General features: G+C 42.9%; 2 protein-coding genes across 4 annotated transcripts; both read left to right on the forward strand.

Annotated features, from left to right (window-relative positions):
* Window positions 1–5965: 5965 nt before the first annotated feature.
* NAP1L1 (nucleosome assembly protein 1 like 1) lies at window positions 5966–37953 on the forward strand. 3 transcript variants are annotated; one of them, XM_063322899.1, is made up of 15 exons: window positions 5966–5986; window positions 20371–20405; window positions 21088–21176; window positions 24242–24344; window positions 27519–27660; window positions 28097–28177; window positions 28425–28553; window positions 29044–29115; window positions 29767–29906; window positions 33031–33176; window positions 33257–33276; window positions 33901–34023; window positions 35004–35036; window positions 35418–35468; window positions 37216–37953. In XM_063322899.1, the coding sequence occupies exons 2-15, from the start codon at window positions 20389–20391 to the stop codon at window positions 37249–37251; spliced, it is 1182 nt and encodes a 393-aa protein (XP_063178969.1). In that variant the 5' UTR covers window positions 5966–5986; window positions 20371–20388; the 3' UTR covers window positions 37252–37953. The 3 variants fall into 3 exon arrangements, with proteins under 3 accessions (XP_063178969.1, XP_063178970.1, XP_063178968.1); XM_063322900.1 differs by lacking the exon at window positions 5966–5986 and adding an exon at window positions 6065–6214 and having other exon boundaries at window positions 28428–28553; XM_063322898.1 differs by lacking the exon at window positions 5966–5986 and adding an exon at window positions 6066–6214.
* An 8753-nt stretch (window positions 37954–46706) lies between these two features.
* Window positions 46707–51699, forward strand: PHLDA1 (pleckstrin homology like domain family A member 1). Its single transcript, XM_063322901.1, has 2 exons — window positions 46707–47510; window positions 47896–51699. The coding sequence occupies exon 1, from the start codon at window positions 47044–47046 to the stop codon at window positions 47503–47505; it is 462 nt and encodes a 153-aa protein (XP_063178971.1). The 5' UTR covers window positions 46707–47043; the 3' UTR covers window positions 47506–47510; window positions 47896–51699.
* The last annotated feature ends 19313 nt before the right edge of the window (window positions 51700–71012 follow it).

Below are 71012 nucleotides of genomic sequence, written 5' to 3' on the forward strand. Positions count from 1 at the left end.
TTCTGTACTGCTATGTGATGCCAAGGTACCTGCCTTCAGGCAAAAGTGTTGTCCATGTTGCTGAAAAAAAACAAAGTTTTCGAAAAATGTATTGAGAAGAGCAAGAAGTCTATATCCATGTCTGTGCTTTTTGAAGGTTCACCATCTTCAGAAAAATCAGGCTGCAAGGGAGGAAGGAACTAGCTCTCCTGTGCCAGGTCATACTCTCGCTAGAGCTGATGAGAACTTTTTTTAAAGGGCAAGATCAGAGATAAAATTGGTAATTGCCAATTCACTGAAGATTAAATTGCTTGTCCGAAAGGGTTAGTCTTAGCAAATGTTTCAACTCAAAAAAAGTGCATGCGATGAAAAGTTGTCTAAATTTTTCGGGGTTTCATAATAAAATGCAAGATATGAGTTTTCTCATGATTTTAAATTGCAAAATTAGAATGAACGCTAGTAAAGACACAGTGAAGTGCTAAAAAATAAAACCAAAACAACTGCAGATGATCCAAATGGAATGTTTGGATTTGCTCCATCTGTGATTTTTTGGGGAGAAAAGAGGAGGGAGGGATTACAGTCCATGAGAACAAGTTATTGTCTTTTCCTCCCTATTTGGGATGCTGTGTTTTCATATGGCTCAGAACCATTTCCTGCCCAGTCCTGGGGCTGGATATATATCCTGTCCCTGGCAGGGGTGCTACTGTGAGCATTCTTAGCAGTAACAGGGAGTTCTGGCAGTGGCTAGTACACCCTGCTACAGTGAAAAAAAAACCCAAACCAAATCAAACTGAACTCCAAACCATTAAACCTGTGAAGGTCAAAGAACCAGAGTAGTTTAAGGGAGTGAGCTTCCTCCTCGTGTGTATAAGGTAACTACGAGAAAGCTGGGCAGCCTTTAGGCAATGTATTACTTGCATCCTTATGAGACCACAGCAAAATCCTTGGCTATAACTACCAAGTTTCATGGCATTTTATTTTATCATGTAAAGTGACCAATAATACTAGAAACAAGGACACATCTGCATATAGTTTTACTGTCGTGTTAGATACATTAGGGCCAACCACAGGCACTACAAGAGATATAGCTTTTTCTGTTTAATGTCTTTTCCTCTTATGACTTAACTGATTTATATGCATTATAAAAAGATTTGTTCTAATATAGTAATTTAATAATTTATCAGTTTCCACATACAGCTTCTTTAAAAAGTCTATTCTACAGTGATATTTCAGTTAGCACAGTTGGTTTTTTTCCGATAGAATTATTTCCCAGTAAGTGCAATATTAAAACAACCAAAAACCTGCAGTGAGTTCTAACCCCCAGCAATGACCCTAAAAAACACCAAGTGCACTGTACTTGAGATTCTCACTTCTGTACTACCTCTAAAGCACTTGTACATCCATTCAGCACATCTGTATAATTTACATTTTATCACTCCACGCTGTATCCCTATTTTCTTCATATCTCCCCTAGGTTGTTTCTTTGGGTTTGGGTTTGTTTTTTTTTTCTTTTGTCCTGTTACTTTTGCTTTATACCTTCTCTATCTATGAACAATCTCTATAATGTAAGACAAGAGTCACGATTTAGTCCCTGGAGAGTCAAAAAAATAGAAAAATTAAAGACGTTGAAGGTTTATTATGTGAAAAAGTGTATAATCACATTTCAGCATTTCACTTTTTCCAAACCATGTCGTTTTTCTTTGCCTGTTATTACAGTATCCCAAAGGTTACACACATTGTATTTCTTTAGTTTGCTGGTACCCCTGTCTGCAGATGTGTTCCCTGAGGGAAAATTTGCTCTCATTTCACAAAAGCAGAAGCAAGTGAAAAACAGAAATCTGTGAGAGGCGTTCATTCAGCTCTACATGGGAATTTGCGTGATTTGCCATGTGATAGTTCATCAGAACTTTCTATGCTGTCTGTGGCACTGTTTATAAACTATGACTTGCTTTCTAGGAGGATGTTCTTTCCTTTAGAAAACAAGTAGTTCCTCAAAAAGTAAACAATACGTGGAAGAAATAACAACAGCTCTGCACTGTATCATTCATTGGCTAGCCACGTAATTTGGAATAATCACTCAGTACGAGTTGAAAGAATTGCTTTTTGCCACAAGAAAGCAATTCAGTCTTTTAAAAGGAATACTCTGGATTCACTGTTTTCATTATGTGCTGGTAACCCAGTACTTCCGCACAGGATTTCATCACGGTTTGAAACTGTACTGAGAAAAAGACATCTCTTTGTGGCACTTGGGGAACCTTGGGCTTTTTTACTCTGTAAATAGTTCAGTGAGGGTGTTCTTATTTTCGGTGACTGGTGATAACTTCCATGGTGATTGTAACTCTGCCAGCTTACACAGACAGAAGCAGACAAGGAGCACTCATATCATTCCTCATTGTAACTCAGTGCTCACCAGAGGAGCACTGCCAGCAGATTTCAGGAGAGGGTAACCTTGGGCAATTAGTACTCTGGAAAACAGTCAGGGGTGAGCTGACCTGAAATTAGCTATGAACAGAAAAGAACGTGTGGTCATTGCTTTTCATACATCACAGGTTTGCAGTGCTGAGCAGGACCCAAGCCCTGTAAAACTGAGCATTTGGTAGGTGCCAAGCGTGCCTAGTGCTCTGAAGGGGTGCTTAGGTGTTCCTGTAAGCAGATCCAGGTCCATACTGAGGACTTTTTGCATTTTTCTGTTAGCACAAAAGGGACTGAAAGCAGCTTAAATGTTCAATGAATCGCCTGCCACAGAGGAGTCCTTGATCCAAAGTAAGCACACCAAGCTCCACGACCTACACATTTTCCTGAGCTAAAGCACTGTCACTTTAGCTTAGCTGTAGCCTGAACGCAGCTCAAGCCCGCAGGGTGCATGCTGTGCTTAGGAAGATTGAGCCTGCGTGTGAGTGCCAAACTCATTTGTTGCAACAGGCGTTACAGAAATACTGGTTTAGCTTTCTGCAACAGCTTCAGTGCTTGACCTTCTTCAACCCCCTCCACGTACAAACCCAGGCCCGTGCTCCGGCCCTGAGTGTCCTCATGGCCTCTGCCTGGAGATAGCCCCTGCCTGAACCTCCCTCCGCCAACACGCACGTCAGTGATGCAAGCTGTGGGGGGAAGGAATCAAAAGTGATAGCTGCTAAGCCCTACACATTCAAGGGAGAGGTCATTTTCCCCGATATTTAACAGTTCCATGAGTAAGACACTCAACGAGCACGTGAGTGACCCGGTTCAAACTCATCTTCTCTGATTTGGAGCAGCAATTTGACCTCAAGTCACTGTCTCCAGAAGCCTTGCCCTAGCTTCTGTGCCACAGGGCAGTTCTCCCAGTGTCTCTTACCAAAGCTCTTCCAGCTTGGAGAAAACACCGCGTCTCCGCACATTCAGTGACATCTACGCATTTCTTACATTTAAAGGCTTTTAAAAAAGCTTCAAAATGTAATATTTTGAAAAATAATACATGTTTATGAGGAAAATGTACCTGTGCCAGTATCTAATGTGTTCTCAGGTGATTTGATTCCCATTATTCAAAAAATGGTGTTAGTTTGACTTCCTGTGCAACACCAAGGCAGTACTCCAACTATCCGGCCAGACTGAAACTAAAAGTTGCAGAGCATGCTATAAAGCATGGGAAACACACAGGAAGATAAAAATTCAAAGCAAAGAAAAATAAACGGGCCATTAAAGCTCAAGTATAGGTTTAATTTCAACTCAAGTCTAACTGTAAAGTTTCTTACTGTCTTGACTGCACAAGTGCTGGGGTAAGTTGAACCATTTTGACGGCAAAACAACCCAAACTAGAGCATTTGCATGTGCATACCATTCAGGTATTTTAAGGAAGAGGCTTGCCATGTGGTGCCATGTAGAAGCAGGACTGGTGTCCGTATGTCCTCCCTCTTGTCCCTCCCTACTTAGTTGTTCACAGAGACTGCTGCTTATTGAAAAATATTTCCATTGTTCTTCAAAAACTGCTAATGAGCCCTAGTATAAGGGCTTCAGTTTTATTTTGTCTCATGAGAAGGTTTTGACTTACTCAACTAATGCAAAACCCCTAGAAGACATCTGTGAATTTTGGATGAAAAGGCTTCAGTCTACAAGTAAGTTTCCAGCTTCGACCTGCTTAGATGTGTCCCCACTCCTTGGCCCCTCCTGTTGACTAGCTTACTCTCTGCTCAGTACTGCTGGCTTCTGCACATCTCCTTTCTTCCATACATCACTCCTCTCTAGGGGTCACTGGGTCTCAGCTCAGGGTTCTGCATGTCACGAGGTGGCAGGCTGCAGAAGGACAAGCAAGGCTAGCCCGCCTGTCGCCTTGTGAATCCCTTGTTTACAGATGACTGCCACTTCAGCTGATTGAATAAAGGGAACGCCTGCAATCGCATGTAATTGGTATTGCAATAAAAGCCAATCGATTGCTCATTTTTATGAAATGCTTTCTGTACACCTCTGCTCTCTTCATACTCCCAAGCACTGGACACTTCAGATAAATAAAAAAATTAGCAACTATCACAGTTTTAAAACTCCAGGGTTACAAGGGGACTACAGATACTTTCATTTTAGAATCACGTAACATCTCCATCCCTGTTTGTTTCTCCCTAATTCTTATCACTCGGACTATGCCGTGCGACTTTTGCCTGGATCCTTCTTTTGCCTCCTTACACTTTTGTAGTTTCTAGCTATTTTAAATTGTATGTTATAAAAAAAGCCCACCTCCCAAAATTCAGTGTGCTGCGGAATAGGGCATTCTTAAGTTCCCTGCATAAACCTCTGTCTTGCAGATGGGATTTCTTTACCACTTTTTTGGGGGGGCTGAGATTTTACTGGCGTACACTGGTACAAAACTGGTGTGGCACTGTACAGCGAAGAATAGGACCCTTTATCCTTTACTTGTTCTTAACATAGATTGTCTTGCAGATACTAGGCAGATCCACCACTTTTTTCATCTTCTTTTGTTTTCTGCTGTCATTTCTATTATTTAAATAGCTATATTTAGACAGCAGATTGCTTTGGAAAACTAGAAGCAAGAATTTAGTAAAAAGTAGAGAATACACATTAAGTATCTGGTAAGTATCCTCAATAAACAGCTCTCACGCCATCACACAGTGTGTCTGCCCATCCCACCTGCCTCTAAAAATGTTTGACATCATGGGCTCATTCCAGCCAAGAGGAGCTAAAAGTCTCAAAGGCATTTATTTATGTTTCTGTAAGTCTAATGTAGATCACAGATGTCTTCTCCAAGCACGCTCCATGCAATTACTCAAGACCATGTGCATGGGGGAGAAGACCTAGGAAGGAACCAGTTGTAGGAAAGGCTTTATTCAGAGCTTGCAGTCAGGCATGAGAGACGTTTGTAGGAAACCAGGCTGCTTAGCTCCCTGGCAGGCAAGTAGGGCAAGTTAGAATGGGAGGGTTGAAGCTATTGCTGCCTCTGGCTGTCCACCCTGGCCAAGGCAGGAACAATCGAAACTCTGATGAAACAGCATTTGAACCACCATGGTTTCAGCCTGGGCTCTTCAGGTAGGCTGGTGCCGACTGTGGTTTCGTGGTACCTGTAGCCTTGATGAATAGGAGGGTTTGAGTAAGTCTGTACCTACTTGACAAGACTGGTGCTATTTTAGCTGTGGTGCCTTCAGAAACGCTCCCAGCTCAAGTTTAGCGCAGCGCTAGAGTGGTTGGGGTAGCATTACGTCCCGACTCCCCGGCAGGTCCGTCCTCTACACCCTCCCACCGGGCGGGAGGCGCGTTCCTGCGCCATGCCGCGTCCCACGGAGCCGGGGGAAACAGCTCTGTGAGGGGGGACACAGGGTTCACCCCAGGCCCGGTGGCTCTGCGGGCAGGCCGCCGCCCGGGCGCGGGACACCGGCACGCCTTTCCCCTCAGGCCACAGCTACGTGAGAGGAGGCACGTTCCGGGGCACGGACACGGCCGTCCCGTCCCGTCCCGTCCGGTCGCTGCGGGGGAGGGCCGGCCGGGGAGGCCCCAACGGTCTGGGCCAAACGGCCGGCGCGCGCCCGAGGTGGGGCGGGGCGGGCGGCGCGCGCGTTGCCAGGAGACGCGGGGCGCGCGGGGGAGGGGAAGCGGAGGGGGGCGGGGGGGGGGAGAAGGGAGGAGGGGTGTGTTACGTGGTGACGTTAATTCTATATGAGCGCGAGCGGCGGGAGCTCGGGTCTTTTTTACCGCTCGAGCCGCGCGGCGCCTCCTCCTCCCCGCTCCTGAGTCACCGCCGGCCCCGGCCCGCGCGCAGGTACCGGGCAGGGCGCGCGCCGCCGCCACCGGGGCCGCGGCTGTGTGTGGGGGACACACGGACGGACGCGGTGGGGGGGACGGGACCGGACGGGGGGTGCTTGGCCCGGGCGGGGAGGCCGCGGGGGCCGGGCTGGCCTAGCGGGGCCCCTCGGCCGGCGGGGCGACGGCGGCGGGGGGGGATGGTGGTGCACCGAGCCTCCTCCCCCGCGGGGTGGCTGCGCGCCCGGCCCCGCGGCGGGGAGCGCTGCCCGCCGCCCGGTTTAACTCCCCTCCCGCCGCCGCGCCCCGCGGAGGGGCCGGGCCGGGCTAGGCCGAGCCGCGCGGCGCGGGCCGGCGCTGGGGGGAGGCGGGTTGGGCCGGCAACACGTGGGGCCGGAGCGGGGCCGGCGGGGAGGAGGGGGCGGCGAGGCCGGAAAGCCGCACGGGGAGGAGGCGGGTGCGTGTCCGTGTGTTCGTCCGTCCGCGGTGAGGGAGGCGGGAGGGGGCCGGGGGCCGGGCGGGCGGCGGATGCGCACATGGCGGAGGGGACGGGGGGCGGCAGCGCGGCGTGGCCTTGTGTTGGCTCCCGCGCCTTGTTGCCGCTGGCGTGCGGGGAGCCACGGCCGGGGCGTGCTGTGCTGCTGGCTGCTGGCAGGGGGACCCAGAGACTCGGCCAGGGGACGGGCAACTCTTGCTTCCTGCCTTCAGGAAAGAGCTTTTTTTTTTCCATTTTTTTTCCCCGTTTGCTGGAGTTCAACATGTCGCTTCTCAGGGGGCCTGCTGGCTGGTGTCATCCAAATGAGACCTTTGCTGTCCTCCCCATGGTAGATGGATGGGCCCAGTGTCCACAGTAGCAGATGCAGGAGGTGCATGATGTCTGTCACCAAGGAAGACTAAGAAACTACCTGAAAGATCTAGTAACTACAGCTGGAAGCACTGGCTTGTGTTTAGCGTTTGTATATATCTATCTGCATATAAAACATTCCATCTACTCCATATTGGTTATTTAGGGGACTTACACTGCCAATACTTGTGAGGCTTTCAATATTTAATACCAAACCTTCCCCACTTGCTTGCAGAAGAAAACACAAACTTTTTTTTTTTTGCAAGTGACTGTGGTGTAGTAATGATATGGCAGCATCTTCTACAGTTTTTGTCCCAGGACACTGCAGTTTCATGTGTGTCCATTTGGTGTTTGAAGCCCTATAGAGATACTTACATCTAATGTTCTAATTCCTTTGAGGAAGGTAAGGGAAGTGGGCACTGAGTGTGCAATATATGACAAATCCATTGGGATTTAACTCCTGCTGGTGGACCTTAGATTAATAAGACAGTAGGTAATGCCTGATTATTTTTCATTTCAATCATGAAATAAAACTTGAAAGAAGAGCTACGGCTGAAAGCTGTGTACAGCTGTGGGTACTGTGTGACAAAAATGCTTGTTAGTAGCTTGTTAGTAGCTTGTTAGTAGCTTGTTAGTAGCTTGTTAGTAGCTTGTTAGTAGCTTGTTAGTAGCTTGTTAGTAGCTTGTTAGTAGCTTGTTAGTAGCTTGTTAGTAGCTTGTTAGTAGCTTGTTAGTAGCTTGTTAGTAGCTTGTTTTAACTGAGCTTCCTGCTGTGCCCCTTTTACAATGGGGAACTCCTTTAAGGATGAGAAAGGCACTGTACTTGGATTGAAGCAAGCTGAATGGCTTCCAGTTTGTTGTAAATCCAGAAGTTATCTCAATTCTTAGGGCAAAACAGGATTTGAAATCTACATGCATTGAAATTTGAATGACTTGGATGCCTCTGTACCAGACAGAAGTTTAGAGTGCTCAGGGCTTCAGGTACCTGAAATGTTGATATAAGTGCTTAGAATAGGCTATTGATACCTGAACTTCTGTTTGTATGGCCTGCTTACTCCTGTGAGAGTGGTATACAGTAGCAATCTCCCTTCCCTACCCTTTTTCTTTGTTTTGTGGCAGGTTTTGCATGTCATGTGTTCTGGTTTACGAGGACAGAAGATTGTAGAATGAGGGTCTTGTGCACAAGTTGTAGATCTGGTGTTTTTCAGAGCCTCTGGTCCTTCTCTGCCATTCACAGGACTAGGAAGTGAGTGTTGGGACTGCTGGAAGTGTGCAGAAGTAGTGTGTTGCATCCATGCAGCCAGCCCAGTGTTACAGGAAGTGCCAAAAGCGCTGTATCTGTTGTAGCGGTGTGTGTACAGCACAGTAATGCTCCTTGTGCTTCATCACCCAACCTCACCCAAAACCTGTTCCTGGGAGTAGGCAGGGGACTTGTTATGGTGATCTTCTTACTGAGCACCCTGGAAATGGGTGGTCTGTTTTTTGTCTTAGCTTCTTGCATAACTGACAATGAACATGTGTGCACAAGTGAAACTGAAAACAAGGCATTGTGGGTATGTATGTTATGAAGCTTTGTTAACAGAGTTTTCACAACCCTGAGTTAGACCTGAGTCTTGTAGGGTGACACAGTGTTCTTTAATACATCAAGGAAACTTTGTCTTACTGCACTGTCAGTCGCATTGGTATAAATCTGTTCATTCATTTAGCTCCTAAAAGTTGAAGTAATTGTAACATGGAGAATTTAACTCATTATGGCAGGGATTATATTCCTTCAGGGAATAAAATAGTTGAGGATTTGAATTTCAGTAACTGGAAAAATCTCAGGGGAAATAAGGCAAGCATCTTCTATTTTGAATTCCTGATCAAATCCTTTGGTGAAAGTCTGTTTGTTCCAGTAGACAAATAGGTGTAATGAACATGTCTATAGTATCTATACCTTTTTGTTAATATGGTTGTAACCTGGTTCATCTTCAGGTTCTTGTGAGACAGCTACAAACATGCTGTATCTCAGACTAAAGGTCTGATTCTTATTTCTTTGGGAAACTTCAGGAATTGGACAGTTTGCAGAAAATGGAGATGCAGGTGTTCTTTAAATGTCTGTTTGTTTTTCTGCATTTGTATATACATTCAGTGGAACTTTAGCTATAGGTTTTTCCATGGACTGATAGTGCTTTGGTATTTTTCTGGTACTAGTAGGCATTTATATGGAAGATGGTTCTTTGCAGACAGAAACAAGACTTCTTAATGCTGGTTATATTTTACTAGAGCTGAGGAGTCTTCTGAGTTAGCTTCTGGTCTGGGCAACTGTATTCCATCTACCTTCTCATTAGGAAACCAGCTAGTATATAATAGAGCAGAACGGTATTGTAGAAGTGGTGTTTAGTCTGAGAAATGGTTGTGATGATGGGTTTAATGCTTATAGGTCAGTTTTCATTTGTAAATTACTTTAGGCTCAAAAGTGATTATAATTAAAGTTAATTCAATCTAGCTGATCCTCACTCAGCTCAGAGGTTAGTGCAGTTCCTCATCACCTAACATTGTTAATCTGGAGAGTAGGTCTGCTGTCATAATGTGTTTGTCTGGAAAACCAGACATGCCTGGAAGGCATCATAGAAGTTGCTTGGGGATTCATTTCATGACCTTCTGAAAAATTAAGCTATTTAGAAACAATGAATGAGATTTTTTGAGGGCTTCCTACACTTGACAAAGTTAATGTAAAAAGAAAAAAATCTTAATTACAGATGTGGTTTCATGTATTTAGCAATAACTTTGACCTTAACTTTTCAGGAAGACTAACTATTTTGCAGGCTAAAACTTCATCTGCGTTCAAAAAAAACCCGATGACTGCTAATTTACTTTTGATATTTTATATTTAGTTTTAAAGTATATAATTTAAGATTTGAAGCAATTTATATTCTATCTAAAGATTAATCTCTTAAATGAATTTATGTATTACCAAAACATAATCTGCATCTTAACTACTGTCAAAGGTCAGGCTGGAGATCTTTCCTAGATGGAAAGCTGTTTAGATTTTAGTGTTGGAAAATACAGGATGCATTTGGGGGCTGAATGTGTGTTTAAATATACATGTGCACAGACATAATTTACAGTGATGATGTCTCAGTTTAGAGCTTAACTTGCAGTAATGAGTAGGCAGTTGAACATCAGCTGTTTCACCTGGTCTTTGTAGACTTTAGAGCAAAATACTACCAGTTTAGTAGCTTTTTATGATCGAAAGGGGAAAGCAACTTTTTAGATATGAAAACTTCAGTTTTTGGATGTACCTATAGCTGTGAAGTGTTCAGTTGCTGATTTGGCATTTATTCTTTTAAAAAAAATACCACCCCACCCCCCAAATCGCAACCAAACAACAAAGAAGCTCTCACCCAGAACTTGAGAGATACTAGAATTATTCGGATTTTTAAGTTTTGGAAATGCTGGTTAAGAGGCTTGATGAAGTGGGTGCCTGAAATCTGGAATGGAAGAAACTCCCAGGCTTCTAAGACCTGTGTTAGAATCATAAATGCTTGTTGTCTTTCCTGACCATCCGTAGTAAGATCAGTTCAGTCCACCACTTTATCTAGAAGATTTTGATGTGTGAAGTTTCAAAGGAGGGGCAGTTCTTTCCTGTTTCATGTGGGATGACTTGCCCTTGAGGGAAAGCTTCCTTTTAGTTCTGGCTCTAGTTAAAAACCTGGCTTAAGCATTGAAATGTTAAGCTGGGGGCACACAGGAGGGAACATGAAGTCAAACAATTAATTGTTTACATCCAAACCGATTTTTAATCAGTTCTTCTTGAGCTTCCTTTTAACTTGGGTATTTTTGTGTCACTTCTCATTGTTCATCTCTCAAATAGTAGTATTAATCTCAGATGTAAACTGCTTCTGTTCCTCAGGTATTTATGTTGCTAGGCTGTGAACTGACCTATTTCCTCTCTTCCACAATGTTCAGCAGTGAATACAGTATTTTTATTGAGGATACATCACTGATGCGTATAATCTTATTTTGCATTGTGTGTTTTGGTCATCATGCATTCGTTTCAGATCTTGACTATTTCTGCACGTTGACTAGAAGTCTTCAGTGGGCTGCATGCAATTATACCAGTGTCTTTGCACAGCAATTTTTTGACCTTTCAAACTCTAAATTAGTTTGAATTGCTTCTTTTAATATATGTTACTTTAGATTTTAGTACTATTTATTTTGCCTCGTTTGGATCACCCTTTTAAGCAGCTCTTAATTCTGTGATACTCCAGTTATGGAAATTATTCGTCTTGACTTTGGATGGTTAAGTATGAGCTGGTGTAAGTGCTTTATTCTGTTCCTTGCATGTGAAAGTTAGAATCAGCAGAAACATGCTCGCTCTTTTTGAACTGGTGAGATCTTCGTGAGATGGCCTCTTGATTCTTTCATCATCTTCACTGTTATAGAGGTATTGGGTACTTCTGCTGGTGCCAAAAGCACGATTGAGAGAAACTCACAAGAAAATGCTTATGAAGATCTTTGTAAATAAGGCTCAAGTTCTCTACAGGTGTCATATATGTTTAAAAATGCTTTTTAAACTCTGCGGCTATATTCATTTGAAAGTGACTTACTGAAACCATAACCATGCTTATACTTTTCTTGGCTGCTACTACTGATTGTAACATCTCACCCCTAACAGCCTCCAAAATGTATCAAAGTTAGATTGTTGTGTTCTTTCTTTAGTATATGCTAGTTTGTTAGTTGAAAACTGTGTGGTTTAAGGTTTGCAGTTTAGTAATGGCTTTGTTTCCATGGAAAAAAATATTGAACTGAAGCTAATAAAAAAAGTTGCTAAGTATATTTTAGTAATTTCAGTGGCTTCTTGCAGAGCGAATGAATTTACAATATTGCATTAATCAAATGTTCCAGCAAAAAACTCTCTTTTGAAACCTGTACACATTTTTTCAGTGTTTTTAACTTTCTTTTCAGATAAGCATGTTTAGATGTTTTTTAAGTCGAATTGGCTAAAGAACTTTAGTGCTGCAGTGTGTGAGTCTTGCAGATAGTGGCGTAACTGGCAATATGGCTGTGTTTGTTTATGTAGCAATCTCAGTAGTCAACTGACACTCCTTTCCTTTGGTTGATGTTGTGGCATGGGCGATTTAAACTCTTAAAATGTATCCTGCTACCTGAAGTACTTTGTTAAAACAGTAGGTTTTTGTATTACTTTAACACTTTTTAACAAACTGAATACTTCTACCAACATAAACTCTGTAGAGAAATACTATTAGGAAGTTTTAAAGATCTTTTTATATATGATATGAAGATTCTGATTTCAGCCCTTCAGGATAGCTGTTGTTTTCCCATTATCAGTGATAGAAAGGAGAAGCTGCAGCAAGCTATATTGATTAGTTTGTTAAAAAAAATAATTTAAAAATCCTTGTTTAGGTTTTTCAGATTTGATTTTAAACTTCTGGATTACTTTTCCAATAATGAAAGATTGTCCTAAATAGAAATTGGTAGGTTTTCTGCTACAGAATCTTGGCATCCAGAACAAAGGCCATATTGTGTGTTAATTACCCTATTTTTAGAACATGATCAGGGAGCTCAGATCAGTAGCAGGGACAAACATGCAGATATAATTCAGTCCTGATTTTAAGTTTTAATTCCGTAGTCCGTTTCCTTCTCCGTATGTAGATTCTTTTTTGCTACAAGAGTAAACAGGTACTACCTAAAATTCAATAAAAATGCTACAAAAATAGGAGTTCAGTAATTGTTGACTGAATCTTCATTTCCTAATTTAAAAATTAATTAAGGGAAAACTCTAAAAAGTGTTTCCACATGAATGAAAGCAAGCCCTGCAGTTACTGGTAACTAACTTGGTTATATATATATATATATATATATATATATATATATATATAACATCATGTAACTGGCATTTTCACGCAAGCTGTGGAGCACTTTAAAGTTGAAATGTGGAAAATCCATGTTTTCATGCCATAACGTGTATTGTTCAGGGGCCTGCAAGCACTAGTGAAATAATTGCATTGGCAAATGGCTGAAGTTGGTGTCTTTACCTCAGGAGTTATTAGGAAAAGCAAAAATTACCACTTAAAGGGGAGAGAGCAGACAGTTTCAATTAATTGTGTGGTGTTACTTGGTCCAGCGTTATCATGGTTTAGTGTCTTTATTCTCTACAACAAAATTCTGAGTTTTACCATGTTATCACAAGGTCCGATGTCGTAGCATACAGTTTCACAGCAACTTCACAATTGCCTAACGCTATTCATGAGTTTTTATAAAAAGTACTTGCCTGTGGTGGCCTCTGTCTCTGGACCCTGCTGTTACTCGTGCAACTGCAGGTCTAGCTCTGTGCAACAGAAGTACCTAGCACTCTTTTTTTTTTTTTTAACTTTACAGCTGTTCAGACATTGCTGATGAAAGGAAGGGAGTATGTGTAGCTAGGGAAGAACAACAATAAGCTTTTCCAGCAGCATTTGCCAGTTATATGCTTTAGCTGACTGGAAGACCATTCAGCAGAGAAACTTAGTGTTCCCCTTATGAAAGGTCATATCTCCCTTGTGGTGATGTGAGTGGTTCTCATCTTCGTCAACTTAGCAGTTGGACATAGTTAAAAGTTCTGAGTATGTTTTGTGAAACACCACTACTCATCTGAATTTGTTAACCTTCTCTGCTTGGTCCAGATGACCTTATATTATGCGTGCACAATAAATTGCAACAAAACAGGGCATTTTGAGTTACTGCAAGGGTCCAGGGGCAACCTTTTTACTGTATTGAGGAACCTGTATTCCTTGCTTCTGTTGACCATTAGCTCCTCAGTCTCTGAGACCTTGGAAGCCTTTATTAGTACTATCTTGTTTATTATCACATACCCTTTTTTCTGTGCGTGTATTTGGGCAGACAACCTTAATTGTCTACTCCAGATTTGCAAATTTAATTTTGTCAATTTTTGCTCTCCTACATTAACAGTCAGAAATCTTTGTTAACAGAAGAACTTTGAGGCACTAATAAAAGGAAATTGTCTCTGGAGAATTCAGTGGCTGATAATGTCTTTCATCAAATAAATGTGGTATCTTGATGTTCTAGCATAGGACTAGCATGCTGACTTAATTGAGATTGATTTTGCTTTTTTTGACCTTCAGCTTTCCTAGCAATATATCATAATATGAAGGATATAATATTTGTAACATGCTGCTTATCTGCCATGTTAATGATATGCACAATATCACCTTGTTTGAACAATTTCTATGCTAATGATAATAGATGTTTTGTGAATTTGATCACACAAGTAAAAAGGAAACACTTGGTCTTCTGCTTGATTCTCTTTTGAAATTCAAACTCTTTTTTTAAATTTTATACATTATTCAATTGCTTCTTTTTGAAGAAGAGCTAAATGCTTTCCCAGTTACTACTGAACTACTTTCCCATGTAAAAATTTTCCTGCCTGGTAGTTGGTACCATAGCTTCTACTAACAGTTGTGAAATGATTGATAGGTCCTAGTACCAAAAATTCGGAAGTGTGTAACTTTATGCCATGTACTGTGCCCTTTTTAAATAGTTCACTTAGTTCTGACATTGATGTGAATGAAATTCCACTCTGCAGAGCATCTGGGCTCTTTAAAGTTACAAACCTGTCTTAGTGGTTCAAGCAAACTACCTTAAGCAATTATTTTGAACATCTACAGTCAAAGAGCATCTTTTGATGGATCTCTATACTACTCTTTTCCTTTTGGATGCTGATTATTTACAGAAAAATGTTACAAGTTGCCCTCCTGGAATGCTAGGCAAGAACATCCATTTGAAGTAACTTTCAGTGAATATATTGCTCTTTACTTTCCCAGTCCATAGTGAGTGCTGAACTTGGCTGGTATGATGTCATTTGTCTGGCACCTTTGGTTTCTGCACATGTTGCAAATAGCAGCTTACAGGACTTAATCCTGATATTTTTTTTTATACAACTAGCTGTCCTCCAGTTGGACCTTTGTTTTCTTCACTGACATCTAACTTAGTCCACTTAGTTTATTGTCTTATGTTGCAGTTTCTTAATCCCACAAAGGGCTCATTTGTTTTAGGTGTTTTCTATTAATGTATTGCTTTCAGTTGCACAAGGCTTGCCAGAGACAGAAGGAGGCTGAGATGCTATTCTCTAGACAAGCTGACTTATTTGCAGTGCTCTGAATTATTCACTACTGAGGAAATTAGTTTGGGCAAAAGGGCAGATTTCTTTTAAAGATGTGAGTAAACAAGGCTTGGCTGTAGTTTGGGTCCAGTATCCTCAAAAAGCCCTTGATGACTTGAGAAATTTCTTCTACTTGTTGTTGCAAGTTAATTGTGTGAGCAATTCCTCTAGAGAAGGGGAAATTATGTTTCCTGAAAGGGAGGCAATGGGTACTGTGCGTTGTACCGTATCCACAGAGATGCTGAACAGCTGAGATCTGTTTGTGGCCTGCCAGCCTTAGGGCTTGTGCAAAAAAGCGGTGGTTTTTTGTGGAGGAACTGTGTCTCAGGAATGTCTTGCCTCCTCAGCTGACTCCTAATTCACCTCACCGTGACCTGTCTTCCTGAGCCTGAGCGGATGTCAGGGTAATCTAATACTGGCATGCTTACTTTGGACACTTAAAGCTGACCTTCAAAAAGAAAAGGCTTCTCGCCAGGGTGTTTGTGTCCTAGCTGTAACGTGGCTGGTACTGCTCTGCAAACTCAGCCTGGTTTCTGTGTGAGTAGGCGGCAGACTGGGAAAGAGGAAAGACTGGGAAGGGCTGAATACTTGTACAGTTTGGGTTTCTGGCCTCACTTGTGACAAATTACTTAGTGAAGAAGTAGTAACCCCTGCAAACTGAAAGCTTACTGATGGATAACTTGAGACAAACACATGGCAATGTCATTATCAGTTTCTGCATGTATAGAAATAAATTTCATAAAGATAACAGTCTAATGAGGTAAAGTATCCTTTAAAGGTCATGAAAATAGCGAATTTTGATGCTGTTTTGGTAAGATTTATGCTTTTAAGGGTAATTTCTGGTAATTCTGCAGGATGTGCTCAAAACTATGGCTAAGTTTGTGATGGATTAGCAGTCTCCTAACCTTTTCATTTTGAAAAAGAACATATTCCTTGTGATTGCAGGCAGCTGAAACTACCTGTATGAAAGAGGTTTTGAACTTTAGCCTTTGGAAAACTTGTACCGTAGCTTGCTTTTCTGTGCTTTTGCTTCCTTTTTGTAGCATGAACTTCCTATGCGTTGCCTTCAAGTCCTGCAAAGATAAGATAACTATTTCTTTTCCTCTCCTTATTTTTACAGTGAGCAGCAAAACATTGTAATTGAAGCCTCTGGGCACCTCTGTCTTTGACCATAATGCAGTGCTACTGGCTGTAGCCAGTTTAAATAACAGGGAAATAAAATATTTTACAAATAAGGAGGTTATTTGCCTGCTGGCTTTTGAACAGGGGAGGAGGTTAGCCTTTATTGGCACTCATATAAGCCTTTTCTTGCTGTCAGGAGGCCTAGGTTCGAAGTAGTATTCCAGCCCAGAGCAATCACCTAGACACTGAGGCTTGAAGTAACACACCAGCTATAGCTGTAGATAGGTTTCTTATAATCCTGCACTGACAACTGGTGAACTGGTATCTCCCAGGGACTAATTCAAATAGTGAATGCCTCTTGCTGCACACATGCCAAGATACAGTTGCTGTTCGCAATCCTAAATGCACCTATGAAACAAATCAGGAATGACAGCTGTGTCTTTCTGGTGGAAAGCTGAGTGATAAAAGTAATCTATCCAAAGGTTTAGTTTTGGGGAGATACTGCAAAATAAATACTGCAGCAATGTATTTTAGTATTACTGACTGTGGTACATGTTGTATCCAAAGCTCTGGGTACTAGGCTGGGCCCTTGTATTAGGCATTGTGCAAAAATAGCGGAGCCTATTTGCTCTTAAGGAATACATTTCCTCAGTGCTTTTCTGCCTCTACAGTTGTTTTTTTTTTTTTTTTTTTTTTTTGCTGGTAGAACTGTGTTTGTGGAGAAGCTTATGGTTGTTTAAGTAAATGACAATAAAGTAAATGTGATGCAACTCTATACCCATGCTAGTGGGTTGCACAGATTAGTCTAAATGACTACCAATGTAGTTCTGTTGGCATAGTGCCTTGAAGCCTTGTCACACAAGAAATGTTGTCTAGAGCTCGCAGATGACAGTGTCATGACAAACAGTAGGATCTCCTCAGTTTGCAGAACTGTTCCAACTGCAAATGTTCTGGTATTAAGTAAGTTGTGTAAAAAGTGGAGGGAAGATTAAAGGATGAGACATGAAAAAGACTGATGCAATGAGAGTTGGAAAAATGGGATGAGGCAGATAAGAACACACTGGAGGGAGGCTCTGAAGTTGACAGCTACTTGATACAGTCTATTTTCATTTCCAAAAAATCTTTGAAGAAAGTTATCCAAAGTCTGAATAAACTGGGCCATAGTTGGAAAACATACAGTGCTTGCATGGATTGTTTAAAAGCCAGGAGGCAGAGGATGAGTAACTGCATTTTGCAATGAGAAGAGAGGGGCAGATACTGGACTTCCACAGGGTTCTGCAATGAGATGAATGCCTTCAGCATAGTCACGAGTGATGTTGGAAAAAGGGGTGAACAGTGAAAGGATGAATGTTGCTGATGACAGGTAGCTGTTCAGAATGGTGAAAACAAGGGCCCACTGAGGAATTCAAGAACACAGAGACTGCTGTTTAAAACTTCCTGTGCCACAGTATTGCCCAGTGTAGAAAAATCTGGCTTGGTTGGGATCTCTGAGCTGAATGTTGCAACTCAGAAACAGGATTTTAGTGCTTTGGTACGTGAATGATAACATCAGCTTACCTGCATCATTTCAGGGAAGATGAGGACTAGTTTATGAAATAAAAATTATTGTGGGGTTGTCAAATACCTGCACATCTTGATCCAGTGTGGTTTTTTCCAAATGTGATTGAAAGCTGGAAGAGTTTCTGGGGAAATTCTTACCATGTTATTGTTTTTTTTTCTTAGGCATCTGCTGATAACCATAGTTGAAGATGGGATGGATGCTTCTGAAAGTTTTCAGGCATGACTTGATCATAGCCAATCCCATGTCCTCATTTAGAAAAAAAAATGTGTAAATGAACTGTAGAAGTTGATCTCTTTCTGTAAATGTGTATCTAAGGTATTTCAGCTGCTGTTTCATCTAGCCCACTGGCCTGGTGAGACTACAGGGGTTGTGTTGTCACTGGTCATGTGAAAGAACAGCCTCTAGTTTTACGGAAAGTGAAGCTGTATTTGCTGGGGAGAATGGAGAGAGGAAATGTTGGTCTCTACAAGGAGCAATAATAGTTTGTGAGTGTGATCACTCTGTCACATTTACATAGAAATGTGTGAAAGGCAGGTGAACTGTGCATCTTGTGTTCTTCTGCACACTAATACTACCAGTCTTATTGAAAAGCATCCTGCATGAAAAACAAGTTAAGAAGAAATGTGTAAGGAAAAAGTTGTATATTTTGCATGGATAAAGTCTTTTGCAAATCAGAAATAATGCTAATTGCTATGTTGCTCAAGAAATATAGAGACCTCTAAATGAGAGTTGTAACTGTAATATGATTTCAGTTTCTATAGGTCTTCAGTCCATGCTGTCTTTTGAGAATGGTATCCAAAGGACACTCTTCGGAATTGTTATATAGGCAGCTTGCATCCATGTGTAAACCTTAAGTCAAAAGACAGGCAAATATGACCTGAACTTCAAAATGAGTCAAAAATGTTAGTTGAACTCCTCAATTTCTTATTGAATTGTTAGATGTCCTCTGATTTACAGTAGTGCTGCCATTCTATTTGATAGAAAATACTGTATTATTTTTCTGAAATAGATTGGCAAGTAGTTGTTTCTCTAGTTTTTCTGCGTATTAGGGAATTAAACCCTTTTGATGATGTGCAGTTTTCTAAAGACTTTATTGGCACTGTAAAGTTGTGGTCCTAAATGAGGACGTCAGGTACTTCCTTCCCATGTAATTGTTGGGAAGTAACTATGACACCAGAAAGTATATTTTGTTTATATCTACATAGAATGTAGGTGTTAACTTCTGAAGTTCAGTTCTAAAACGTGTCTTCATATTGACTGTTAATGTCCTGATTTACTGACATTGTGCTCTTGTGTTACACACTTTGGACAGATCAAATGCAATTTTTATTTTCTCTGGAACACACACCTCCAACACTTTGACTAAAATTCTCATTGGAACACGTGAGAAGCTGAACTTTTCAGAAAGAGATTTTAATTTATTTATCTTACTGGACAGCAGCCAAAATGGGAATTCCAAAGCAGTGGTTTCCATGCTTCCTGCGCCAGTGGATTATTCTTGGTACTTGATGTCTCCTGAACCATTGGACCTAAGATGGCAGTAATGGGACAGTGTTTTCTTGTGCATAGGATTTTGTATGACTTCAAGCTACCCGAAACATCTTTTTTGGAGACTAGACTCCTAAGTACTGTCTTGCTGGTGGAAAGTGTTATTCATCTTGTAAAACTTTTGAGAACATAGGTGCTTCATGGTATGCAAGATTTGCAGTAGTCTCAACATAAAATGTTTATAGTTACTGTGTCTAGAATGTGTTTGTCATGATACTGAGATACTTAAGAAAATTCTGATAATTTAGAACATGGAAATTAGTCACATTAAAGAGCTTGGCATCAGGCATCAATTTTTTAAAAGTATTGCGGTTCTCTGGGTATTCTGAGGGACTACGTGGATTGGGTTTGTAAAGTTGGGATTAAAAGTTAAATCCACAAAAAGGCATCTTTAGTATTAAAAGAAGCTGATATAAGTATCCTCTGTCTGCAGTTACATGCTGGAAATTTGCAAAGTTACCAAAGGGGTTCTAGCACCCTTTCTGCTTCAGTTTTTCTCAGGTTATATTTCAATTTTATACTTAGACAGGACTAGTTTTCAATCTGTGATATCAGTACAGTCCTGTCCTACAAAATGCAACATGGCATTTTGCTGGTACTTAAATTTACGTGAGTAGATCGTAGAATCATTTAGGTTGGAGAAAGCCGTTAAGATCATCAAGTCAACTGTTAACCTAGCACTAGATCTAACCTAGGTCTATTGCTTCTAAACCAGATGAAAATTTTTTCAGTATTTCTGTATGCTTTAGAATGAGAACTCAAAAAGTGCATGGGAGATCTGCCACTATATTCAGACAATAATATGCATTTATCCTGTTTCTTAAAGCTGACATCATTTGTGTTTCTTTCCTTTTTAGTATTATGGCGCTTGTCTGTAGACCTTGTAAGTGAAGTCTAATGCTGCTGTTCTTATATTTATTTTTGTTTTTCTTCCAGGGTTTGAAATCTAGGAGAATGGCAGACATAGACAAGTAAGTACGGAGGCTCTGTGAACTGTGCTGTACTTCGGAAGGTTGTGGTCTCCAGGTATTTGTAATGACAGGGTCTAGGTAGTGATCTTGGCACTGTGGCAAGATGTGAGGTTTATAGCATGTGGGAGAAAAGCTTGAGTTACTCATGCCAAATGAGTTTGGATTCTTAATTGTAAGTAAATCTAAAACTGGCACAAGGCAGCAGTCAACTTACTGTGTTAATTGGAATTCTGGAGGGGAAAAAATGATAGTACTGCCCATTTACTATTGTATGTAGTTTTTTCTGTACTTGGAATGCTTATATCTTGTGTCATTCGAAATACAGTTTAGGTGAACCTACTGTCAGTTCTCAAGGCCTGCACATCTTAACAAAGAGAATATGTAGAGTAGAAGGAGGCTTTGACTTGTTGATATGAACAGGAGCTGAAGGAATTCTTTTGTAAAAAGGAATCTTCAAAATTCTGGGAAGCTGCTAATTCTTTAAACTGTTCTGAGATTCTCAGATGTGAAACTTGAATCTAGGAAGACAAATTTGGCTTTATTTGGCTATTAAGTTTGTCATAGATCAAAACTGACATAACAGTTCGCTTCACCTACACAATCTCTAACTTGAGCTCTTTAAGCTCATTATAGTATTTTATAAAATTAACTTCTTGATCCTGTTATTGAATATTCCTAACAGCAAAGAACAGTCTGAACTTGATCAACAGGATATGGAAGATGTTGAAGAAGTAGAAGAAGAAGAAACTGGTGAAGATGCCAATAGCAAAGGTAATGTTGAAAAGAAGGGTTTCTTAAGCAGATGCATACGTGCTTTCTAATTAATGTGTTAAAAGGATTTTACTGCTTCAAATAATAGGAAATGGTAAAACATAACTACTGATGCACAACTGTATTTAAATTCTGAGGCGAGGACTTCTTTTTTTCCAGTTGTGTGATTTTTAGTTATCTACAGTCATTCATTTTAGTCATGATTAGTGCCAGCTCAGGCAGCGTTGGATACCTGTAAGGATGTATAATTGGAAAAGAAAGGATTATTGTGGATACGTGACTAGATTCTTTCAAAACTAACAACAGTTAAAAGCTTTTAAACTGTGAAGCTTTGGGTAGAAAAAAATCAGGTGCATATATGGGTGTCTCTTATTTTTTGATCAGCTGCTTAGTAATTTGCTGCTGAGTTGTTTGATTGTGAACAGAACAAAAATCATGCTTAGTGTTACCACTCTTAAAATCATTAAATCCTTCTTTTTTCCCCTCAACAAAAACCAAACTTAACATGTATCAGAATACTTTTGTCCATGCTGAACAGTCTTACTCATGCTTTGTAGTTGAAGACTGGGGGCGCAGATAGAATCTGAAGAGCAAGTAGCCAAAAGAGAAATAACTAATAATCTCTGCCAATAAAATGGTTTGGACTGCTCATGGTGCCACATCATGTTGATTGCTTGAACAGAATAATAACACTAAAGAAAAATAGGATAATTTTGCTCAAGGTGATGTTAGAGGCTTTGCTATATCTATTGAAAAAAGTGTTTTCAAAACTGGATTGCAAAATTCTGGGGAACACACAGTCAGATGAAGAACAGCATACAATAATTAAATGATAAGTAGTCAGGTGTCCCAAAGGAAATCTATAGATGAATAATGGGTACTTTTAGCTATTGTAGATGAGGATCTGACAGGAAATTATAGTATAGGAGTCTTGGAGGGAGATTGGCTGTTATAAATCAGAACAGTGTTTCAGTAGTAGGGAAATGTGACACAGTGTTAAGCAGTTCTTTTGCATCTGTAATTCTTTTTTGTCTAGTTTTCTAGCATTTTTTCATGCAGAATTTTTTTGTAGGTTTTACTGTTTTGCCTTTTTAAAATCTAGATAATTCCATTTTTAAATATGTCACAGGTCCTTCTGTGGACACTCCTAAAAGCACTCATGCTTTTAGGGAAAACCTTTGAAGAAATAATGTTCATGGATCCAAGAACGTGCGAAACAGAATATGTGGTTGGATTTCAGTTTAAGGGGATGTGGCTGTTGGCATTGGCATACAATGTGTACAATTTGGTATTAAAGAATAACTGGCGACATACTCAAATGGCATAATTGGGTAGGTTTTTCAAATGGTATAGGAAAGACTAATGAATAGTAAGGTCAGAGAAAACTAGATACTTTGACAAGAGGCATAGTGTTGGCTAATGTGAGATAGTACCTTTAAGAAGTAATTGCAACTTCTACTGCTAAAATATAAACTGATTGCAATCAGTATGGAGAAACAACAATGTTGCTTGAGGCATACCTTTTCAGAATGTAATTTCAGTGCTAGGATGTCGTCCTGGTTTCAGCTGGAATAGAGTTAATTTCCTTTCTAGTAGCTGCTATGTTTTGGATTTAGTATGAGAATAATGTTGATAACATATATTGTTTTAGTTGTTGCTGAGTAATGTTTACATTAGTCAAGGACTTTTTCAGCTTCCTGTAGAAGCTGAGAGGGGAGCATAGACAGAACAGGCTGGCCAAAGGAATATTCCATACCATAGATGTCATGCTCAGTATATAAAAGGGGTTGGCTGGGGAGCAGGAATCTGTGATCACTGCTTGGGGTGGGCTGGTCAATCAGTCCTTGGGCGGTGAGAGCAACTTGTGTTGTATCACTTTATTCTTGTGTGTTGTTATTGTTATTTTCTTCTTCATTTACTGTTCTATTAAACCGTTGTTATCTCAGCCTGTGAGGTTTTTTTTTCCCCTTTCCCCCTCCTTTTCTCCCTCTTCTCCCTACCCCACTGCAGGGAGGGGGTGGTGAGCAAGCAGCTGTGTGGTCCTAGTTGCTGGCTGGGGTTAAACCATGACAGACATAAAAGTGGAAGAGAATATTCACATGTGGTTACTGCAGTGAAGGGCATAGAAATCGAAGCTTTGTGTACCATGAAGGATTCAAAAGCTTCACTTCAATTTGAAGGTGTCAGAAAAATCCTATATAAAGCTAGTTTCTTATAAAGAATGCAAAGTACTTGTTTGCCTCTCTGTAGATGTTGAGGATAGGGGGAAGAAGGCAAAACAGCATGATAAAAACTGATCATAAATTCTTATTAAAAACCATGAAGTTGTGACATTAATTTCTGCAGGTTGAGGCGCAGAATTTGAGCAGAAATAAAAGGGTTGATGTTAATGTGGATAATGAGAACACTTAGGCTAGGAATTTGTGTATTTTTTAAATGTACTTCTGCCTTGTAGTTTGAAACGGGTTTCCCATTTGCACAAAGTACTTTCTAAAGCTGATGTGGATGATAGACTTCAAGGTCCTAGTACTGGTACTCTGTATTCAATAATGTGTCAGACTGTTCTAATGAATAATTTATTCTTTTGCAGGAGAAAAAGGTAAACATAAATTTGTAAAGTGGTTTTTAAATCCAAGTCTGAAACTGTCATGTTTCTTTCCATTTACCTAAAAGGGAATGAAAATCCCAAATCCAGTTTTTATTCCCTTTTTAAAGTAAAAGGGCAAATTCTTCTACCTTGCATTTCCTTAATGAATTCAAAATAAAAGCAGTTAAGGCAAAACTAGTGCTTTTAGGGACATCCTACAAAACCTTCCCTTTTAACAAAAACTTAGCTTGCTGAACAGTGGCCACTTTAATCCAGGTGCTGTTTCCATATTCAGAATAGGATGGATTTGATATGTGCTTCCAAAATGGAGAGGTGTTGGAAACTCTTCTTTGCCTATGTTTCTTTTTACAAGTGTGTATATAGTTAACTTACTGCTCTTTTGTAGTATTTAAGTAACTTTTCAAGATTAGTCCAAAAGATGCACTTTGCACTTACATAATTGTCTTTTTAAATTTAGCTCGGCAGCTGACTGTGCAGATGATGCAAAATCCTCAGATTCTTGCAGCGCTTCAGGAGAGACTTGATGGCCTGGTAGGAACATCTACAGGATATATAGAAAGGTACAGTATTTGCTCAGTATGACCAGAGTGGTATAAATGTGTCTTTTGGTTTCTGAACAGTATTGTTTGTAGCATTAATAGTCATAAACCACTGTGCTGCCCAGATAGCAGGAAGACTAATACAGTCTGTAGTGCATCTCAGTATTGAAGAGTTTTTATTTAGGCTTTTATGGAGAAAAGAATACTAAAATATTTACAGTGACTGACCCTGTCGCCTGCAGTTACAATAAGGCATACTTTTAAAAGATGCTTTCCTGCTGCTTGGAATGGCTTTTGTAACTTTGACTTAATCATGAGTTATGGTAAGTATGGACAAATACTTGAAGACCTAGTGTCTCTAATATAGTCATTTTTTGGTTTGAGTGTAATCAGGAGGTAATAAAATTAGGAATGTTGTATCGGTACTTCAGGTGATCTCCTTATGTATCAAAAATTGCAACAGTCTTTTGCTAAAATTTACTTGATCTGCATTAACAGAATTTTCTGGCTCTTATTTTCTGATTGTGTACGAACATTTCACCACATCCACAAGAATTGTAACACATACAACTGTCCTGCTGTGATAAGATCCTACATTACTATTGACTTGAACTGGGGCAGCTACTGAGTAACAGGCGCTGCTGCTGCCACTCCTACTCGCACCATTTTTCCTGTTATAGATGATAGCATGGGAGAAAAGCCCATTTAACTGACCGGCTTCCCTGATAAATACTGGCTCAAGAAAGAGCATGGAGTCAAAGTGTACCCAAGTTCTTTCTGTTCGAGATACTGTACACTACAGGCTTTCTATACCAAATTTTTTTCTTCTGTTTTTCAACAGATGCTACTTAACCTCTACTAATCTTTCAGGTCCTTGATCTAAGAAGTGAACAAAAGTGGTAACATTGATTTACATGGCATCCTTCTAGTCAGCTGCTCTCTAAGATACTGTACCATTTCTTCATCAATTCCAAGTACTGTAGTGCATTCTCTATCACAAAAGCATTGTAACTTTGCCAATGTACCAAACACATACCTAACTTGCAATACAAAAATAACTGGAAAACGTGTGTAACTTGAGTCTGCACTTTCTTAACATATGCATGCTGACTTAACCATGCTTTACAGGTGCCTCTTACATGTCTTCCCAAGTATTATTTTAAGCTTATTTATCTACAGAGTCTAGACACTGAGGTGGCACAGAAGTCATAAGGAATCAGGGATCCTAAAAGCCTGTTATGAGGGCTGTCAAGGAACTAGATGCATAAGCTGGTAGGAAACTAAACAGGTTCCAGGAAAACATCTATCTGCTCAGCCTTAGAATCTGCTAATTGCTTGGCAGCTATCCAATAACTTAACTTGTCACCTGTGCCTGGCCACAATTATTTTAATGAAAATTACTTTCATAGAATAGAATTTCCTTCAGCTGCTCACAGGAGGTTGTATTCTTATGTAATCATAACATTTGCTAATGGCTCATATTTAGAGCAGCAGGTTTTACTTGTCACTGTTGTTCTTGTGCGTCCAGTTCAGATTTCTTGGTCTGCTTCTCTGTTTTGGATTTAATTTGTAAGAGCTTTCTCTGTCATGAAACTACCTTTCTTTTTTTTAAAGTACAGAGTTTATAAAGGTAGTGATGTAAAAATTGTGAAATTTGAGCTAGTTGGCATGGACTGTAATGAAATGTAGCTTTGACACATGCAAAAGATTCTAGATTCTCTAATAAAGGGGTTAAAATCTTTACTTGGACATGCTGCATGTGTGGCACTACCTCTTTGAAATTTCTTGGTGCTTTATATGCTATTGCTAGGACCAGTACTTTTAGTCTTCGTATGTGTATGTGGCATTAAGTGGGTGACTGTTGTATGACTTAATTTGTGCAGTCATATTAATTAATTTTCTTCCTTAACACTTTTTTCTTGAACTAACTGAACTTGGTACTTAAGTTGCTGTTAGTTCTGATATTGTACTTGAAGATAAAATTGCAGCAAATGATTAACTTGACTAACTTCTGGAAAAATGTCAGAGTAACAAGAATGTTATTGACCCTTTGTGAGCACACGTGACTAAATTTAAGTGTGTTTGGTAGGTTATGTAGCAGATATATTGGAATGTTAAGAGAAATCTTGATTTAATGGTCATACGCATATTATCTTAGTTACCAGAAATAGTATATTCATGTTGAGCATAAAACTGTCTGGGAGAAAGGTTCTGCATTTTAAAGTGAGCAGGGATGTTGGAACATGTGCTTGTTCTACCTGATAGAGGCAAGATAGCTTCAGTAACTAATATCAACCTTCAGTGTTTAATTAAGCTAATGTATTCTTGCTTACTCCCTTTAACCTGGAGCTGTTCCTAACAATTAAGAGCAGGTGTTTATTACTGTGTTCTAAATAATGTGGCACAACGGCTTAAATAAAATAAATATGGGAATCTAACATAGTAATCTTCTGTAGCTAAATGCTGGGGTTTGGCCCACCTCACAAGGCAATGGAGGCTGTCAGCAATCTACCCCATGAATCTCATGAGTAGCCTTGATATAGGTAACTTTCTGTCCTAACAGTAAGTCTGTGTTAGCATATTTTACTAAAGTGAAACTCATTAAAGAGTGGTAGCTGACAGGTATTTATAATGAAGATTGCATTAATAGCTTTCCTTTTACATATGTATCATACAGTGGCTCATCTAGCAAAACAGTTCTGGCTCGCTTTGGGAGTGACAGTTGATGTAGTAGAAGACTAGTACCAGCTGCTTTCCTCAGTGAAACAAAAACGTGAATTTTGAAGATTAACTTTGTGAAGAATAACTCGATTGTCTTGAACTTTCCTAAAACCAAGCCAATTAGTGATATGGCCTTTCTTAATTGTGCTCAGTTGTATGAATTTACTGTGCTACTCATTGATAGTGTAAAACTTGTTTATAGTATGAAGTTTTATTGCACAAGTTTGTCTCATGATTGACTCAGATCTGGTTCTAACTGAGTTAAGCCTCAGTTTAAGAGCCTCTGCTAATGGTTTCAATCTGCATGGTACAGTGGGCCATAGTTTTGATTTGTACAGCTTTCTAAAGCTTAAAATAGAGTGTAAAATCGGTTTTGATGCAAGTTGGTTGACTTGCAAGGGGACTGCTTAAGGGAGGGGTCAATATGTGCTTAGAATGCAGTGTTAGTAACAGTTCTGTCACTGAATTTTTCAGCTTGCCTAAAGTTGTTAAAAGACGTGTGAATGCTCTCAAGAACCTTCAAGTTCAGTGTGCACAGATAGAAGCAAAATTCTATGAGGAAGTTCATGAGCTGGAAAGAAAGTATGCTGCTCTCTATCAGCCCTTATTTGACAAGGTATTTTAATGCTAACCTGATTTGTACTTAAAAGCTTTAGCTAAAACACAAGGGAATATAAACTGAAAGCTTATGCATGTTCTGAATTATTTTGGTCTCCTATGTGCACATTCAATTCAATTGACACCATTTTACTGTCCATGTGAATATCAACTAAGATTAGGGGGGAGAAAGGTTCAGTCTGTTCCATGGTTACCAAAATCACTTCAACGTACCAGGCCTCATCTTGCTAATTGAGCAGATGTCAGATGGTATGGTAACCTTTTTGGAAAAGCTCGTAACTGATAAGTTGCCTTCTAGGGCTGTAAGAAAAGGTTTTGGTAAATAGTTAATGTATTACTAGTTGCGTAACTTTAGAATTAGGAATTTATTGGTTAGGGCATTGCTGGTTGTAATGACTACGAAATGTGAAAATATTCTCAATTTGATCTTCCAGCGAAGTGAAATCATCAATGCAATTTATGAACCTACAGAGGAGGAATGTGAATGGAAAGCAGATGTTGAAGAAGGAATTTCAGTGAGTATCTTAATCAATTCTCATCAATATCTCAAGTTTTAGCATGAAACAAGATTCAATACAGTAACTAAAGTTTAAAAAAAAATAATTGTGTGCATAATGATTACTTGCTTATAATAATTCTTAATGATTGCTTAAAGCCTGCAGATGAAATTCAGTCTGTACTGGTATCAACATAAAGCTGTTAATGAACCTTGTGGGTCACTCCTTTAAAATTAAGAAAAACTAACATTTTTATTCTATCAAGGAGGAAATGAAAGAGAAAGCCAAGCTTGAAGAGGAAAAAAAAGATGAAGAAAAAGAAGACCCTAAAGGAATTCCTGAGTTTTGGCTGACAGTATTCAAGAATGTGGACTTGCTCAGTGATATGGTTCAGGTAGGTGGTGGTACAGGCTTGTTTAAAGTTGCATTAGTACTTAATCCAATTGTCTTTAAGAAAGGAGTAGAATGGTACACTACTTGCTGTGTCTGTTGGAGAGCAAAAATGGAACAAGGACTTGGATGTCATCTCTGGTACTTTATTCAACTGAGAGCACAAAGCACTCTGAAGTACTTCTTACTGCATTATTTGTTGTATTACTAAGGTAAAATAAGTTCACTTTCTGTGCTTATAGGAGTGTGTGTATGAGCTGTGTATTAGATACTGCTAAAACCCGTACTTGGTGTTTGCATGAGTTTAGGTTGTATACCTATGTGTATGCAGTGGAAACCCTGTACAGCCGTTGTTGCCATCTGCTGGTCATGTTCATAAAAATGTTTCAGTAACAAGGCCCTGTAACAAGGTTCTTGTCTATGTAAAGCTCATTCTAAATGGGGTTTTTTACCTCTGCAGGGTCTTAAAATTGAATAAACTGTTTTCTTTACAGGAACATGATGAACCTATCCTGAAACACTTAAAGGATATAAAAGTGAAGTTTTCAGAAGTTGGACAGCCTATGGTTAGTTATACAAGATTACTTTTGTGTTATCTTAAGACTTCTATTTGTCTATTAGTAGTGTGGTCGGTGATTGTTAATTGTCTTGTGGCAATCATGAGAAATATGCAGCTGTTTCTTGTCTTCTGAAAAACAGTACAAGGACTAGTACTAGTCTTGCAGTATCATATGAATGAATTTTTACTTACTTTAACCTTCAAATTCTGATGAGTTAATAACTTGGCCTTAATATCTGATGACTAAGTTTCACCTTTAAATTTTGATACCTTTGGGTACATTCGGTATAACTATTATAATTGAATATAATTTCCTTGTCAGAAACAAAATAGCTTGCTAAGTTTTAATATTTTAAATTTAGAAGTTATCTCTGTATGTTAGCACCAAGAAAGCTGTACACTGGGACATCTTGTGTCATTACTGCAAGCAATATATTAAGTAATAAGCAGAAGATCAACATAGTGAATGAAAACATTTGAAGATTTATTGTACAACTTGGGCCTGCAAATTCCAGAATAAGTTATGTATATGCACCATTTCCATATTGGTAGAGGTGGATATGTTCTGTTGCATGTATATTTTTGGGTTTGGATTTTAGGTACTTAAAGGCATGTGTTGCTAAATTGCTAAAGTTGTCCCTTTGCAATTCCTTTTAAGAGTTACACCTTAGAATTTCATTTTGAACCAAATGACTACTTCACAAATGAAGTGTTGACAAAGACGTATAGAATGAGGTCAGAGCCAGATGATTCTGATCCCTTCTCCTTTGATGGACCGGAAATCATGGGTTGTACAGGGTAAGTGCTAATAAATAATTTTAAGGCAACGTAACAGTTTCTTCTTTAGCATTATCCAACTGTAGACTTACAGCATCTTGGAAAGATGCTGGTAAAGGTACTGCTACCTAATATCTTGTAAACAGTCTGACTTGAGTTTTTTAGTATATTTCAATAACTTAAATATAATATATAAAAGTATATATTTTATCACAGAATGGTTTAGGCTGGAAGGGACCTTCAAAGATCATCAGTCCAACCCCCCTGCAATAAGCAGGGGCATCTTCCACTAGATAAGGTTGGGGCTCAGAGCCCATTCCACTAGATGGGGCTCAGAGTCCCATCCAACCTGACCTTGAATGTTTCCAGGGATGGGGCATCTACAGCCTCTGTAGGCGGCCTGTTCCTGTGTCTCACCATCCCTCATTGTAAAAAATTTTTTCCTTATATCCCCTATCCTTATGCCCCCGTCTTTATTATCAGCCCACTTTAAGTATTAAAAGGCTGCAATAAAGTCTTGCCGGAGCCACCTTTTCTCCAGGCTGAACAACTCTAACTCTCTCAGCTGTCCTTCATAGGAGACGTGTTTCATCCCTCTGATCATTTTTGTGGCCCTCCTCTGGTCCTGTTCCAGCCCCCAAAGCTGGATGCAGTACTCCAAGCGTGATCTCACCAGAGTGGAGTAGAGGGGCAGAATTGCCTCCCTTGACCTGCTGGCCACATTTCTTTTGATGCAGCCTGGTATATGGCTGGTTTTCTGGGCTGCGAGCACACATTGCTGGCTCATGTCCAGATTTTCATCCCCTGGTACCCCCAAGTCCTTCTTGGGAGGGCTGCTCTCAATCCCTTCGTTTTTAGCTTGTATTGATACTGGGTGTTGCCCTGACTCATGTGCAGGACCTTGCACTTGGCCTTGTTGTTGAACCTCATGAGGTTCACATGGGCCCACTTTTTGAGTTTGTCCAGATCCCTCTGAATAGCATCCTTTGCCTCAGGCGTGTCAATCACCCCACTCAGCTGGTGTCAGCTGCAAACTTGCTGAGGGCAGGTATACTAGATCCCACTGTCTGTCATTGATGAAGATACTAAACAGTACTGGTCCCAGTACAGACCCCTGAGGAACACCACTTGTCACAGATCTCCATCTGGACATTGAGCCATTGACCACTACCCTCTGGATGCGACCATCCAACCAGTTCCTCATCCACTGAACAGTCCACCCATCAAATCCCTATCTCTTCAATTTAGAGAGGATGCCAGTGAAGACTGAGGCAAAAAAGTTGTTGAGTAACTCAGCCTTCTCATCTGTTGTTACGAGTTGTGTTCACTGTGGGGTATACTTTTTTTGACCTGTCTTTTCTGATTGACATGCCTATAGAAGCCTTTCTTGTTATTCTTTGTGTCCCTTGCCAAGTTCAGCTCCAGCTGTGTCTCAGCCTTCCTGACCCCATCCCTATACAAATGGGCAATGCCTCTATAATCTTCCCAGGATACCTGTCCCTGCTTCCACTGCCTGTGCATTTCCTTCTTGCCCTTTAGTTTGTCCAGCAGGTCTTTTGCCTTCCTTTCCTGACTTTTACACATGGTGATTGAGAGCTCCTGCCCTCTATGGAAAATGTCCTTAAAAGTATATATAGTATATCTACAGTATATGCACGTAAATAAAAAAAACCCTCATCATTATTTATCTAAAACTACTGTTCTGCGATCACTAAAGCTGAATTGGAAGATGTATGGTGTTATCTTTTTGTATGCCTTGAGAGCTTTTTTCAAAACTTGTTTAATCACTTATTTTAATCCTTTTGTATTTGTGACATGCAGCATTTTGGGAAGTCTGATACAGTTTTACTTTCTATATTTTGGTTGTCCAGTTTGTTTTATAACTATTGAATGTTTGCCTCAGCGTCTTCAGTTGATCTATTTGACAAATGGAGAACAGTCATCTGCTATTAACTCTAGGTTCCTCATGATCTTAAAGATCTGTCACACTACTTTCTCTGATGTCTTTTGTTTTAAATTAGTTGTTATTCTTCAGACTAAATAATCTCTTTATTCTGTACACGTCCCTCTTCTTGTGAACAGAAGGACGAGAGAAACCTGAGTTGTGCATAATTAGCCTTACGAGTACATCAGGGTTCTGTGCATCATGACCTGTTCAGTTGCTTTCGTGTTAATGTCTCTAATGTTCTGACTGCTCTTCTGAGTGATAACTAATTTAGAGCCTATCACTGCATAATCAGGGTTGGGTTTACCCATAGATTGCTGTGCAGTTATGATACTGACTTTCAATTACCTTTATTTTCCAGTCACTTAATGTAACGAATTTCTGTGAATGTCCTGTAAGATTTAGTCTTAAGTGCTTGAGTAGCTTTGATCAAACTGTTTTGTCTTCTGTAGTTTAGACTGGTTTTGAAAAGCGTAAATCCTGGCAGAGGTTGCTATAAGATGATTCTCTGCTTCTGTGAAAATGATTGTTTTGTCTTTTAACTTATCCCGAAACAACTCATCTCCTTCCTTTGAGTCTTTAAAGGAATCTAATCAGAAACTTCTGTGCATGTGGATGGTCTTACTGGTGTGCTGCCTTCGTTTACATGCTCCCAGAATTCTGTGTGAGTGTCAGACAAGCCTGTGATTATGATTTAGCAGGATAGGGTTAAAAAACCCCCAACCCCAAACTGCAACAAACTCACAAACATCCAAAAACCAACCACAAACTACATGCCTGCCTGATGTATTATTTTAAGGGATTATTGATTACAGTGATAGGTGTGGTAAACCTTGGCATATACTAGTGTGACCAAATATGACATTACTTTATAATGGATAGGTAGCATTAACAATTATGTGAGACCATTCTTTTGATAGGAAACTAGGTAGAACTTGGTAGCAGATGAAAATTAGTATTTCAGAGACTGAGTGGGGAAGGAGAAACTTCTGGACGAAAAAACTTCAATCCTAAAACGAACCTGTTACTTTTGATCTCAAAAGTTTAAACTAATGAAAAAAATATCAGTGAATAAATACTACCTTAATATTTTATATTCACTGTATCCCTTGCATTTGTAGATAGTAGGTACCTGTAACAAGGGGAATGGTATTAAGCTGCAGCTGGTTTGTTTTTTGTTTTTTTTTCTTTCCTCTCCAGTTGCCAAATAGACTGGAAAAAAGGAAAGAATGTTACTTTGAAAACCATTAAGAAGAAGCAGAAACATAAGGGTCGTGGAACAGTTAGAACAGTGACAAAAACTATTTCCAATGACTCTTTCTTCAACTTTTTTAGTCCTCCTGAAGGTAAACTTAACATTAGTTTGTCTGCATTAATTTTAAATGTGGTATGTACCTCACTCACTTGTTTCTTCTTTTTTCTACAGTTCCTGAAAGTGGAGACCTGGTAAGTTGGCTTATTTAAAATAAGGGGATGGAGGGGAAACACCAGTAGAAGAGTTCATGCTGTTATACACAAACTGTTGGAATTGGGAGTTTGTTAAACAGCTTCAGCTTTAACTGTTTCTGTATTTAACTGAGAATACTTGTGATGAATAGTATGTGTTTGCATTTTCTTTATTAGAAGGAGTATTTTTGAGTTGGATGGTAGAATCCAAGGAAGAAATCAAAGTAGCTTGTAAAATTTTTAATTACATAAGCTCACCTGGCTAGTGTTTACTTCTTAAAGGTGTTGTGCCTATGAACTGAGAGTCTATGGGAAGTATTAAACAGTTTTTCTACTTAAAACAAAAGCAAGTTGGAGGTAGGGAAGAATAAAACTTAAACTCCAGTATTTTGTGTAATTAAGCTTACTGAAGAAGTAGCCCCCCACTGCATAATGCAGGTAGGCTGTTTCAAGTGTAAAACTTGACTCCATAGTTCCAATTCTAAAAACCAAGTCCTGAACCAAAAAAAAGTCAGTACGTGGGATTTGTATAAATCTGACTATATCAAAAACTATGCAACTTGTGGTTTTGTGTAAGAGGTAGTTATCAGCTTTTGGTTTAGGCAATGATGTTGTTTTATGCAGGATGATGATGCTGAGGCAATCCTTGCTGCAGACTTCGAAATAGGTCATTTCTTGCGTGAACGTATAGTCCCCCGATCAGTATTGTACTTCACAGGAGAAGCTATTGAAGATGATGATGACGATGTAAGTATAACGTTCTTTCAAAATGCTAAAATCTTTGAAATAATGTTGCTTAAAGTCTTTGGGTAATTTCTGACTTTTATAATGTTGGTATCCTTAGAATGGGATGTAGCAATGTTAGTTTCAACTGAGCATCCTGAGTGTTCAGTGAAGAGCAGCACAAAGGTAATACATCTTTGAAGTAGTGACTTCAGAGTTTTGTGGCAAAAGTAATGGTAAAAGCTGAACATTTAGAGGATGTCTAAGTTGAATTTTGTGTATAAGGCATTCTTGGGGTGGCATGCTATAATATGCTGCCAGAGAACAAATTAGTCTGTCTAGCTCTTCAGACTGTTCTTTGTGCTTACAGTGATACTGGGCTACCAAGTTCCTTGAGATTCGAGCTCAATCAAGAGGGCACTCTTCTTAAAAAATGATAGATAAGCGCATTCAAAATACTCAAAGCAAGCTCTGCAAAAAGCTTGAATTAAGTGCTTTAAAGGAGCTAAGCTTGAAAAACAAACTACAAAACCCCAGAACTTTTTATGGATAAAACACTATCTCTCCCCTGCCTCTGCACAAACAAGGACAGTTTCACGGTTTGATTTGACTAAGATAAGTCCTGCCTTAAAATTAATTTTTTAGAATGTAAAATGGTAGCCCTTGGTCCAAAGCCTTGGCTCAGGGAAGTGGAAGAGTGAAGTGACTGGCTGTACAGATTGCCTTAGGCTTTGAGACACCCTGCTGGCCAGAAATGTTATCACACCCTTAATAAGCTCTTCTAGTGTTGCACATAAGGAACTTAAGGTAGACAGTTTTCTGTGCCAGAGCGTAGCTTAAGACATTGAACTTCATGCTGATGCATAAAGCATTTTTAAATGTCAGGTATAGGAAGCTCTCTTAGAGCACAATCCAGTGTGGTCTCTAGCATCTACTTGAGTTGTACTCGAGCCATTTATGACTGCTTTTCTGACACTATCGAAACCATTTATTTTCTTTCCTAGTATGATGAAGAAGGTGAAGAGGCAGATGATGAGGTAAGTTGACAGATGGCTTTGATTTAAGTGATTTCTCTTTTGTAGTTTGTTACTTGGAATCAGAGTTCCTTTAGTTTTTGAATACTCTGGACACTAAGTTTAAGTATTATTTATGAATAGAAGATTCAACATGTTTTGTGGATCTAGGGTGAATATTTAAAAAAAAACCCAAAAAACAAAACAAAGACAACCCTAATGTGTTGTACAAATTAAGCTGCAACTGATGTCAAAAGATGGTATGCTTTGTGGAAGGTAAACTAATACAATATGCATAACTTAAAGTGGTATTTATGAGTAGAATTTAATCTTAATTTTGAAAATGGCTCAGGAAGCCGAATGTGGATAAGCTTAGAGAAAATACAAACAAGTGTTTTCTTTCAGGAGGGGGAAGAAGAAGCAGATGAAGAAAATGATCCCGAGTATGACCCAAAAGTAAGTGTCGTGGTTTGGGATGTTTGGAGTTTGCCTATGCGTATACACACACTTCAAATTTTATGAAGGTTAAATCTTGATTTTTAGTTTAAGTATTTGATCAGTAGTTCGTATGGCTGAGGTTGTTTCAGTTCCAGTTCTGACAGACTGATATTGGTAGAGCAACTATTTTAGAGTTCTTTCTCCAAAAATCATTTTGTAAAAGTGACTTTTGGCTTCGAGCACTGGAATTAGTCAGGCTTGGGTTTCTATAAACTTGCGCTGCTAATGATGAAAATGTTCTATAACGGTTGTAAGGACATGACGAAAACTCCATAATCCAGGTTCAGTTTTTGGGAACTTGTTGCAAGCTGAGTACAACTTGTAACACAGCGGGGTATAAAACGGAGGCATTTTCAGGGTAGATAATAGCAACTCTTTTATTGCTTGAGGTAGTGGAAGTCAAGGTTCAGGAATGCATCTACAGCCAAGTACTAAAATGTGAACAACCAAGAGCAACTGGCAGCTTTCTTATTCCATGGGAAGGGCAAATGACTAGCCAGACTCGGTTTGCTGGAAAAATTATTCTCAGTCACTCAATTTGTAGCTTTTTCCTGGGTGAGGGAAAGGCACAGTTGGCCACATGAAAGTATCTGATGGTGGTAGGTGAAAGTTGCAGTCATGAAAATGAAGCCTGTATGAGCTGAAAATGTCTGCTGCAAAATGTGTTTGCAATCTCAAATGAGGAGGCAGTGTATTTTGCAGTAGGAATGGCTTGAGCTACAATTGGAGTACCGTTGAAAGAATTACATGAAGAATTACATCGTACCTAGAAAGGTGTAGGGTATAGAACTGCTAATCAAAATGTACAACCTGTTGGTGATGTTTCATCTGCTATAGTGTATTCAAATTGCTTCCTATTCAAGAAAGCTTTGGCATCAAAAATGAAACAGCTGCAAGATGGACTTATTTCCACCACTTCAGATTGCTCTTCTAGGCTGAACAGAACTGAGAAAGGACAAGACTGTATACTCAGTTTCAGAACTGCCAAAGGGCTAGAGACAGTAGTGGTACTGTAGTCTGTTGACACAAGAGTAAATAGTTGTAAGCTGATCACAGGCTTAAAGCCAGATGAGTTTTTTAAAGCACTGTGGTCCTAGAACAGCTATCCAGACCAAGGTAATGGAGTAAAACTTGCAACTGAATTCTGGCCCCCCAAAAGCCTTTTCCTTAAATTCCTATGTTACTATGAGATATTATTGGTTGTCTGCTTCAATATAAGAGAATAAATTGGAATTCATTGCAAAAGATGTTTCTAGAGTGTTAAGAACACACCATGATTTGGTGTTTCATTGCACTGCTCTGCAGTGGCATCTGGAGCAAGGATGTGCCCTTGTTACTGACCACAGAAAGTTTCTTTTGCCTCAAACTGTGTAAAAGGCCCAGATGGTGCTTCTGAGCCAGATTGTTTGTTGCTATGCATGACTCTCCTCCTTTTTCTAGTTTTGGTGTCTTTCAGAGTATCCCACCATGCTAGTTCTGTACAGATTTTTGTTCTGGATCATATCCCTAGCAAAGCCAATGCAATTGCATTGTGGATGTTGCCACATCCAAAGACGGTGGTGGTACTAATACTAGGCAATTAGTTTAAGGGAAAAGATGAAAGAAGAATCTGAATACTGGAACTTGAGAGAGTATGCTTAGCAATAGTAGTAGCTCTTCTAAAACACGGATATCTCTAAACTGATATTTCCTTTTTTCTCAACAGAAGGATCAAAACCCGGCAGAATGCAAGCAGCAGTGAAGCAGTGTGTATGTGGCCTTGAGGATTACCTGCACTGTAATAGCCTAAACACAACTATTAGTTACTTACAGCCTTATGTTTTGTATCTTGGTAGAATTAAGTAACCAATTTGTTAAAAAAAAAAAAAAAGAGATCAAACACATAAGAACCAGTTTAAAATGTAGGTTCAATCTACCTAGCATTTTAACAGTATAATTTTCTGCCAATATGTAGAATGCAGTAAATCCCCTAAAGCATGAATGTTAATTCATTGCTACATAGTTTGGTTCTTGTGAAGTCTTTGTCATGTAGCTATTAGACTGCAGCTGTGAAGATTATCAGAACTGTTAACTGAGACCAATATTTGTTTAGAGAAAACTCTCTCCTGAAGAACCAACCAAAGTATTTTTCAGCCCAGTAGTCTGAACGGGTTTAAGTCTGCTTGCACTAGCTGTGCCTTCATTACTTTGTTATAGAAATGGCAGTGACTTGTACTAACTAGGAGATGATGATGATGATGCGTTTTGAATTTGACTACTTGAGAAGACTAGTATAACTTGTTTAATTTCCAACGAGACCACATTAAACATTCATAACTGTCAGCTTGTTTATGCTATGGGTTTTGTATTTTATGTGACATAGTGATCTACAAAAGAAACCTAGTCATCATATTAAGGTTATTGTTTACCACTGGGGTGTGAATAAAACCTAGTATTTTCAGAAGCTAGTCTTGTTTTATTATGATGTGTGTATCTGCATGTGTAAACTGGTAAGGCATATTTTTCATGCTGCAGCTCACTTTTTACTAGAAACAGAAGTTGAGAGCTACTGAAAAGTAAATTACATAACATTTTAAAAACAAACACAGTAGTTTGGAAAGTTTGATCCATACTTTCCGCTTGCAGTGTGATACTTGTGAATCTGAGCTAGGTGTTTCAGTGACTGGTCAACACTGCCATTTTGGAGAAGACAAGTTTTTAGAAGTGGGGCTAGATCAGATAAAGGACTTCGGTATTGCTGTAGCCGTCTCTAAGGCATTGGTTACTGGTATGAAATCTGGCGCCAAGAAAGGTGCTTTGGATTTCCAGTCTGTTGTTAGGTTGTCCTGGACAAAATCTGCCCTGCAGCCTAAGGGAGTGCTAGAACACTTAGCTGTTTTCAAGTTTGTACTCACTGAAGTATCTACAGAGAAGGAAACAAATCCCAAGTAATTCCTCCCTCTTCACCTAATATTCTGTTCACTGCACTTCTGTTTGCACTTCTGGTTCATACTTTGTCCATATTAGATGTTCATTGTCAGTCAATACATGTGGGATAGAAGCTCTTTCTCATACTAACCTTGCCTCTAGCCTAGCAGTGGAGGTGTTCTTGAGATGTGGATTTGAATGCTTGAAGAGACTGTGAACTGATGTCTTACATTTGAATTAATTTCTGAGAGTACAGTCAGTTAGAAGAGACTTATCTGAAAACTCAAATTACTGGAAAGAAAATTGGTTTTGTTCTACCTCAAACCAGGACATCCAGTCAGTAAGATGCTACTGTAATCTCTGCAATCTTGTGCTTCATGTAACTATAGAAGTTCTGATCTAAGCAAGTAACGAGACAACTTTTTTGAGGGAGGGGAAGGTCCTCATAGGGTTGGAAAGAAGTGTCCAGCCTAGCCATGCACTAGTTACTCTTTTACTATTTCTGCACTAGTTTTTTTTTTTTCTTGCCACTGATATACTGTTAGCCATAAAGGGTTAAAAGTTTGAAAAGAGCAGGGCAAGCAGGGGACAACAGCCATGTGAGGATGGGGCTGATGGAAGAGTTCCTCTAGCATGTCTTTTGCCTGGAGGGTAAGTAATACAGAATGAAGATTATCCCAAGTTCCCTTCTGAATCTTCAGCTGCCCCCCCACCCCCTCCAAGAGGATGAAGATCTAGTGTGCTCTGACTAAACTGCTTTTAGCTTGGTTTTTTTATTCCTTGAAGGCTTAAAGGCTTACTGTTTCAGAATCCCTGTTAGGTTTTCATCTTTCTTCTCTTCAGATATTTATGGATTTGGGAGAAGGAATTCTGGTTATCTATAGCTGTATATAAAACAGTACTGTTGAAGCTGTGTTCTTAGAGGTGTTTTTTAGGTAATGCATAGAAAAATACGGTAATGAAAGGTTAACATCACACTCACTGTTAGCTGTGTGCTTAAGTAGATGTGGTTATGTTCTTGTGATATAAATTCTGACAGAATATGCTTATCATTTGAGGCACTGACCCTGCTAGGTGTTTGGTTTTAGCTCTGTGTCTGCTCTGAATGTCTGCTAGGGTTAAGTTTAAACTTCAGGGCGTGTGGAGACCAAACTGATGGTATGTTCTGAGCTTGAGCAGTCATTAATACAGGGCTTTGGGGCATACTTTTGGACATGAGAAGTCTCTGAAGTCCTTACTTAGATCTAGCCCATTTTTACTAACAGCATCTGGCATCTGCATCTTAAAAAGAGAAAGCACTGAATTTCAGAAGTCACTGTTCTCAAGAAATGTGGCTTGTGTTTTGATTGCTTTCTCATTAATATCTTCATATATCATACAATGGGATACAATATTTGAAAAGGGGAGTTGGTAGATGTCAAAGCTAACCTGCAGCCTGCAAGATCCACAGCCATGAATCCATCTCTGTCGGCGGATTTTGGTAAGCTTCTCTCTAGATTGACTTGCTAGTTCCAAATCGACAGTTCTTGTGGCTTCCAGACTGCAGCAAAAGGAAGGATATAATCATACAAATTGAGGTGCCAGTTCTTATGGCATCAGTTAAATAAAAACTGTTTTGGTGCTTAACATAGTTTTGTCATCAATGACACTCTTGTTTAGCAATTCTGAAAGGCAGTATGTAGCAGGAACGTTAAACTTTCAACATTGATGGAGTATTGTGACTCATTCTTTTCACTTCTCATGGATTTATACCAGTTGTAGAGATAACTGTTCATTTAGTATTTGAGGAAAAGAGTTTCCTTGTTGTTACCAAGTTCAGGCTAGGAAAATGTGTTACTGAAGTAAGATTTCTTGGTCAGTTGTTGCAGTACTGCACCAAAATTTAAATCTGTATAAGTGATGTCTTCTGTCCAGTTTTCATTGCTGTATTGGAGAGACATATCTTAGGGAAAAATGGGGGTTGGTGAGGAAAGAGGTAGGAGAATTAACTGAGACTTTGGATGAGAGGGAAGGGCGCTCAGAGCTTATGCTTGATGGAGAGGGATGCTTCTTCGTAGTTTTACACTTTCAGCAAATGCTGATTTGATTAAATTAGCACTGAGAGTTTTCCTGTCTGGCATAACTTTGTTAATGGTAAAAAAAAATATTAAAATAATACAGTATCCTAAAATTAGCAGACCAGATTTAAAGTAAGCTTTACTAAGTTTTACTTTCTGGAGAAGCGCGATGTCAGGTGCAGTTAGAAATGTTACCTTAGGTTATTTCAACACTAGGTACAGCAACTCTTCTTACCAATGGCTCCTACAGCTAACTACCTTCATAAGCTCGGATTCTTAGTTGGATTCTTGGAACTGATATTTCCCAGGCTATATAGCAGATATTCTAATTTTGACGTGTTTTTACTTATTAAATGAAAAAAAAAAAAACAACAAACAAACCAGCAGAATATAAAAAAACCTGCAGGAATCAAATGTGTTCATCTTTGCCTTCAAGCTGGTATGTAAACTTTCCCTGTGTTTTAAGGCCCATTGTTGTAGACCTGATTTGGAAATTGATAGGGAACTTATATACAAATGGATGATTAGAATCTCTGCCAGAGATTCCCTATGTCCAAAGGTATCTGTGCAGAAGGCGTTTTTCAGATGCCTTGTGTTGGGCAGGAGGATTGTGCTGTGGCATTCTCAGTGGCTTAAGGAAAAAAAATGCTACACTTCCGTACAAAGGGGACAGTCTGATAACAAAGGCTTTTCTGTATGTAGCAGCCTTGATGGCCTGCTAGGTTGGGGCTAGAGCCGCACAGACATTGGAGTAGGCAGACTTGTCTCTACAGCACTTTCTCCTTCATTCTGTGCAGATGTAGCCTCCTCCAATCCAAGACTTTCTTGTACAGGTCAGAGAAGTTGTTGCTACCACAACTTCAGTTTCATTTCTTAGTAACCGCTTAGTTCTGTTTGAGGTGCGCTGTTTCCCTGCAAGTTTTCAAGAGGGTGTTGAAGTATTGACTTTTAATTGCTAATGTTTACCTAAAGAGAATGTAAGTCCATCTACTGGAAATAGGAAGTCTTACTTCTGTACGCTATCGAGAGGAGTTTGAAGTTTGTCCACGTGGCATGTTGGACAAGGTTTGTCTCATCACTCTAAATCTTCCTGTTAGACTTCTGCTCAGACCTAGAGGTCTTCCACGTGTGGCCTGTGTCTCAGCTTTTGTAGGAAGACTGGAGCAAGTAAAGCAGATAAGACAGAGCACACTAAGCTAAAGATAAGGGTCAGTACTGGGACCAGTGCTGTTCAACATCTTTGTCGGTGACATGGACAGTGGGATTGAGTGCACCCTCAGCAAGTTTGCTGACGACACCAAGCTGTGTGGTACAGTTGATGTGCTGGAGGGAAGGGATGCCATGCAGGGGGACCTAGACAGCCTTGAGAGGTGGGCCCGTGCCAACCTCATAAAGTTCAACAAGGCCAAGTGCAAGATCCTGCACCTGGGTCACAGCAATCCCAAGCACAAACACAGGCTGGGTGGAGAATGGATTTGAGAGCAGCCCTGAGGAGGACTTGGGGGTGTTGGTTGATGAAAAGCTGGATGTGAGCTGGCAATGTGCACTTGCAGCCCAGAAAGCCAATTGCATCCTGGGGCGCATCAAAAGAAGCGTGGCCAGCAGGTCGAGGGAATGATTCTACCCCTCTATTCTGCTCTGGTGAGACCCCACCTGGAGTACTGCGTGCAGCTCTGGAACCCTCAGCACAAGAAGGACATGGACCTGTGGGAACAAGTCCAGAGGAGGGTGATGATCAGAGGGCTGGAGCACCTCTCCTATGAGGACAGGCTGAGAGAGTTGGGGTTGTTCAGCCTGGAGAAGAGAAGGCTCCGGGGAGACCTTATAGTGGCCTTCCAGTACCTGAAGGGGGCCTACAGGAAAGCTGGGGAGGGACTCTTCATCACGGAGTGTAGCAACAGGATGAGGGGTGTTGGCTTCAAAATGGAAGAGGCTAGGTTTAGATTAGATATTGGTGAAAAAGATTTCACTATGAGGGTGCTAAGACACAGGAACAGGTTGCCCAGAGAAGTTGTGGATGCCCCATCCCTGGAAGTGTTTAAGGCCAGGCTGGATGGGGCTTTGAGCAGCCTGGTCTAGTGGGAGGTGTCCCTGCCCATGGCAGGGGGGTTGAAACTGGATGATCTTTAAGGTCCCTTCCAACCTAAACCATTCCATGATAAGCTATTCCACCTTTGGATCTGCTTGGTGTATGCCAGAAGTGGGTGCACAAGGAGTGTGGGGGTTTGGCAGGAGCGCTCTTGTTTTCACAGGTGTCTAACTAAAGTGTGCCGAGTTGACAGGAGAAGTTGTCTCTGCAGCTACAGAGGGGGCTTAGCTCCTGAACTTAGCTGTTGGGAGCTTTGCTTCTTATGTTCAAGTCTTGTGAGCATCTGCCCAAACTTATGTTTACTTGTATTTGCCGTGCAGTGGGTGAGAAGCAGTCAGTACATTCTGAACTCACAGCGTGTTTTACTCAGCACTAGGTCATCAACTCTAAGAAACGTCAGGTCATTTAAACCCTCTTACAGGCTGGCTTTGCTCTACAATGTGCACTTAAGTGCTTTTTAATATTAGAAGACGGCTATCTCTAAAGCACAAGGGACTTGGGAAAAGCCAGGCTGGAGCAGCTGTAATTCCAATAGTCTGTGCATTGGGCCCAGTTTCTTCATTTGGTACTGCCATGGGTTAGAGGGAATGCTAAGGCCTGGGAAATGTGGTTGATAGTTATCAAAGAATTGTAGGGGTTGGAGGGACCTTTGGAGATCGTCTAGTCCAGATTTATGGTAAATCTTCCATCTATCTATTTATCTATCTATCTCACGTATTGGTGAGATGGAATTTGTCGAAGGAGAAGTCTGGCCCCCAGGTCACAGGTTCAGTGCGTCAGTGTTCGGTCAGCAGCAAGTTCCAGTGAAATTGCTGGAAGATGGCAAAGGTCAAGAAAATGCTTTAAGAAGTAGGCACTTCTTGTCTAATTGCTTTAATCACATATTGCAATGCATCTATTTGTCATCTGTTTCTCAACCCTTGACTATTTTTTTTTCCTCATTTTCCTTCTGTCTAGCAATGACCAGCTCATACTTCCTTTAGGTCTCCTTCTTCACCCCACTTCTGTTTTATCCACCTCTCAGTAATGGAAGAAATGCTTAAGGGTTGTCACTCAAGATAGGTTTAGCAGCCCTGTGAAACTAATAGTTGGTCTCAAGCTGCCTGCAGATTCATTACCCAGGAGAACACTAGTAATTGGGGGCTTTTTAGTCTTTCTTGGTGGCTTCCCAAAACGTTTAACTTGCCTCAGGGTTTAAAAAGAACACTTTAATTACTCTTACCATAATTACTCTTTAATTAAGGTTACACATACAAAACTTCAACTGCTTGAGTCTAAGTTGGGGAGCTTATGACATAGGAGAGCAGTGTATTTAACAACCAAACACTTCTGTTACCAGTATCAACTTTGTACATGGAAAAAGAAAAATTCAATAAAGAATAAATGGATCTTCGATGTAGAGACTTTCAAGGATCAGATTCAGTGTTTTTTCAGGTTGTAGTATTTCAGGTTTGACAGTAGGAGGCATCTGCACCTCAGATATTTCAGCAGGAACAGAGGCAGAACCTGCATGGTGTTTAGTGGAACTTCAATAAAAGTAGCAGACACGGAACAGTTAATGTAATTGCAGTGGTTTAAATATACATTTAAAGAAAAGTAAAGCAAAGCCTCACTGGGACATGTAGTGGCCTTAACTGTGGTGAGTGTGGTTTTTCAAAATACTAATGTAAGAAACAGTTCTGCAAGTTCAGTTTTGACTTCCATCTAGGAAAATGAAGTTTGTTATCCTTTACTGCCAAAGGCTGCACAATTAAATTGGGATAGCTTGTTCTTTTACCATTAAACTGTCAGTATTTCATCTTACCCTAGTCTCCTAGGTTTTGACTGATCTGGTATTTTTGGCGAAATGAAGTGTATTTTAAATGGCTGTTAATATTCGTTGGCTTACAGAGTACAAGTTCAAGTGGATGTTTTGCGTGTTCACTTCTGATCACATGCTTGGGTGAATTTCACCAGGAATAAACAGCTGTTGTCCGTCTATACATGAGCAGATTATGTCCATCAGTGTTTAGATTTGGGTTAAAAATCTGACATTCAACACTTCTGAGTGTTTTATGCCGTGGAAGACTGAAGTAGAATGAATTTAGAGTTTAATCTCTTTCTCCTGTATATTTGATGAAAATCTTTGGCCTTCCACACTAGTCTCACTTTTTTCCTTTGATTAATTACAAATTACTGTTAGCACTGAGAACAAGCAAAAAAGCTCACATTAAAATACGTGTATATATATATATATATATAGATTATGTGTTAACGTTCTTAAGTGTTACAGTGTAGTGTTTCAGGGGGGTGGGGGGTGAGCTCTTGAAGGCTTGTTACAGAATAACATGTGGGACTCCTAAGTCCAAGGCAAGTTTCCACACTCCTGGTTGGTGCGTTTACTTGGAGGCAAAGGGATATTCACTTTCAGCAATGGAGCAGCAACCAAAACTGAACAGGTGAATTATTAGAAATGGGGCATCTGTAGGTTTAGTTCGATGTCCTATGCCTTACGTAAACTCAGTATTTTGTTTGGTATAGATGAATTACATTTCAACCAGTTCATGTTGTAGTTTGACAATTTCAAATTTAAGTCTCTGCTCATGTGAGATGCACTTAATCAGAAGTGAAGAAGTAGATGCAAAAGACATCAGGTGAAAAGTCAGGAGTTCTCCTATCTCACTCGAGCCGTGTGTGAGGCTCCTTGTACGTGCACCAGCAGCTGGAGATGCAGGTATTTGTGCTGGGAAATGTAGGTTCAAATGGCAATGAACTCCAGATTCAAACAAAAACGGCGTTCAGATCTCTTGGAAAATAGCATGCGCCTGTTAAAATAGGCGTAAGGTGGTTGTGAGAATGAACTCTATCTTTTTGTGTATATGTTAAGCTCTGAGAAGGGACTATTCTTTTGATACGTGGATGTTTAAGACGTTAATCCCCCCCCTTTTTTTTTGTTCAGTTTGTGGCTAGCGAGTTGCCTTTGTTACTGATTTGAGCGTCTTCCAGTTACCTCAGGGAAGGTAAAACAGCTGAATAATTGTAATTGCCTTTACCTTAATTGTTTACCTCTCAACAATTTATCAAAATTAACTTTGAACTTCAAGAGGAAAAGATTGTAAGAGGAAATCCTTTAAAAAACATTATCAGAGATAAACTCCATTAATGCTATCATTAATATTGATATTTTTTTTCCTAATGCGCTCCCACGGACCTGTGCTAGAGCATGACCTGCTTCCTAGCTACCAAGTTTATTGTGAGGAGGCTTTGTTTTTTTTTTTTTTATGGCCATGTAAAAATACATGTTTAAAAAAAACAGTGCTCTCAAACATAATATGAAGTTTTCGGCATTCAGATGACACTGGCATTGTCAGCCAAATTCAGTTACGTGGGCTTTTGATTTGCCTCTAATACAGCAAAGGACTTTAAATGGTTTAATATTAACCGTAGGTCATTTTACTTTTCTACTCAAATAAATTATTTCAAAAGCTAAGCTTAGGGGAGAATCCAAACAAGAAGCAAATGTGTGGCAACAACTAACATGAAAAAGTGGTCCTAGCTGTCTGCCAGTTCGGCGTTTGTTTTCCTAGTCTACTTGAAAATTCCTGAATACTGAGGTTCCAAGTGTTTCCTTTGGGAAGTGGTAGGGATAGTTGTTTTCTTCAGGCATTGTGTGGAGTGCTGCAGAGAGTAAAGATGTGTTGTATGTATACATTACTTGCCCATGGCAGGGGGCTTGGAACAAGATGATCTTTAAGGTGCCTTCCAACCCCAATCATTCTATGAGTCCGCGATTAGAAGCAGTGTCGAGAGCGATGCTAAAGCATAGGGACAGACCTGTCGTGCAGGTGGTGTGCCAGGCTCTACCCTTTGTTTAACGGAACGCTGATCGTTTAAATATCAGGGTGTTGCTGAAAATTGGCACCGGTTTTATTGGACTTGAATCAAGAACACACAGAAGGGAGCCCTTTGCTGTCGTTCCCCACGGCGGGGGAAGGTTAAGGAAATTTGTTCTAAACAAATACTGCCGGAATTACCCCGCTGAAAGCAAACATTAACCCCTGCGTTAGCCTACCTTTAGCTAAACGCGGCGGGGAGACCCTTCCCGCAGCACCTCCGCCGTCTCTCTCTGGCGGGAGGGGCCGGGGAGCGCAGCCCCATCGGGGCGGGTCTGGGCCGGCCGCTCCCGCAACGCCGTGTGCTCCTGGGCTTCCCCGCTGCCCGGCGGGAGGAGCCGCCTTTTTCCGCCGGGTGTCACTGCGGGGTGGGAAAGGCGCCTTCAAAAGCCGAGGGGAGGGAAAAGCCCTCCGCCACACCGGCAGCCCCCGCTCCGCCGCCGCCCGCCACGCCGCGGTACGGGCGGCAGCCGCTCCGCTTCCTGCGGGCCGGGGCGCTCCCGGCCCTCCGCCTCGGAGCCGGCGCTGGCCGGAGAGTCATCGGCTGGTGCCGGCTGCCCCCCGACCCCAGCCCCTGCGGGCCGAGGCCGCCGGCCCATGCCAGAAGGATGCTGGAGAGCGGCTGCAAGGCGGTGAAGGAGGGCGTGCTGGAGAAGAGGAGCGACGGGCTCCTGCAGCTCTGGAAGAAGAAGCGCTGCATCCTTACCGAGGAGGGGCTGCTCCTCATCCCCCCCAAGCAGCAGCCGCCGCCGCAGCAACAGCAGCAGCAGCCGCCGCTGCCGGCCGAGCCGGCGGCCAAAATCAAGGAGCTTCACTTCTCCAACATGAAGACGGTGGACTGCGTGGAGCGGAAGGGCAAGTACGTGTACTTCACGGTGGTGATGGCCGAGGGGAAGGAGATCGACTTTCGGTGCGCGCAGGAGCAGGGCTGGAACGCGGCGATCACGCTGCAGATGGTGCAGTACAAGAACCGCCAGGCCATCCTCGCCGTCCGCTCCACCCGGCAGAAGCAGCAGCACCTGGGGCAGACCCACGGGCCGCGCCTCCGCAGCGCTTCCAACTCCGCCTAGGGCAGGTAGGACCACCGGGACCCGCTCCGCTCCGGCCCCCGGGACCCGCACCGTTCCCATCCCCGGGGCGGCCGGGACAGGCTCCGCTCCCATCGCCGGGGCGGCCGAGCCGCGCTCCGGACCCCGGGACCCGCACCGTTCCCATCCCCGGGGCGGCCGGGACAGGCTCCGCTCCCATCGCCGGGGCGGCCGAGCCACGCTCCGGACCCCGGGACTTTCCCCGCTGCGGTCCCCGGCGCCCGCCCCGCTCTGGCCGAATCCCGGTCCCCCCGCCCGGCGCCGGCCCCGCGGGTCCCCTCGGGGCTGGATGCGGCTCCCGGCGGGGAAGAACCTTCTGCGGGCAGGTTTGGCCTGACCGGCTGCCCTTTGTGCTGTCCTGTCTAATTGCAGGTGAAGTTAACGAAGCGCTTCGGGGGAGCGGGACTTGAGGGCGTTCGTTGGGGACGTGCTGCGGTTGATCAAAAACTGGGCGAGCGCCAGAGATGCAGGTAGACTGGAGAGAAGCGGCTCAACAACCTGAACCCCAGCTGCTGCTGCTTTGCCGCCCTCGGTGCCCAGAAGCATTTCAAATCTATTATTTATGAACCTTGGAAAGGATCCTTTGGTGTGGTGGGACTTCTAGGAGACATGACGTACTGTAACTCTATTTTAATGTATTTTATTTTATTTATTAGGGTTGTTTGTTTGGTTTTTTTTTTGGTTGTTTTGTTGTTTTTTTATTTTTTAAAGGCTTGTTTGCAAGACACTTCTGAATGTAGGCCGTATCCAAAAAGGAAAGGAAAAATCAACGTGTCTGTTAGCTCCCTAAAGGAACTAAAAAGTTTGGCCGCGTGCAATTTGACAAAAGAGATTTTAATTTTTACCCAAAATACACTGTATTACACTAACATGGAAAATGTGATGTGTGGTTTGGAAAATTTGGCTGAAACCCATTCTGCATATGAAAACTCTTCTCTTTAGTGAGAATATCAATTACAGTCTGGGTTTTAAGTTATTTTCTTTTGAAATATACATGTGGCGGAAGATGATAAAAATCTCATGCGCTCTTGGTTGTTCAAAAATGTTGATTGTTATTCCAAGATTAAAACCCATTTGTTCAACGTATGAGCAGAGCGGAGTCGGACCGACTTTTTTTGCGGTGCAGGAATCGCAGCCGGATTCCTGTTACCCAGTTGGACGTGCTCGCCCCTGGGCTGGAGCTGGGCAGCGCTTACGAATGTTTCTTAGTGCCCCGGCTCAGGGCTCCCTCTGTGTTGCCGGTTTGTGAGCGGTCTGGGCTCTCGACCTGCGTTGAATTTTCACGGCGGTTTTTCAATGTCTTGCATTAAAGTAGCCCCTAGTTTAAAAATCCATCTTATCCGCATCTTAGCCTGCAGATTATTTTGGTCACGGTTTTCACAAGCTGGAAGTTGCTCCCTAGCTGAGAATACGGTAGGTTAATTTTGGTGCGTAGCACTGTCAGATGTTGCGAGGGGCGTGCGATCTCGCCTCTAAAGAAACATTGACGAAGCCATGAAGTTGGAAAACAAAGGGCTAATTGCACAGCTGGTGTGTCTTCCTCTGCCTCTTAGAAGTCAGTGGGAGTTTGCCTGGCTGGCGATGCCGGTGAGAGCGGGTTGGAGCTGCTCGTCCCGGAGCAACGGAGGGAGCCGGGCATGTGCCGGTGTTTTTTCTGGGGGTGTCTTTTCTGGGACAGGGTCCTGCAGGTGATGGGTGACTTCGAGGTGTGTGCCACTACTGCCCGGCTTCCCTGGTTTCTAGTGAGTTGGGGAGGTTGTAAGCAGGGACGGAGCGATGTGGCCCGTTATCTCCGGTTCAAAGTAAAAAGTCGCAGCCTCAGAGCTATTTATTTTAACTAGCGCGGCGAGGAAAATGGCTTTTGGCCCCTTTACAAGTTACGTGAATGTAAACAAAATCCTTTAAAGCCACGCATCCAGGACTTTTTTTGTTTGTGTAACTGAGGTGTAGCTTGACTGTAGAAGCCCCACATTCTTGGTTCGAGCTGTTTCTGTAAGTGTTCGAAGCAAAAGACTGAACTGATGCTCAAAGGAACAGCTCGGAATCGGCTGCTGCTCATGACGGTCCCTTCTGACTTCTGCACCCTAAGCTTAAGCTTGGTCCTGTAAGGAGACGTCTCTTTTAGCCCTCATTTTTTGCTCCTTGCCCCCAGGCGTCGAAGTCACATATCATAGAATGGCTTGGGTTGGAAGGCACCTTAAAGATCACCTAGTTCCGACCCCGCTGCCACGGGCAGGGACACCCCCCACTAGACCAGGTAGTGCAAAACATGTTCTGGTGCAGAATTAAAGCCCAGACCTCGGCCATCCTCTGTGGCTATTCCCAAGCGCTTCTTTCCCATCCGGCCCTTGACAAGGTTGCGTGACGAGTTTGGGTTGGTAGATTACAGCTGTCCTAACAAAGTTATTCCTTTGAGACTAATTGAAACCGAAGGTGCCCTGCATCTTCTAGGATTAGATTCGCTGTCTTGGCAATCATAATAGCCAGTTTCCACATCTCTGTACATCTGCCATTATCATTCTGCTAATGCTTGGATGTTAGAGCTGCAAGGGGATTCTCTAATGAGCTAGTCAAAGGCTCACAAAATAGACTGTAATTTGTAATTTGGCTCCTCTCTTTAGAGTCATTAATTACAGTTTGCTGATTAACTAATCCACCTTTTCAGATGTACAGGCGTATCGCTGATATCTCACCTACTAAAATACGTTTTAGCCTACCGAAGGATAAATGTAATTGATGAAAATTAATTCCGGTGTGATTGGAGACATGTGTTTCTCTTGGAGAGGCAGGTATTCCTGTCCTTGGTGGATGCAAGCTCCTGAATGCCACAAAAGTCTATGGATCTGGTCTAAAGCTGAAATTTTACTGCTCTTCTGGAAGTATTTGGACTTTGAAAATGAAAGATGACAATTTTAGTGATATAATGGACGCTAAGGATTGAGAAAAGAGCTTTCATTTTGAATTTGCTGCTCTTTTTCCACCGGTTCAAGGTCAATCTCACACTTTCACCTCATGTTTCTTGTTTTAAGTTGGTCTGATGGTTGCACTCGAAACTATTTGGACTGATGTAGTTCACCAACAAACTTTTGCCGGTTGCCATTGCCTGCTGTGTTCCATTTTTGAGAACATTGGTGTCAGCCAGAACTCTTAGCGTGAGAGATGGTCACGTCACAAAATCCACCCCGAGCTGTTCCTGAGTTGGTGGGATGGGTGTAAGGGTCAAACCTCCCCCCGGTGCCTCCGGGCTGTCTCCTGGAAACCGAACGGGAACAAATTGGCTGGGGTCCCCTGGGGACAGTCGGGCCGTGTAGCTCAGGCCATGTCAGTATAAATAAGGCTAAATTGTCTGACGTGGACAATCCGACAACTCTCTCACGCTCTAAATTCCACAAGTTGATTTTTTTTTTTTTTTTGACTGATGGTAATTTTAGCCTAAGAAATTGTTTGATGTTATGAATGAGGTAGTTCTGGGCTTTTTTTGGCTTGCCCCTCTGCTACTGTGCGATCTTCGCTGGAGCTACTTTTAGTTAAATACTGTCTGCCACTGCCTTGTAAGCCATGGCTAGGAAAGCAGGTCCAGCAGATCATGCTCCAACTTATTGGAGCTTTGGAAATAAAGAAATCAGGTTGTCCATCCCCTTAGCAAAAAAAAAAAAAAAAAAGTAAAAAAAAAAAAAGGGCAACAACATGCGGCTGAAGTAAATTCATTAGAAAATAAACAAAATTGCCAATAAAATGTACACGGGCAAATGCTTGGTATAGACAGCAAAAGTGTGGACAGTCATAAAGAGGTCAAAATTACGTGTCTTAATAAAAAAAAAAGTGATTAAGGGGCAGATTCAGCAAGAAAATTCACGCTGTGGTGACCAAGAAAATTTAGAAATTGGGGGAAAAGGAAGATCAAGTGGATGTTGTCTCTGTGACATCCTGAAGTAATTCCTCTTCTTTTAAGGTTCATGATATGCAAATGCCAGCTTCTGAATTATAGCTGCAGTGATGTACCAAATGTTTTCTAGCATATCCTATTGTGAGCAGAAATATCAGTGTCATCAAAAAAAAAAAAATTGTGTGTAAATATGACTCATAAATGATTTCTGAGAGATGTGATTTATTTTTCATATTTTTCAAGATGCATTCCATTTCAAATAAAGAGGTATCTATTGAAAGAGCTCTCAATATGTTGGAGGACTGGTTGTTTGGTGGGCTATCTCGTATGATTAAAGCCTCATCTGAGCTTTTCCAATGTCTTCAACTCCATCTAAGGACCTAAGAGGAACGCTTTGAACACGTGTAGATACCTTACAAAGGAAAGATCCACTTAGATGCTCCAATTAATCTTTATACATAGCACAATTACGAGGTTCAGGGTCCTCAGCTTTTCTTCTTGCTGTGTGTCACGTGTGAGCACCCTCACACTGAGTCCTAACGATTTCAGTAATACTCTGCCTGGCGTCGCAGTCCACGTACAACAGACCTCTGGGACACAGACTTCAGGCTCATAATCCTTACCCGTGAATGCCTCCCTCTGTGTGACATTAGGAATCTAAAACGAAGCATTAAATGTGCCTTGTTGCTCTTTTTTTTTTTTTTTTTTTTTTTTTTTTTTTTTTAAAATGTATCTGAAGCGCTGTGATTGAATTTCAACTAACCTGCAAGTAGTCCAGAAAGAACACTTCCACCATTCGGCGTGTGCTCTGCCCCGTTCTCTTCTAGCTTCGTGGGAAAAGAAAGGAGGTATGACAAGAAAAACGTGTTGCTTTGGGACCTCCGCAGAACTGCAACCGTTTGGACGCCTTGAACTCCCCTGAGGTGTGTTTGCATTGCAGCAGGTCCTCATTTTTAAGCATCTTCTGGAAGCGTATTAACTTTAGTGGCACAGCGTGCATTGACCTAGACTTACTGGTGCTGTTTGCCTTCTCTGGAGAGGCGTCGGTAACCTCTTCCATAAGAAGGCTATTGATGTAACAAGTACAAGTTCTCTTTTCAATAGTAAACGTCCAAAATGTGGGCATTTGAACTTAATATTTGATAGGCAAATGATGGCTTAAAGAGCTGACCTCTCTCAAGCACTGGTGCTCGGCAGCTTTGAAAAGCCAATTAAGCATCTGTGGATTTATTGTCTATTCAAGGGCCCACCATTGCTCACAGCTCTTAGAGATGTCCCTTATGAGCTTTTAACAACGGCGATAAGTATCTCTGTAAGGGCATAAATACAGTAGAACAAGAATTTAATAATTTGTCATTGTTTCTGCTCCTGCATCAATGGCGATATCTTTATAAAGGTGCATCGAAAACATGTTTCTCAAAGTTTTGAATAAGAGGATATGAAATAAGGCTGCTCACGTATTCATGGTATGTGTGAAATAGCTGTAGAAGCTGCGCCATTATTTTCCTAGTGGGGAATATTGTCTTGATAGGGTTTTCCCAAAAGTTCTCTCTGATCCAAAGTAGGATAGGAAGAAGGAGGAAACTCAGGCATCAGTGCGAGGTACAGAGGTAAATCTGTGCCCGATTCAAAATCCATTGAAATCAACAGGAATTTTTCTTGAGTAAAGACAGATCTTAACCTTTTGCAAAAGTGGTGGCTCCTTCTCTCTTTCTGTTTAGAAAAACCAGGAACAAAATCCCAGGAGCAAGACCTTTGCCTATAATCTGTGCCAGTAGTCATGGTGTGTGATTAGGATAACACTCACATTCTGGTCTTTCATCTTTTCCAATGAAATGAGGGGGAGAGAAATAAGAAGATGGAATAGTGCCAATGTTTTCTGAGCAAAATAAAATATGAAAGACCACCAATCTAAATGTCGTCTTTCCCCTCTGAAACGAAATCTAGACCCGAACAGTTTCTTGCAATTTCATTGAATTCATGACACAACGGAAATGGAACAATTTTCTTTGTAATTGAACCCAAATCAGAACTAAACCAAAGCCTTTACTTTTTTGACTGCCCGTTCCTAAGCAGGAACATCTCAGTCCTTCCTAGAAAGTGCCTAAATTACTTTCTCCACCTACTCATTTTTTATTTTCTTTAAAATCAAATGTTGGTAAGACCGTCAAGTCTTTTAAAAAAAGCTTGTTTTGAGTGTATAAATCTATGAACAGTATTATGGGTGTTTGATAATGTTCTTTCTCTCTTGCCACTGGGGGTTTTTTGATGTGTCAGGTGGGGACCCTGGAAAGGCCACAGAGCTGTTACACGCGACTCACAGCACGGCTTCGTGCCTTCTGTGCTGAAGATGGGCAGAGCAAAATACTTTGGGTCCTGCTAAGAGCTGAACACCCTCGAGGTGTCCTGGCACCTGAAGGACCTGGGAGCTGCTTGGGACCCCACGATGGGGCTCAGTTACTTGTGGGATCTTGGCCTTAGTGCTACACGCTGAGCTCACAAGGAAAGGGGCACCAGCACCCGGCTGAGGCACCGGGATATGAAGTTATATTGCTGGCTGGCACCCACCTGCAGCTCGTGCTCTGCCTCAGCAGCCTGGTTTGATTGCAGCACCTACAAGTTTTCCTTAGGAGACCTTGTAGGCAAAGCCAGAGGTGAGGCTTCTGCGCTTAAGTGCTTGGGATTTTTTGGTTTTGTTTGGGTTTTCAGACAAACATCAAGCAGAGATGTTTGCCCTAGCGTAGACTCATCACAGACGCTTTACATCATTGGCCAATTTTACAGCCCTTCCATGTCTTTCTGCTGGGTGTCCCTAGCGATGCCAGCTGCCAGTGCAGGAGAAATGGGTTTGATTTACCTTTTGTGTAAAATTGCACTATGACAACAGTGGATTTTGCATAAACAACATTTTTATTGACCCTACTTCATAACCTCTGTCTTGCAATAGTTTGTAACCAGCCATTAGTAGATTAACCAAACCAGTAAATACGTATAGAATGACTAACCGTTACAATGAAGCATACAGTGCTCTGTGGTCAGCAGAATATTTTAAATGAGACAATTTACCCCACGTTTTGTAAAGCTTCCAGCGAGATGAGGAAATCACTGCTTTTGTTTTTAAGATCTTGTCAGTGTTTTGTAAATATTTCTGATATTTATGACTGTACATATGGTTTTGATTATAACCCACAGGAGGCTCAGGAACTGGGTCGTATACTGTTTAGGAGGGGATTATTTCATTAACTGTAATTTTTGTTGGGTTTTGTCGCTCAGCCTTCGGGATCTTTTGCCCCCTACTGCCCATTTACAAAGGTAAAAGCACGGCGTGTAGTAACAGCAGTGAGCCTGCAGCTGGGAGAACAAACCCAGCCTGTTCTTGGCTTGGGGGCCAGGGTCCTTTGAGGGAACGGCTCTCCTTCATACTGCTGTGTGCTTTGGACCTGGGCCTGGGGGATGATAATTCCCTGTACCAGCGATAGCACCTCTCTGCAAGGCTCTCAGCCCACTTGTATATCATATCTGGTTTGGAGAAGAGGAAACTCGGGACCGGAGAGCCCGCGCTGCCTGCCCAAGGTCGTGCCGTGGGAGAGGGAGAGCAGCATCCCCTCCATAGGCAGCGTCCCTGTCCCCCCATGAGAAACCCTCCCTCTCGCAGCCCATTTTCCGTGCTTGGGAGGGACATTCCTTAGAGCCAACTGCAAACGCAGCATCCAAGCCCTCCACCAGTCCTTGGATGGAGACCCAAATGCGTGACTGCCCTGCCCCAGGTAAGTTCCAGCCTTAAAAAAAAATAAAACATCGTGTGATGCTGCTACTTGTCTGGTGGAGATAAGAGCGAGACAAAAACCCTTTACGTTTCACGTGGGATTTAGCACAGTCTTTGGATGTCTTCAGATTATTCAATCAGCTGCTGGTGGTTCCCAGCACTAGGCGTTGTGCAAACCGCAGCGTACTAGGAGCAAAGGGATCTGCGAGTTGTTACCCATTTCCGGAGCGATTAAGCTCCTCTATGTACTGTGGATTACAAGGACAAAGAGAGGTTATCAGCCCCGTAATAACTTGAAAGGACTGTATAGATACGAATCCGGCCTTAATGCAGCTTTTCCAGCCTTAACTAAATCACGTGAAAAAAAAAAAGAGGGGGGAATAACTTTCTTCTCCCTACTGTCCCACGATCACTTGACCGTTTCAGTCAGAAATTAGGAGTTTTGAGAGAAGTACTCTTAGCCAGGAATACTTATCCCCGTGAAATGTTTTTTTTCCTCACCAGAAAAAAATTGATTGATGCGCAAGTCTGTAGTAGCCCACAGACAACCGGCTTACCCTAACCCGCTGCTGGAGGTGTCAGTCTGTCTTTGTGGGCTTTCGCAACAGCCCCTTACACCATCTGTGGAGCTGAAAACTCCTCCGTGCCCTTTCCTGTGCCAGCAGCTACTGCAATATGCAGATGACCTTGCCAGGGGCTTTTCTTGTGCACAGGCAAGCATGAGAGAAATCACTCCATTCTTCTAAAAAGTCATCCTTGAAGTGGAAAAGCTATTTCTTTATTGGCTTTCCTGGGGGGCTGTCACTACTCTTAGCCAGTCGTGAAGCTGTGCCTCCAGCCGAGTTAGGCGTGTACTGGCCGCTTTTTTCATTTTTATCACGGATTGTTAATATTTCCTGTTCCACTAAGCCACGTTTCCCTGGTACTCGTCCCTAGTGCTTGGCTCCTAAACAAAGTCACAGCTCTTGTCACAAGGCAGCGGGCTGCGTACTTATCCTCGGTGCAAGTGATGACTGAGGGCTCAGCGGTAGGGAAGTAACGCTGACAGCTCCGCTCCCGCACGGCGGATTGTCGGCATTCCTCACCGGGGCACCCGGCCCGCCTGGGAAAAGGCGACTGTTGCAGGGAGGGTGTCTCTGAAATAGACCGACTGTCCCTCCGGCGCCGAGGAAGATGGAGAGGGGTGGTCGGCCGATCTCTTTCTGAGGAGAGGTGGAGTCGGACCTATGAAGCCGCAGAGCCCAAAGCGATTGCTGTGATTCTGCAGGCACAATCTGAGAGTTCAGGTGTGAAGAGAGAGGGGTATCTGACAGCTGAGAGGGCAGTAGGACTTTATAAAATGATGATAATTATCAATAATAAGCCATTTTTTTCCCCCCATTCTCGTTCTGAGAGAAAAGACAGTAGCTTGCATAAAAGGGAGGATGATGGCTCACTGGATGGATGTGTCTGGGACGAAACTGAGATAATTTCTGCAGCTAATCCCTGGGCCCACTCCTGTGTTTAAGAATTAGCCCAGAGATGGCCGGGAGCAGCAGCTGCGAAGGAGCACTTAGCTGCTGCCCCAGGGAAGCTGCTGCCATCACTCCCAAACAATTTGGAAATTGTTCCTCCGTGTTTTCCTGAGGGCTTAAGCAGCTCACAGTCATGGCCCACAGACGTCTCGCGTTGTGAAACCGCAGCCGTGGGGCGCTCAGCTCCCCATCATCCCTCCCCCCACCCTCCTGAGTCATCCGGGACGGAGCCAAGGAGGGGCTCCCGGGGTGACTCAGGGCAGCGGGGTGGCTCGCGGCTCCTCTCCCTCCTGCCGGTGTTGCTTACGTCTGACCGGAGAAGCCTTCCTGGGTGACTCCTGCTCTGAACTCCTCTGTGTATGCGTGAGAGGAACAAGCTTTGTTGTAAATGGTGTTGAAGGTGCTCACCAGCCCTCCAGGGATGTGCTGTGCCGCTGCCTGGCCGGTGGCTTTACCGGCACGACCATTCCTCACCACAATTCTGCGAGTGCTAACACCGAGGACAAGCAACTGAACAAGGGCTTCTCCAGAAAGCTTAGCAGGGGTCTCCAAAACACCTTCAACCCTGCGTTCTTGCTGTGAACAACCTCAGAAACAGCTCTGCCAACTTGTCTTGAACTGGGGCTGGAGGGGAAGGTGCTCTGAGCTCAACGCGTGACATAAACCTATCTCATCTCGAGAGCAGAGGTCCCCTTGCCCTGCGAGCAGCGTGCTAGCCACCCCAGACGTGCGAGAGTGTAGCACCCGTGCTTGGCACCTTCATTTGGACAGCTAGGGTCTTTTCTGCTTCCTAGGTTTTTTTTCCTCAGCCACAGAGCCATCTACCAAAAGGTATTTTCTTTTCCCAAAGGTAATTCAAAACAATTTCATCATTTTCCTGCTAGTTGAAAAATCTGCAGCAATTTATTTTGCTGCTGAAGCTCACTGAGGAAGGGGAAGTGCTTATGAAGGTAGCCCTTAATGTGGTATTTAATTGTTGTTCCGGGCAATGGCAGGGCTCTAACACAATGCAAAGCTTGCATAAAAGGAAATATTATATGTATCTGCAAAGCTGTCATGGCTACAAAGATCATTTTGCTGGCTTTGATTTTCTGATGTTTTAATTTAACTGAATCTGAGTGGATTTAATGGTTAATTTACAGAGCATTCACTTAAGGGTTGTTTTTTTTTCCCCAACGCATTCACTCCAAATGAACTCGAAACCTTAAATCAAGCTGAATTCGGGAGAAGTAATTTAGTTTTGCTGAGCTCTGGATATGCTTAGTCTTTCTCCAGCCCTCTTCTCCCTTCCTCATCTCTGAGTTTAGCAGGCAGCGTTTAGCGGGAGAGGTTTACAGACCGGGATGCCAGCAGCTGCTCCACCGACCATTTTGCGTGCCTCGCGGAGGGGGCTAGTGCCTTGTAAAGGTACGGTAGCCCTTCAGCAGCCACAGGTACGTCCTCTGCTCGGTCCGTACGCAGCCATCATCTACTAGGTTTGCCCTCGTGAAACGAAAACTCTGCAATAGCTGGGGCTTGCTCTTAATTCAGCTGTCCCAGCCTGCCCCGAGCTGCCCCCGGGGTACTCAGCCCTGCGATGGCAATCCTGCACCGATGTCCTTCAGGGGTGTCTTTTTTTATTACCACGCCTTTGCTGCAGTCATGGAAAAGCGCTCCCAGACATCAAGGAGGTGGGGTGGTGCTTCCCCTCTCACAGCTGCTAACGGTGCTTCCCCCACACCGTGTGTGATTGATTGATCAAGGTAAAATCTGGTTTGCCTCTGCCACCGTCACTGCTGTCTTTCTGCTGCAGGCAAGAGTTAAGGTGCACTGAGAGCCAGGATGGATCTAAAAGCAGAGTTTATTTATGTGATATTTTTAACCAGGTCTTCCAATCCTTGTGCCTCCTGGCCTTTCTTTAACCTTGACTTTAAACAGCTCCTGTAAAATCCAGTAGTTCCCTGACCCACAGCCTGGGAGAGGCAGGCTCAGGGTGGCAAAGTTTGTATGCACCATTCGGAAAAGGAAAACTCTTTTATAACTTAAAAAATTCCCAGCTCACCGAGAAATGCATGTGAGAGGGCCAGGACCTCGTTCAGAGTGATTCTTATGCAGGTGCCTAACTCCTAATAGCATGGCTTTCTCTGGAGCTGGCAGAGTTAGCCCAGATTTAGGGACCTTCACGAGTCACGCCCCGGTTCCTGTGCACAACGGCACCAGGATACATCTGTTTTCGGCTCCCAGATGTTGACTACATGACAGTAGAAAGCTGTATCTGCAATTTACTGCTGTTGGTCTATTTGTGTTGCTATAGATGCTACAGTGTCAGTGGGCTAAATAGCTCAGAACTGCAGTCAGCTATTTTAATTGCTGCCCGCTCCCGGCCCGTAAAAATCCTCAGCTTTTACGAACCCTGTCGCTGTTCTCCCTTCACATCCTTTGATGGCTTTTTGAAGACGAAAGCTCAGTTTTTGTATGTGTCCCCTTCCTTCTCTAAGAAGCCTTGCTCTTAAGTTTGTCAGCAGCTTCAAAGAGATCTCCAGCCCCCAGGTTTGCACACCGCCTACTCGGGGAGTTCAAATCTTTCATGTTCACAGATGCGTGCGCGAGTGAAGTGCCGGGAACGAGGAAAAATTATTCTGTTGAGCAGCCAGAGATGTTCAATAACTGCCCACCCTGAAGAAGCTGTCATATGCCTACATCTCACAGCTCAGGATGTGGGGAGCATCTGCTATTAGAATTTTTCGTAACTGAGGATTGCAAAGCTCTGGGGTCTCCTCCGGTTATGAAATTAAAGCCTGTACATCTGTGTGCGTGGAGGCCTGCGCAGAGGTGGAAATGTGTGCCCCTCGACGGTGGGCCATGGGAGCGGTGGAGCATTGAAGGCTCCCTGGCAGGTATCAGAGCCCAGGTGCCCACGACGGAGGCGAGTCCCTAATGGAAACATGGAGAAATAGCTCACATTCTCCTCTGTGGTCCCCTGGTACCCTGCAAGGCTTTACTGTAGAGGATGGATTTGCTGCTGGCAGTCACTATCCATGTTGATGGAAAGGGAACAGTGAAGGAGGCTGCGTAATTCACACCCCTTCCCCTGATTAACTGCGTGGCCTCCTTGGCAACATGATCTCCTAATCACGCAGGCTGCCCCAGAGGGAAGGGCACACCATACCTTAACATTTGCCCTTCAGCCTGAGCATTACCCAATGGCATATGGAAAGCCTCGGTCCTTCAGTGGGAGCGACGCATTGGTAAAATGGCTTAAGAAACACAGAGACCTCAAAAGTGGTGGCTCCAAGTGAAGGTCTTGAGGCTATGGGGCACCAGGGCCTCTCCCTGCCCCTCCCTGGCCTTGTAATCAGATACTGTGCCCATATCTTTCTAATAGACTTCAAAACATGCTAGTGGAAGCTTTAGCAAAGACCAGAGCTGGGTTTCCTTGGCTGAATGCCACCCAACCTCTTGGAGACCCCTTCTACCTCGAGCAAACACTCTCCTGGGGCTTCTGGTGCAGCTGCCTTTGCTGTGGTAACCGCACTGGTTAAACCTTTCCATAAATTTAGAAGGAACAGCTCAAGTGAAAGGGGCATTCAGGAAAATGAAGAGTAAAGCTCTAGAGGTGGAATTATGGCACTGCTGAAACCCATGACAAAATTTCATCGACTTCAGTGAAGGGCTTGTCCCTTTAGAAAGTCTGGGATCAAAATAGGAAGTTTGGGATCCTATTCAACTGCCAATATGAAAGTTATTTAAAAATAATTCAGTTGCATTTGTCATGATTTGTTTTAGCTGCCTGGTTATTGGGAGAAGGAAAGGTAGACACCAAAAAGGAAAAGCATCGGATATTCAGGTATTCACCCTCTGGTAGGGTGATTTCTGACAATCGAGTGTCGTAGGTCCCAGAAGAATCTCCAGTGCTTGTTTGGATATTGAAGAAAGAGCTTGTTTGACACATAGTCCCCACTTGTGTACACTTGAAGGGACAGCTGCCTTGGGCCTGAGTCTGTAGGTGCCATTTCAACACAGTTCCGCTTTCCTGGTTGTCTTTGGGAATTCAAAATTGGTCAGTGGTAACAAAATAGGTGTTGCTTATTAATGATCAAATTCTGCCATCTTTCTCATTACTACGTTCCTCTGCAGGAGGGATAGCTATTGGCCTCTTCTCAACAACATTGTAGAAATTGCTGTTAACAGAGATTTATGAGTTGTTTCTCAAGCTACTGATAATAAAAATGTGAGAAAAACAAGTGTGGCAGCATCAGATAGCATCCTAGGAGAGGGCACATACCAAAGGGAACGGGCAATCTGCAACAACAGACCCAGGCTGCTCCTGCTCAAGTGAAACCTGTGCAAATCCTGATGTGCCAACACCTGCTCAGAATTTGCCCTGAGGCTGGAAATCATCCCCCCAGCCTCCTGACTGTGGCGTAGCTCCGTCCCTGCTCCAGCCTGTTTGCTTTCGTGTTGCAAAGCTGCGACGCAGCAGAACGCATGCAGGAGCCAAGCCCAGGTCTGCCCTCGTCAGTCCCTCGGGGGAAGGCACCCATGGCTTCCCATGCCCAAAGGGGCATGTTTGTCCCTGCCTGGGCTTCCCAGCCTGCCGATACCCCAGCTCCGGCCCCGCTAGAGCCTCCCTCACCCAGCAGGCATCGATGGGGCCAGGGTACCGCTCTGCCAGAGGGATGCTGCAGTTGGGAACACACTTCTTGAGGGTGGTGGAGGGGAAGGTAAATTTCTGTTGTGCTGGGTGAACCAGGTCCTGTATGGCACCAAGCAGCTGAAACACTGCTCTTGGCTACTCCTGAACCATGAAGCCTGGCTCATCTTGCCCAGGGAAGCTGTGGATGCCCCATCCCTGGAAGTGTTCAAGGCCAGGCTGGATGGGGCTTTGAGCAGCCTGGTCTAGTGGGAGGTGTCCCTGCCCATGGCAGGGGGGTGGAACTAGATGATCTTTAAGGTCCCTTCCAACCCGAACCATTCTATGATTCTATATTGGTAGCTCGCTTGTGAACAGCTGCCTAATAAGGCCTTTCTCTGTGCAGTATAGATAGTTACCGAGCTGCCTTCTCCTCTGTTGCTCCCTCTGCCTCTGAGCCAGGCCCTGCCACCAGCGTCATCTTTATGCTGTCCATCCCAGAGGCTGCCCGCAAGCCCTGACACACTGTCCCAGGCAGCCAGTGAGGAGACCTGTGTGGGGCGGCCTCTTCCCAGGGAGTGGGGCACAGAGGAGGTGGCAGCGTACCCCCATACGTATCCCCCATACGTATCCCCATAGCCCTGGGGATGCTCCGCCGGGCAGCTGCCACCAGTGTCCTGTGCACCCCACGCTTAGAGTGGTTTCACAGTTGCCTCTTCATTACCAAAGACATTGCCAGTCTTGGGGGTAATAAGTGAGAGTCCAAGTTCATTGTGGAATGCTGGGAGCGGGAGCTGGTGCTTAATCCACCTTTACATGGTCCTACCTGTAAAGGTCCAACTCCCTGCCGCGTGTTACTGTCCCCACACCAGTGGCTGTGGGGCTGGTTGATCGGGGAGCTGCTGCCTGGGGGTGCGCCAGGGCGATGCTGCATGGGGGACTGCTGCTCTGACTGGGCTTGGAGAAAATTCCCACTTCTAAAGACCGATGCTTTCCAAAATTCCCACTTCTAATGACCGATGCTTTCCCTACACGCACATGTTGGCTGCAATACCCTCCATCCGCACTCACTGTGTCCAAAGGTGGAGGGTTCATTTTATCTTGTATGTGGAGTGAATGGTTTGCCATCACTCTCTTCCTCTGTGGCAGCTCCTCATAGAAGTACGGGCTTAAAACTAAGGAGCAAGTCTCATTTGCCAGGTCGTGGTGACATTCCTACCAGTTTAATTAGCTGTTTCTGGTTATGGCTGTGTGAGGCATGCTGTAAGCCCTGGGAATACTGCTCTGTTGGGCAGGGATCAAGCCCAACAGGTTGTGATAAAGAAATGGAAACCCTGGTTCATTTTGGTTGTCTTTGTATTCAGACTGAAATAAATTCTTGGATGTTTAAACCAGGAAGTTTTGATGAGAGGTCTGCCTGGAAGTGGTAAGGACCTCCTAGGTGATGAGGGTGGTTCACAGGGGAGAATCTGTCCTTCTCCCTCATGTTTACCTCCCATCTGCCGCACCCACCCCTGGAGACAGGAGCGTGGGCTGAGAGCACTTTGGGTCACAAGCTCTCATCACCTTGTGCCTGTGCAGCACGTCGACGTCATGCTGGTCACCCAGGACTGGGCATCCTACGTCCTGAGGATGTTGAAAATAATAACAAAGCAGTATTATTCTTTAATAACTGCTGATCTGTCACTGTGAATCCCACAGACTGAGTGTGGCATGAAGGATATCGGTTTTATTAATTCTAAGTGTGTCTGTTTTTCTACAAGACATTGACTTGATAGTATCTGCAAAGAGGAGACCAAGGGATTTCATCCAGCTCTGACCCTTTCCTCTCAGCCTCCTCCATTCTGATTCACCTTCTCCTTGCCTAATTGTTCTGGTTTGCCCCAAATCTGTTCTTCTGTGAGTGTGCCCGGCTCACAGCAAACATCTCCACCATTAGCACAGGCAGGGAAGCGGTTGCGTGATGTTGTTGTCAGCGGATGGTTTATCTAGTTGTAATTCCCATGGCTCCAGCTCTGCGAGTGCTTATACACAGACCTCATTTTGCAGGGGTGGCAAGGGGAAAGGTCAGTATTTATGAATCATTTCCTCCTGGCTGTGGCAATGAGGTTGGTTTGTGGAGTGAGTCATGGAAGAGCAGCCCGGAGCAGAGACGATCTCCAAGCAAAAGACCTTCAGGTCCTAAGTGACCCTTGGACTCTGCAGCCAACTTGCCATCATCGTTTCACATCCCTGGTCACAAAAATCTTTGCTTAGAACTGCAGGTTCTGCAGGTATCCTATACCATGTATGCGAGAACCTGTGTTTCTCCTGGAATTATTGCAAGGAATCACAGGTATGACTGCCTGGATGGCAAATCAAGTATCGCATAGCGAAAAGATGGAGGGAAGCCTAGCACGCCTTACTCTGTTAGGAAGATGGGCTTGTGTTTGAAATGCCTATTTGTTATGGAAGGGGAAAGATTTTCCTATGGGGAGTAACCTGTTAAAACAGAATAGTTGAGGCTGGACTGATTACCCCTTAGAATGAAATCTCCGGACTGATTACCCCTTAGAATGAAATCTCCATGAGAGTGCAGAAGTGATGCTGCCGCAGGGTTTTGTCTATGTCATGGAGTAAGCCCATCCCCACCGTGCAGAGCATAAAAACTAAAAGGACTGAGATGCTGAGAGAGGTTGTACGTGACCCACCTCAACCCTTTAGAAATAGCATCAGAAAATTACCACCCAAAGGATGCATCCTCTCACTCAAGAGATCCAGTTTTAGTGCAGGCTTTCAGGGAAAACATTTAATTCCCTGTATTAAAATGTTTTCCAGAAGAGCTGCCCAGCTGCAAGCTCTAAAATGTTCAAAACTTCCTCCAGAGCAGAGCTATTTATTTCCCCTGCCCTGCTTCACCCCACGCTCTCTATTGCTGCCATTAGGACTATTAGGAGCTGCGGTGACGGGTCAAGCTCCTGCTTCACCGGACCACTCCGAGGTTCCCATCATTCTCCTTTGTCCCTGTATGCATGTGGCTGGCAGCACCGGGACAAGGTGGAGAGAGCCAGGGATGGGCTTTCTCAGCCACTCGGCAGGGTCCAGCCACATTTGGCCGAGCGGAGCCTGACTGGTCCCCCGGACTGACCAGATGGCTAGTCCCTTTTGGCTGTCAGACATCTGTGAGGGACGCGTGCCCATCCCGTCCCCTCCCTGCCGTGGGAGCGCTCCCGCAAAAGCTGGAGTCATGTGTCTCCCCACTTGCCGAGTCGGAGCGCAGAGGTCTGAGGGGCTAAAAGTAGAAGGGGAGTGCGTCGGCTGGTGGTGGTTCCTGGGCGAGCTGTTTCCAAATAGTATTCCCAGCTGTTCTTCTGACAGGGCATCCATCTGAGCATCATCCCAGAGCCGCATGGGGCTTTCTGCTCGGCCTTTTGAGCCGCTGCCATGAGGCCATGGCCCTACAACAGTTAATTGTCAGCGTAAGACAGGAAATCTAATTAAAAGGGAGATGAGCTACAAGGGGATAACATATGGTGCACTCACTTTCAGCAGGCAGAAAGGGCAGGCAAGGGGAGGGCTTGCTCCCGGGGCTCGCTCTGAGGCACGGGAGGTCTGGGAGGCTCCGACCTCCTGCCAGGGCTGGTTCCAGGCGTGCTGTGCTTGCCACAGCGAGGACGGGGGAAACCGGCAGCCCTCTCTCCACCACAGAGGCAGCAACACGCTGAACCCTGCTCTGCTGACAGCCAAATGCGCCCCTGGCTGCCCTTGCACTGTATAGGAATACATTGCCTGTAGGAATAATTTATCTTTGGTCGCAGAGGCTCCATTTCCAGTGACCCTGAGGGCTGTTGGCCGAGGGGAGGACCCCAGCAGCGGAGGGTCTGCATTGGGATGCTGCCGGCTGAGCCTGCCTGGGGATCCCACCTGCTTTGGAAGCCGGTGATGCTGGGGGCTGCCCAGGAAAGCGTTGGGTTTGAGCTACAGCCTTCCCACTGCAGCAGGGCTTCGCTGGGCTCACAGCAGGAGCATCTCCGATGGCATCTCCCTGTGCAGGGACATTGCTCACTGACCCAGTGTGGTCCCAGGGGGAGCTTGGCTGCTGGCAGGCTTCATCTGGCTGACACAGAGCCGGTGGTGCCATCCAGCCTGTGGATGCAACCGTAGAGGCTGACCGCATAGCAAGGAGTTGATTTAAGAACGGAAAGTGCAAAATAAACTACCCACCTGTGGGCTCCTGTGAGCATGGCGGGCGATGGAAGAGCAGTTCCCTGGGCTGAGCGGGTCTCGCTGCCGCCCTGCTGGCTGTGACTGACACTTCCTTATTTTTAAAATAACCAGCAGCATGAAGTCTCAGCATTTCACACATCTGAAGGCCAGATCATTTCCTGGCCTTCATAGCCACGTCGAGTCGCTACAGAGGGACAAAGGTTGTCTTAATCATGCAGCGTCCTGTGCTGGATGCTTTCAGTGCTGATGGCTGTATCGCCATCTGCAAAGAGGCACCCCCGAATCGCAACGGCAGTTGTCACATATGTGGGAAGGTATTGTTCATCCTCAGGGATTATGAGCTCTGTGGCACAGTATTCACAAATATAATCCCTCCATTTACTTTAGGACTTTCTCATATGTCTTCAGTATCCTCAGAACAGCTATCTGTAATTCACAGGAAAAGCTTGAATGTAAAACACATGTTTCAGCAGAGTTTTAAATCCTCACAGTCAACCTTTGGCTGGAGACACTTCTTTTTATTTCCCTCAGGAGCTTATCGATACTGTTGTTCAAGTGCACAGTAACTCTTGGAGGCTTTACTTCCTTTGTGCCGACTGAAAGGCAGTGGGTTTATCTTACTGAGCCGATCAGCAATAATTGAGGACGGGATATAAGGTAATTTTGAAGTAGCACAACACTCTTCAGGTTGGACTGTGTCTGGTTTCTTGACACTCCACTTTCAGCAGGGTACCCACAAGTCAGCAACATGACGTTACTGACTGTACTTCAAAATTCTTTCACATTTAATTCTTTTCCCTTGTCATAGCAATTTGGCATGTTTTTCTTTACATTGTTTGATAGCTAATCCTCTGATTTGGACCCAATGTTCAAGACTTTGTACTTTAAACATGTTAACAGCATTAAGGATGCACATATGTACGGTCATAGCACTGGCTCGTCTTTTCTATATGATCACTCTCGGAATCAACCGTCTCGTGTCTAAGCCAACAATGATTTTTTTTTTGCAGCTTTCCTTTTCGGCTTGTCTTCTTTCTTTGCTTTAAATCTCTCATGATAAATCTCTTTGGAGAAGGCAGGGTGAAATGCTACACCTGTCTTTAATACCACACAGCTCTTGGGGGAGCATGGTCCTACTCCTGAGTGTGAATTAAGCCAATTCAAGCACTTGGCGTTGGCCATGGGGGGAGGCAGGAGATGGGGAGACATGCCCAGGGTGGAAATCCTCTTTGCAAAGGGTTTTGAGCCTTGAAATCCAGCTTTGGTTTAAGTGTGAAGAGCAGGATTCCACTCCCAGAATTTGGGTGCCATTTTCAGTACCGTGAAATGGCTGTTTTTCTCCCCATCCTCGCTTTCTGCCTCCCAACACATTGTCAGAATAAAGCACGCAGATAAGTGCTCAAGCATTTCCTGAGCTCGTAACCCTGCCTCCTGAGGGACAGTTAATCTGATCCAGTCGAAAGCTTGAGTACCAAGTGTCAATGTGTCTCTCATATACATACTGTATGCAGTTTTGAATGCTTCTTTACTGCACTGAATAGAACTCTTAAAGTGTTCCTCTCTTTGCAACTGCCTGGCAGCAAGGGCATTTTTGCCATAATATTATGTATCACGTGTCTAAATATAATGACACTGTACATTATATATAGACTCTGTATATATGTGTATACTGTATACACACAGCATATATTTTAAAACTAGTAGTAGCTGTTTTCAGCTTTTGGAGGATGAGAGGAGCTCTTATCAGTGATGAGGCTTGTTTGGATGGAGCAGTGGTTTTAAATTTGTGGTCTGTGGGTAACTGAAGGGTCTTTAAAAGAGACTACAAGAAAAAAAACAAAAGCCAGAAGGCTTAAATATCTCTACCCGGAGTTCTGCACATCGTGGACTAGAAAAATCTTACAGGACTGAAAGCTGAAAGAGGTTGAAACACATTAGTCTGTGGCCTTGTTTCTGTTGCTTTGTAAGTGTCCCTGGACTATTCAATGAAGTGGCATCAGGACAACTGATATGCATATATTTTAAAAGAAGATTCTTCCCACTTATCCTCCTTCTACTAAGCCTCATCCCAGGGTTGTCACTCCTTTATGTGTAGTCTCTCTGACTAACTTCACCCATCCACTTCCATGGAAGCTATTTAGGTTTCCTGTAAGAGAAAAATAAAGACTCAGCTCTTAAGCTGAAGTTGCGCCAAGTCTAATCTCCAGCCAGCAAATGTTTTCTTCTTCTGTTAATTTGATTTATTTTTTATCCCAGCCCAGTATATTGTTTCATTGCATGGAGAAAATGTTAGCACAGTGGGTTGGTAGAACACCTGTTGCGTAAATCTTGGTGATTTTTATAATGTGAAGTCCTGCTGGCAGAGACAGCTGTGTCTCACATTTAAACGCAGAGTATAAGGTATCCGAGGAGGAAGGAGAGGAAAAAAAGGCTTAGCATAAGAAAACAATACATCAGTGGCCAGAATCTGTTGTCAAGATTTATAAGCTGAATGACTTACGGTGGAAATGGATATTAAAAGAAAACCACTCTGTTCCTAGAAGACAAAGTGTGTTTTCTCATAGGAATTCCCAGAGGACTTTGCATTTCTGACAACGGACAGACTAGACAGCTGGTCCACATAAAAATGTACGTGCTAATTAACCTATCCCTTGCATTACACCCAGAGAATATTTAACAAGTAGGCACGTTGCTGAGGAATACTGGCAAAATCTGGGGGGCTTCCTTGCACTGCACCAAATTCTTCTAACTTGCTATGGTGGGATCCTCGGTCTTGTTGGTTCAGCAAGATCCCTGGCACAAGGAAAGCAAGGACTGTTGCCTTCATCAGCATAACTTTGCAAAACTGGGGGTATTTTTTTTCCATTGCAGTTCAGCCTCCTCCTACTTCCCTCTACCACAAATGCCAGTGCCTGGTGTCAGGAGCAGACCCACCAATCCAGATGTCTGCTGGCCCTTCAGACAGACCTTGTTCTCCATGAGTTATCCTCCTGATGAGGGTGCTTGTGGTGGCAGGATGTCATCCCCAGCAATGGGGGCTTGGGGATGCTGTTGTTGGGCAGATGTTGGTCTTCTCTGGCAGACATGGGACTTAAAGGCTCTCTTCACGCACATGTTGGTTCATACCTTGCAAGGCCATGGGGCTGCCACCTCGCCCGGACCCTGGGTTGGAGATAAGGGTGAGACTGCTCAGCCCTGATGAGGAGTAGATATTTTTGGCACCATCCACAGCAGTATGGTGTGAACCCCACGGGACATCTAAAACTGAGGAACGAAATTTAAGTTGAAAGAGTTAAGCCAGCACAGTGAGTTGCTGTCGGAAACAAACATTTTATAGTAAAAAGCCACTCTCTGAGCCCGCAGTGGAAATTTTGTCTACGCACAAAGGGGAATTGGGCCTTCAGGGAACAGCCTTACAAGCAAATTAGAATAACACTGTAGGAAGGATGATGTATGAGAGAGGTCAACATTTGCAACCAGATTAGATGGACCTTTTCCTTCAGTGTTTGATTATTTGTGCTATTGCTTAGATCACGTCAAGTTTACTCAAACATAGTCGTATAGTGTTCTCTAAAAGCTTATCCCAAATACTTTAATTCACTTATTTCTCTCATCCGCTTCCCTTTCCTCTTCCATTTCACTATTACAGATGTCAGTTCAACAAATAAAGTATGTGGGCAGAACAATGAAACTATTCTCTTGTAAAAAAGAAGAGATTATTTCATCCTCCTGCTATTAACTTTAAAAGAAAAGGCCTTTTGTACCTTTTATACAAGCGTGTGCAATGATATGATTGTGTACCTCATCTCCTTAACTTCAGAGGAAATGATTCATGAAGGAGAGTATCTGGTTGGAAAGACTGTTGGTATATCCTGAAATTCCTCTTACCTAGGAATTTCTTTCAAGTAAGAAAAAGTAATTCCTGAGCATAATGTATTTATTTTTGTCTGACATGTATCTATCTAGAGAAATGAATAAGAAAAGAAATTACTTTTTTGATCTAAACTACTTTTGTGTGGCAAAAGCATTTCTGTTGCCACTGTAAACATTGGCTGCAAGAACATGTATACCATGGCACTGACAACACGGGTCATCTTTCTAATCAGAAGATGCCATGATTTTTTTCATGCCTTGAATTATTTTCTTTCCACTCATGGCAGGGAATGTGGGCTGCTACGAGTATTTCAGCATCACTCCGCCTTCCGTGAAGACACATTTTACTTGAGGCCAGCTGGGTTTGGTGCTGGACCTTTTATGCAGTTTACCAGGACAAAGCCAAGAAAATCCTGTTGGATGTGGCTTTCACCCTTCCAGTTGTGCATCCCTTCTCCATAGACCTCTTGCCTCTGACTACTTTCCCCACAGCAACTCATGCCATGTGCTTGGCCAGCCTGGAAGAGCTTCCAACATGGAAGAGCTGACATGTCTCCAGAGTAGAAGAATTTTAATTTAGCACAGAAATGACCTCCTGGAGCCTGTGCTGGTGCCAGCAATTGCTGTGCTGTCAGGATACAGCCCTGTGGAGGGGGGAGGCACAGGTCTGGTGCTGGGAGGGTCATGAAGGGCCACCAGTGCCACTCTGACCCTGTGGCTGGGCTGGTGGCACCCCAGGGAGACGTTTGCACCCTGAAGCCCCCTTGGTCAGGGCGTCTCATTCAGGGAGAGTTGTGAAAATAAGGCAAACAATTTTTTTTAATTCTCAAGGGAGAAAATTCAGGTTTACATCCGTTAACGATGGCTGCGCTGTGTAACTGGGCGGGTGCAGTGACGTTAGCTGGCATTTGGACCCCGCTAACAGCCGCGCGGCTCCTGGCCATGAATCACACGGCGCATTGATAAGGACGGACATTACTCATCAGAATGCCATGGACCCAATGCGGCAAAAGTGTTGTGGTCTATTTTGAAAACGTTATCTCACGCTTGTTTCCTTGTGCATCAGGCATTAGTGGCAACAATAATCCACTAAAATAGTGCAGTGCTTGTTTCTAGGAAATATCTTCTGCTCCTTGCTGTCTTTCAGCTGGGTTTTACTTGTACATGAGCATCCGTAAGTGGCTACAAAATTGGGATTGAAGGTGGCCGTTGAAGGCAGAGCTACTCACCCATGTCTGGTGGCCAGAGCTTGACCTGCCCTGCTGACACATCTGTGTGCTCGCCCCTGTGCTCGGCCTTCACAGGGGTTTAGCATTTCTGCCTAGGTTTTATTTGGAGGATGATCTAACTCACCACAGTTCTTTTCTTCTCTTACTTCAGATATTGGTGCCATTCAGGTCATGACCAGTATTCATATGAGCACAATACTTAGGTTTTAATTAAAAACTGGCCCGTGTGACTGATCATAGCTTTACAAATAATATCATAAGATGAGTATGGGAAGGAACAGAACCTACTCTGTTTAAGACCAGATTTTGACATTCTTCTAGTGAACACTAATGAAACCTTTGAATAGTCCTGTTACTTTAATTTTATTTATTTCTGTGGATCTTATTCCAGGGCAAGACTCAG

This window comes from Chroicocephalus ridibundus, chromosome 1 (assembly GCF_963924245.1).
Source record: "Chroicocephalus ridibundus chromosome 1, bChrRid1.1, whole genome shotgun sequence".
Lineage (NCBI taxonomy): Eukaryota > Metazoa > Chordata > Aves > Charadriiformes > Laridae > Chroicocephalus > Chroicocephalus ridibundus.

What these genes read in the sequence shown, in the direction of transcription:
- NAP1L1 (XM_063322899.1), top strand. An exon ending in ATGTTGAAGAAGGAATTTCA is followed by an intron (nt 28,178 to 28,424) that starts GTGAGTATCTTA and finishes TATTCTATCAAG; the next exon opens with GAGGAAATGAAAGAGAAAGC. An exon ending in CAGAAGTTGGACAGCCTATG is followed by an intron (nt 29,116 to 29,766) that starts GTTAGTTATACA and finishes ATTCCTTTTAAG; the next exon opens with AGTTACACCTTAGAATTTCA.
- PHLDA1 (XM_063322901.1), top strand. Translation starts at nt 47,044, where the DNA reads ATGCTGGAGAGCGGCTGCAAGGCGGTGAAGGAGGGCGTGCTGGAGAAG.